Genomic DNA, 71448 nt, shown 5'->3' with positions numbered 1-71448 from the left:
AGTTACCCCGGAAACAGGGTGATCAGTTATCCTGGAAACAGGGCGGTCAGTTACCCCGGAAACAGGGCAGTTTTTTACCCTGGAAACAGGGCACACAGTTATCCCTGAAACAGGGCGGTCAGTTACCCTGGAAACAGGGCCGTCATTTACCCTGGAAACAGGGTGATCCGTTACCCCGGAAACAGCGTGAACAGTTACCCTGGAAACTGGGCAGTCAGTTACCCCGGAAACAGGGCAGTCAGTTACCCTGGAAACTGGGCAGTTAGTTACCCCGGAAACAGGGCAGTCAGTTACCCTGGAAACAGGGCAGTCAGTTACGCTGGAAACTGGGCAGTCAGTTACCCTGGAAACAGGGCAGTCAGTAACCCTGGAAAAAGATTACTCAGTTACCCTGGAAACAGGGTGATCAGTTATCCTGGAAAAAGGGCAGTCAGTTACCCCAGAAACAGGGCAGTTTTTTACCCTGGAAACAGGGCACGCAGTTATCCCTGAAACAGGGCGGTCAGTTACCCTGGAAACAGGGCAGTCAGTTACCCTGGAAACAGGATGGTCAGTTACCCTGGAATAGGGTGATCAGTTATCCTGGAAACAGGGCGGTCAGTTACCCCGGAAACAGGGCACTCAGTTACCCCGGAAACAGGGCGGTCAGTAACCCTGGAAACAGATTAGTCAGTTACCCCGGACACAGGGTGGTCAGTTACCCCGGAAACAGAGTGATCAGTTATCCTGGAAACAGGGCAGTCAGTTACCCCGGAAACAGGGCAGTCAGTTACCCTGGAAACAGGGCAGTCAGTTATCCCGGAAACAGGGCAGTCAGTTATCCCGGAAACAGGGTGATCAGTTACGCTGGAAACAGGGCAATCAGTTACCCCGGAAACAGGGCAGTCAGTTACCCTGGAAACAGGCAGTCAGTTATCCCGGAAACAGGGCAGTCAGTTATCCCGGAAACAGGGTGATCTGTTACCCTGGAAACAGGTTATTCAGTTACTCTGGAAACTGGGCAGTCAGTTACCCTGGAAACAGGGCAGTCAGTTATCCCGGAAACAGGGTAATCAGTTACCCTGGAAACAGGGCAGTCAGTTATCCCGGAAACAGGGCAGTCAGTTACCCTGGAAACAGGGAAGTCAGTTACCCCGGAAACTGGGCAGTCAGTTACCCCGGAAACCGGGTGATCAGTTACCCCGGAAACTGGGCAGTCAGTTATCTCGGAAACAGGGCAGTTAGTTATCCCGGAAACAGGGTGATAATGTACCCTGGAAACTGGGCAGTCAGTTACCCCGGAAACAGGGCGGTCAGTTACCCTGGAAACAGGGCAGTCAATTATCATGGAAACAGGGTGATCAGTTACACTGGAAGGTGGGCTGTCAGTTACCCTGGAAACAGAGCATTCAGTTACCCTGGAAACTGGGCAGTCAGTTACCCCGGAAACAGGGTGATCAGTTATCCTGGAAACAGGGCGGTCAGTTACCCCGGAAACAGGGCAGTTTTTTACCCTGGAAACAGGGCACACAGTTATCCCTGAAACAGGGCGGTCAGTTACCCTGGAAACAGGGCCGTCATTTACCCCGGAAACAGGGTGATCCGTTACCCCGGAAACAGGGTGAACAGTTACCCTGGAAACTGGGCAGTCAGTTACCCCGGAAACAGGGCAGTCAGTTACCCTGGAAACTGGGCAGTTAGTTACCCCGGAAACAGGGCAGTCAGTTACCCTGGAAACAGGGCAGTCAGTTACGCTGGAAACTGGGCAGTCAGTTACCCTGGAAACAGGGCAGTCAGTAACCCTGGAAAAAGATTACTCAGTTACCCTGGAAACAGGGTGATCAGTTATCCTGGAAAAAGGGCAGTCAGTTACCCCAGAAACAGGGCAGTTTTTTACCCTGGAAACAGGGCACGCAGTTATCCCTGAAACAGGGCGGTCAGTTACCCTGGAAACAGGGCAGTCAGTTACCCTGGAAACAGGATGGTCAGTTACCCTGGAATAGGGTGATCAGTTATCCTGGAAACAGGGCGGTCAGTTACCCCGGAAACAGGGCACTCAGTTACCCCAGAAACAGGGCGGTCAGTAACCCTGGAAACAGATTAGTCAGTTACCCCGGACACAGGGTGGTCGGTTACCCCGGAAACAGAGTGATCAGTTATCCTGGAAACAGGGCAGTCAGTTACCCCGGAAACAGGGCAGTCAGTTACCCTGGAAACAGGGCAGTCAGTTATCCCGGAAACAGGGCAGTCAGTTATCCCGGAAACAGGGTGATCAGTTACGCTGGAAACAGGGCAATCAGTTACCCCGGAAACAGGGCAGTCAGTTACCCTGGAAACAGGCAGTCAGTTATCCCGGAAACAGGGCAGTCAGTTATCCCGGAAACAGGGTGATCAGTTACCCTGGAAACTGTGCAGTCAGTTACCCCGGAAACAGGGCAGTCAGTTTCCCTGGAAACTGGGCAGTCAGTTACCCTGGAAACAGGGTAGTCAGTTATCCCGGAAACAGGGTGAACAGTTACCCTGGAAACTGGGCAGTCAGTTACCCCGGAAACAGGGCAGTCAGTTACCCTGGAAACTGGGCAGTCGGTTACCCCGGAAACAGGGCAGTCAGTTACCCTGGAAACAGGGCAGTCAGTTACGCTGGAAACTGGGCAGTCAGTTACCCTGGAAACAGGGCAGTCAGTAACCCTGGAAACAGATTACTCAGTTACCCCGGAAACAGGGTGATCAGTTATCCTGGAAACAGGGCGGTCAGTTACCCCGGAAACAGGGCAGTTTTTTACCCTGGAAACAGGGCACACAGTTATCCCTGAAACAGGGCGGTCAGTTACCCTGTAAACAGGGCCGTCATTTACCCCGGAAACAGGGCGGTCACTTGCCCTGGAAACAGGGCAGTCAGTTACCCTGGAAACTGGGCAGTCAGTTGCCCTGCAAACAGGGTATTCAGTTATCCCGGATACAGGGTGATCAGTTACCCTGGAAAGTGGGCAGTCAGTTGCCCTGGAAACAGGGTATTCATTTATCCCGGAAACAGGATGATCAGTTACCCCGGAAACAGGGCAGTTAGTTACACTGGAAACAGGGCAGTCAGTTCACCTGGAAACAGAGCAGTCAGTTATCCTGGAAACAGGGCAGTCAGTTACCCCGGAAACAGGGCAGTCAGTTCCCCCGGAAGGTGGGTGATCAGTTATCCTGGAAAAAGGGCGGTCAGTTACCCCGGAAACAGGGTGATCAGTTATCCTGGAAACAGGGCAGTCAGTTAGCCTGGAAACAGGGCAGTCAGTTACCCCGGAAACAGGGCAGTCAGTTACCCTGGAAACAGGGCAGTCAGTTATCCCGGAAACAGGGCAGTCAGTTATCCCGGAAACAGGGTGATCAGTTACCCTGGAAACAGGGCAGTCAGTTACCCCGGAAACAGGGCAGTCAGTTACCCTGGAAACAGGGCAGTCAGTTATCCCGGAAACATGGCAGTCAGTTACCATGGAAACAGGGTATTCAGTTACTCTGGAAACTGGGCAGTCAGTTACCCTGGAAACAGGGCAGTCAGTTATCCCGGAAACAGGGTGAACATTTCACCTGGAAACTGGGCAGTCAGTTACCCCGGAAACAGGGCAGTCAGTTACCCTGGAAACTGGGCAGTCAGTTACCCCGGAAACAGGGCAGTCAGTTACCCTGGAAACAGGGTAGTCAGTTACGCTGGAAACTGGGCAGTCAGTTACCCCGGAAACAGGGCAGTCAGTAACCCTGGAAACAGATTACTCAGTTACCCTGGAAACAGGGTGATCAGTTATCCTGGAAAAAGGGCAGTCAGTTACCCCAGAAACAGGGCAGTTTTTTACCCTGGAAACAGGGCACGCAGTTATTCCTGAAACATGGCGGTCAGTTACCCTGGAAACAGGGCAGTCAGTTACCCTGGAAACAGGATTGTCAGTTACCCTGGAATAGGGTGATCAGTTATCCTGGAAACAGGGCGGTCAGTTACCCCAGAAACAGGGCGGTCAGTAACCCTGGAAACAGATTAGTCAGTTACCCCGGACACAGGGTGGTCAGTTACCCCGGAAACAGAGTGATCAGTTATCCTGGAAACAGGGCAGTCAGTTACCCCGGAAACAGGGCAGTCAGTTACCCTGGAAACAGGGCAGTCAGTTATCCCGGAAACAGGGCAGTCAGTTATCCCGGAAACAGGGTGATCAGTTACGCTGGAAACAGGGCAATCAGTTACCCCGGAAACAGGGCAGTCAGTTACCCTGGAAACAGGCAGTCAGTTATCCCGGAAACAGGGCAGTCAGTTATCCCGGAAACAGGGTGATCAGTTACCCTGGAAACTGTGCAGTCAGTTACCCCGGAAACAGGGCAGTCAGTTTCCCTGGAAACTGGGCAGTCAGTTACCCTGGAAACAGGGTAGTCAGTTATCCCGGAAACAGGGCGGTCAGTTACCCCGGAAACAGGGCACTCAGTTACCCCAGAAACAGGGCGGTCAGTAACCCTGGAAACAGATTAGTCAGTTACCCCGGACACAGGGTGGTCAGTTACCCCGGAAACAGAGTGATCAGTTATCCTGGAAACAGGGCAGTCAGTTACCCCGGAAACAGGGCAGTCAGTTACCCTGGAAACAGGGCAGTCAGTTATCCCGGAAACAGGGCAGTCAGTTATCCCGGAAACAGGGTGATCAGTTACGCTGGAAACAGGGCAATCAGTTACCCCGGAAACAGGGCAGTCAGTTACCCTGGAAACAGGCAGTCAGTTATCCCGGAAACAGGGCAGTCAGTTATCCCGGAAACAGGGTGATCAGTTACCCTGGAAACTGTGCAGTCAGTTACCCCGGAAACAGGGCAGTCAGTTTCCCTGGAAACTGGGCAGTCAGTTACCCTGGAAACAGGGTAGTCAGTTATCCCGGAAACAGGGTGAACAGTTACCCTGGAAACTGGGCAGTCAGTTACCCTGGAAACAGGGCAGTCAGTTACCCTGGAAACAGGATGGTCAGTTACCCTGGAATAGGGTGATCAGTTATCCTGGAAACAGGGCGGTCAGTTACCCCGGAAACAGGGCACTCAGTTACCCCAGAAACAGGGCGGTCAGTAACCCTGGAAACAGATTAGTCAGTTACCCCGGACACAGGGTGGTCAGTTACCCCGGAAACAGAGTGATCAGTTATCCTGGAAACAGGGCAGTCAGTTACCCCGGAAACAGGGCAGTCAGTTACCCTGGAAACAGGGCAGTCAGTTATCCCGGAAACAGGGCAGTCAGTTATCCCGGAAACAGGGTGATCAGTTACGCTGGAAACAGGGCAATCAGTTACCCCGGAAACAGGGCAGTCAGTTACCCTGGAAACAGGCAGTCAGTTATCCCGGAAACAGGGCAGTCAGTTATCCCGGAAACAGGGTGATCTGTTACCCTGGAAACAGGTTATTCAGTTACTCTGGAAACTGGGCAGTCAGTTACCCTGGAAACAGGGCAGTCAGTTATCCCGGAAACAGGGTAATCAGTTACCCTGGAAACAGGGCAGTCAGTTATCCCGGAAACAGGGCAGTCAGTTACCCTGGAAACAGGGAAGTCAGTTACCCCGGAAACTGGGCAGTCAGTTATCCCGGAAACAGGGTGATCAGTTACGCTGGAAACAGGGCAATCAGTTACCCCGGAAACAGGGCAGTCAGTTACCCTGGAAACAGGCAGTCAGTTATCCCGGAAACAGGGCAGTCAGTTATCCCGGAAACAGGGTGATCAGTTACCCTGGAAACTGTGCAGTCAGTTACCCCGGAAACAGGGCAGTCAGTTTCCCTGGAAACTGGGCAGTCAGTTACCCTGGAAACAGGGTAGTCAGTTATCCCGGAAACAGGGTGAACAGTTACCCTGGAAACTGGGCAGTCAGTTACCCCGGAAACAGGGCAGTCAGTTACCCTGGAAACTGGGCAGTCGGTTACCCCGGAAACAGGGCAGTCAGTTACCCTGGAAACAGGGCAGTCAGTTACGCTGGAAACTGGGCAGTCAGTTACCCTGGAAACAGGGCAGTCAGTAACCCTGGAAACAGATTACTCAGTTACCCCGGAAACAGGGTGATCAGTTATCCTGGAAACAGGGCGGTCAGTTACCCCGGAAACAGGGCAGTTTTTTACCCTGGAAACAGGGCACACAGTTATCCCTGAAACAGGGCAGTCAGTTACCCTGTAAACAGGGCCGTCATTTACCCCGGAAACAGGGCGGTCACTTGCCCTGGAAACAGGGCAGTCAGTTACCCTGGAAACTGGGCAGTCAGTTGCCCTGCAAACAGGGTATTCAGTTATCCCGGATACAGGGTGATCAGTTACCCTGGAAAGTGGGCAGTCAGTTGCCCTGGAAACAGGGTATTCATTTATCCCGGAAACAGGATGATCAGTTACCCCGGAAACAGGGCAGTTAGTTACACTGGAAACAGGGCAGTCAGTTCACCTGGAAACAGAGCAGTCAGTTATCCTGGAAACAGGGCAGTCAGTTACCCCGGAAACAGGGCAGTCAGTTCCCCCGGAAGGTGGGTGATCAGTTATCCTGGAAAAAGGGCGGTCAGTTACCCCGGAAACAGGGTGATCAGTTATCCTGGAAACAGGGCAGTCAGTTAGCCTGGAAACAGGGCAGTCAGTTACCCCGGAAACAGGGCAGTCAGTTACCCTGGAAACAGGGCAGTCAGTTATCCCGGAAACAGGGCAGTCAGTTATCCCGGAAACAGGGTGATCAGTTACCCTGGAAACAGGGCAGTCAGTTACCCCGGAAACAGGGCAGTCAGTTACCCTGGAAACAGGGCAGTCAGTTATCCCGGAAACATGGCAGTCAGTTACCATGGAAACAGGGTATTCAGTTACTCTGGAAACTGGGCAGTCAGTTACCCTGGAAACAGGGCAGTCAGTTATCCCGGAAACAGGGTGAACATTTCACCTGGAAACTGGGCAGTCAGTTACCCCGGAAACAGGGCAGTCAGTTACCCTGGAAACTGGGCAGTCAGTTACCCCGGAAACAGGGCAGTCAGTTACCCTGGAAACAGGGTAGTCAGTTACGCTGGAAACTGGGCAGTCAGTTACCCCGGAAACAGGGCAGTCAGTAACCCTGGAAACAGATTACTCAGTTACCCTGGAAACAGGGTGATCAGTTATCCTGGAAAAAGGGCAGTCAGTTACCCCAGAAACAGGGCAGTTTTTTACCCTGGAAACAGGGCACGCAGTTATTCCTGAAACATGGCGGTCAGTTACCCTGGAAACAGGGCAGTCAGTTACCCTGGAAACAGGATGGTCAGTTACCCTGGAATAGGGTGATCAGTTATCCTGGAAACAGGGCGGTCAGTTACCCCAGAAACAGGGCGGTCAGTAACCCTGGAAACAGATTAGTCAGTTACCCCGGACACAGGGTGGTCAGTTACCCCGGAAACAGAGTGATCAGTTATCCTGGAAACAGGGCAGTCAGTTACCCCGGAAACAGGGCAGTCAGTTACCCTGGAAACAGGGCAGTCAGTTATCCCGGAAACAGGGCAGTCAGTTATCCCGGAAACAGGGTGATCAGTTACGCTGGAAACAGGGCAATCAGTTACCCCGGAAACAGGGCAGTCAGTTACCCTGGAAACAGGCAGTCAGTTATCCCGGAAACAGGGCAGTCAGTTATCCCGGAAACAGGGTGATCAGTTACCCTGGAAACTGTGCAGTCAGTTACCCCGGAAACAGGGCAGTCAGTTTCCCTGGAAACTGGGCAGTCAGTTACCCTGGAAACAGGGTAGTCAGTTATCCCGGAAACAGGGCGGTCAGTTACCCCGGAAACAGGGCACTCAGTTACCCCAGAAACAGGGCGGTCAGTAACCCTGGAAACAGATTAGTCAGTTACCCCGGACACAGGGTGGTCAGTTACCCCGGAAACAGAGTGACCAGTTATCCTGGAAACAGGGCAGTCAGTTACCCCGGAAACAGGGCAGTCAGTTACCCTGGAAACAGGGCAGTCAGTTATCCCGGAAACAGGGCAGTCAGTTATCCCGGAAACAGGGTGATCAGTTACGCTGGAAACAGGGCAATCAGTTACCCCGGAAACAGGGCAGTCAGTTACCCTGGAAACAGGCAGTCAGTTATCCCGGAAACAGGGCAGTCAGTTATCCCGGAAACAGGGTGATCAGTTACCCTGGAAACTGTGCAGTCAGTTACCCCGGAAACAGGGCAGTCAGTTTCCCTGGAAACTGGGCAGTCAGTTACCCTGGAAACAGGGTAGTCAGTTATCCCGGAAACAGGGTGAACAGTTACCCTGGAAACTGGGCAGTCAGTTACCCTGGAAACAGGGCAGTCAGTTACCCTGGAAACAGGATGGTCAGTTACCCTGGAATAGGGTGATCAGTTATCCTGGAAACAGGGCGGTCAGTTACCCCGGAAACAGGGCACTCAGTTACCCCAGAAACAGGGCGGTCAGTAACCCTGGAAACAGATTAGTCAGTTACCCCGGACACAGGGTGGTCAGTTACCCCGGAAACAGAGTGATCAGTTATCCTGGAAACAGGGCAGTCAGTTACCCCGGAAACAGGGCAGTCAGTTACCCTGGAAACAGGGCAGTCAGTTATCCCGGAAACAGGGCAGTCAGTTATCCCGGAAACAGGGTGATCAGTTACGCTGGAAACAGGGCAATCAGTTACCCCGGAAACAGGGCAGTCAGTTACCCTGGAAACAGGCAGTCAGTTATCCCGGAAACAGGGCAGTCAGTTATCCCGGAAACAGGGTGATCTGTTACCCTGGAAACAGGTTATTCAGTTACTCTGGAAACTGGGCAGTCAGTTACCCTGGAAACAGGGCAGTCAGTTATCCCGGAAACAGGGTAATCAGTTACCCTGGAAACAGGGCAGTCAGTTATCCCGGAAACAGGGCAGTCAGTTACCCTGGAAACAGGGAAGTCAGTTACCCCGGAAACTGGGCAGTCAGTTACCCCGGAAACCGGGTGATCAGTTACCCCGGAAACTGGGCAGTCAGTTATCTCGGAAACAGGGCAGTTAGTTATCCCGGAAACAGGGTGATAATGTACCCTGGAAACTGGGCAGTCAGTTACCCCGGAAACAGGGCGGTCAGTTACCCTGGAAACAGGGCAGTCAATTATCCTGGAAACAGGGTGATCAGTTACACTGGAAGGTGGGCTGTCAGTTACCCTGGAAACAGAGCATTCAGTTACCCTGGAAACTGGGCAGTCAGTTACCCCGGAAACAGGGTGATCAGTTATCCTGGAAACAGGGCGGTCAGTTACCCCGGAAACAGGGCAGTTTTTTACCCTGGAAACAGGGCACACAGTTATCCCTGAAACAGGGCGGTCAGTTACCCTGGAAACAGGGCCGTCATTTACCCCGGAAACAGGGTGATCCGTTACCCCGGAAACAGGGTGAACAGTTACCCTGGAAACTGGGCAGTCAGTTACCCCGGAAACAGGGCAGTCAGTTACCCTGGAAACTGGGCAGTTAGTTACCCCGGAAACAGGGCAGTCAGTTACCCTGGAAACAGGGCAGTCAGTTACGCTGGAAACTGGGCAGTCAGTTACCCTGGAAACAGGGCAGTCAGTAACCCTGGAAAAAGATTACTCAGTTACCCTGGAAACAGGGTGATCAGTTATCCTGGAAAAAGGGCAGTCAGTTACCCCAGAAACAGGGCAGTTTTTTACCCTGGAAACAGGGCACGCAGTTATCCCTGAAACAGGGCGGTCAGTTACCCTGGAAACAGGGCAGTCAGTTACCCTGGAAACAGGATGGTCAGTTACCCTGGAATAGGGTGATCAGTTATCCTGGAAACAGGGCGGTCAGTTACCCCGGAAACAGGGCACTCAGTTACCCCAGAAACAGGGCGGTCAGTAACCCTGGAAACAGATTAGTCAGTTACCCCGGACACAGGGTGGTCAGTTACCCCGGAAACAGAGTGATCAGTTATCCTGGAAACAGGGCAGTCAGTTACCCCGGAAACAGGGCAGTCAGTTACCCTGGAAACAGGGCAGTCAGTTATCCCGGAAACAGGGCAGTCAGTTATCCCGGAAACAGGGTGATCAGTTACGCTGGAAACAGGGCAATCAGTTACCCCGGAAACAGGGCAGTCAGTTACCCTGGAAACAGGCAGTCAGTTATCCCGGAAACAGGGCAGTCAGTTATCCCGGAAACAGGGTGATCAGTTACCCTGGAAACTGTGCAGTCAGTTACCCCGGAAACAGGGCAGTCAGTTTCCCTGGAAACTGGGCAGTCAGTTGCCCTGGAAACAGGGTAGTCAGTTATCCCGGAAACAGGGTGAACAGTTACCCTGGAAACTGGGCAGTCAGTTACCCCGGAAACAGGGCAGTCAGTTACCCTGGAAACTGGGCAGTCGGTTACCCCGGAAACAGGGCAGTCAGTTACCCTGGAAACAGGGCAGTCAGTTACGCTGGAAACTGGGCAGTCAGTTACCCTGGAAACAGGGCAGTCAGTAACCCTGGAAACAGATTACTCAGTTACCCCGGAAACAGGGTGATCAGTTATCCTGGAAACAGGGCGGTCAGTTACCCCGGAAACAGGGCAGTTTTTTACCCTGGAAACAGGGCACACAGTTATCCCTGAAACAGGGCGGTCAGTTACCCTGTAAACAGGGCTGTCATTTACCCCGGAAACAGGGCGGTCACTTGCCCTGGAAACAGGGCAGTCAGTTACCCTGGAAACTGGGCAGTCAGTTGCCCTGCAAACAGGGTATTCAGTTATCCCGGATACAGGGTGATCAGTTACCCTGGAAAGTGGGCAGTCAGTTGCCCTGGAAACAGGGTATTCATTTATCCCGGAAACAGGATGATCAGTTACCCCGGAAACAGGGCAGTTAGTTACACTGGAAACAGGGCAGTCAGTTCACCTGGAAACAGAGAAGTCAGTTATCCTGGAAACAGGGCAGTCAGTTACCCCGGAAACAGGGCAGTCAGTTCCCCCGGAAGGTGGGTGATCAGTTATCCTGGAAAAAGGGCGGTCAGTTACCCCGGAAACAGGGTGATCAGTTATCCTGGAAACAGGGCAGTCAGTTAGCCTGGAAACAGGGCAGTCAGTTACCCCGGAAACAGGGCAGTCAGTTACCCTGGAAACAGGGCAGTCAGTTATCCCGGAAACAGGGCAGTCAGTTATCCCGGAAACAGGGTGATCAGTTACCCTGGAAACAGGGCAGTCAGTTACCCCGGAAACAGGGCAGTCAGTTACCCTGGAAACAGGGCAGTCAGTTATCCCGGAAACATGGCAGTCAGTTACCATGGAAACAGGGTATTCAGTTACTCTGGAAACTGGGCAGTCAGTTACCCTGGAAACAGGGCAGTCAGTTATCCCGGAAACAGGGTGAACAGTTCACCTGGAAACTGGGCAGTCAGTTACCCCGGAAACAGGGCAGTCAGTTACCCTGGAAACTGGGCAGTCAGTTGCCCCGGAAACAGGGCAGTCAGTTACCCTGGAAACAGGGTAGTCAGTTACGCTGGAAACTGGGCAGTCAGTTACACCGGAAACAGGGCAGTCAGTAACCCTGGAAACAGATTACTCAGTTACCCTGGAAACAGGGTGATCAGTTATCCTGGAAAAAGGGCAGTCAGTTACCCCAGAAACAGGGCAGTTTTTTACCCTGGAAACAGGGCACGCAGTTATTCCTGAAACATGGCGGTCAGTTACCCTGGAAACAGGGCAGTCAGTTACCCTGGAAACAGGATGGTCAGTTACCCTGGAATAGGGTGATCAGTTATCCTGGAAACAGGGCGGTCAGTTACCCCAGAAACAGGGCGGTCAGTAACCCTGGAAACAGATTAGTCAGTTACCCCGGACACAGGGTGGTCAGTTACCCCGGAAACAGAGTGATCAGTTATCCTGGAAACAGGGCAGTCAGTTACCCCGGAAACAGGGCAGTCAGTTACCCTGGAAACAGGGCAGTCAGTTATCCCGGAAACAGGGCAGTCAGTTATCCCGGAAACAGGGTGATCAGTTACGCTGGAAACAGGGCAATCAGTTACCCCGGAAACAGGGCAGTCAGTTACCCTGGAAACAGGCAGTCAGTTATCCCGGAAACAGGGCAGTCAGTTATCCCGGAAACAGGGTGATCAGTTACCCTGGAAACTGTGCAGTCAGTTACCCCGGAAACAGGGCAGTCAGTTTCCCTGGAAACTGGGCAGTCAGTTACCCTGGAAACAGGGTAGTCAGTTATCCCGGAAACAGGGCGGTCAGTTACCCCGGAAACAGGGCACTCAGTTACCCCAGAAACAGGGCGGTCAGTAACCCTGGAAACAGATTAGTCAGTTACCCCGGACACAGGGTGGTCAGTTACCCCGGAAACAGAGTGATCAGTTATCCTGGAAACAGGGCAGTCAGTTACCCCGGAAACAGGGCAGTCAGTTACCCTGGAAACAGGGCAGTCAGTTATCCCGGAAACAGGGCAGTCAGTTATCCCGGAAACAGGGTGATCAGTTACGCTGGAAACAGGGCAATCAGTTACCCCGGAAACAGGGCAGTCAGTTACCCTGGAAACAGGCAGTCAGTTATCCCGGAAACAGGGCAGTCAGTTATCCCGGAAACAGGGTGATCAGTTACCCTGGAAACTGTGCAGTCAGTTACCCCGGAAACAGGGCAGTCAGTTTCCCTGGAAACTGGGCAGTCAGTTACCCTGGAAACAGGGTAGTCAGTTATCCCGGAAACAGGGTGAACAGTTACCCTGGAAACTGGGCAGTCAGTTCCCCCGGAAACAGGGCAGTCAGTTACCCTGGAAACTGGGCAGTCAGTTACCCCGGAAACAGGGCAGTCAGTTACCCTGGAAACAGGGCAGTCAGTTACGCTGGAAACTGGGCAGTCAGTTACCCTGGAAACAGGGCAGTCAGTAACCCTGGAAACAGATTACTCAGTTACCCCGGAAACAGGGTGATCAGTTATCCTGGAAACAGGGCGGTCAGTTACCCCGGAAACAGGGTAGTTTTTTACCCTGGAAACAGGGCACACAGTTATCCCTGAAACAGGGCGGTCAGTTACCCTGTAAACAGGGCCGTCATTTACCCCGGAAACAGGGCGGTCACTTGCCCTGGATACAGGGCAGTCAGTTACCCTGGAAACTGGGCAGTCAGTTGCCCTGCAAACAGGGTATTCAGTTATCCCGGATACAGGGTGATCAGTTACCCTGGAAAGTGGGCAGTCAGTTGCCCTGGAAACAGGGTATTCATTTATCCCGGAAACAGGATGATCAGTTACCCCGGAAACAGGGCAGTTAGTTACACTGGAAACAGGGCAGTCAGTTCACCTGGAAACAGAGCAGTCAGTTATCCTGGAAACAGGGCAGTCAGTTACCCCGGAAACAGGGCAGTCAGTTCCCCCGGAAGGTGGGTGATCAGTTATCCTGGAAAAAGGGCGGTCAGTTACCCCGGAAACAGGGTGATCAGTTATCCTGGAAACAGGGCAGTCAGTTAGCCTGGAAACAGGGCAGTCAGTTACCCCGGAAACAGGGCAGTCAGTTACCCTGGAAACAGGGCAGTCAGTTATCCCGGAAACAGGGCAGTCAGTTATCCCGGAAACAGGGTGATCAGTTACCCTGGAAACAGGGCAGTCAGTTACCCCGGAAACAGGGCAGTCAGTTACCCTGGAAACAGGGCAGTCAGTTAACCCGGAAACATGGCAGTCAGTTACCATGGAAACAGGGTATTCAGTTACTCTGGAAACTGGGCAGTCAGTTACCCTGGAAACAGGGCAGTCAGTTATCCCGGAAACAGGGTGAACAGTTCCCCTGGAAACTGGGCAGTCAGTTACCCCGGAAACAGGGCAGTCAGTTACCCTGGAAACTGGGCAGTCAGTTACCCCGGAAACAGGGCAGTCAGTTACCCTGGAAACAGGGTAGTCAGTTACGCTGGAAACTGGGCAGTCAGTTACCCCGGAAACAGGGCAGTCAGTAACCCTGGAAACAGATTTCTCAGTTACCCTGGAAACAGGGTGATCAGTTATCCTGGAAAAAGGGCAGTCAGTTACCCCAGAAACAGGGCAGTTTTTTACCCTGGAAACAGGGCACGCAGTTATCCCTGAAACATGGCGGTCAGTTACCCTGGAAACAGGGCAGTCAGTTACCCCGGAAACAGGGCGGTCAGTAACCCTGGAAACAGATTAGTCAGTTACCCCGGACACAGGGTGGTCAGTTACCCCGGAAACAGAGTGATCAGTTATCCTGGAAACAGGGCAGTCAGTTACCCCGGAAACAGGGCAGTCAGTTACCCTGGAAACAGGGCAGTCAGTTATCCCGGAAACAGGGCAGTCAGTTATCCCGGAAACAGGGTGATCAGTTACGCTGGAAACAGGGCAATCAGTTACCCCGGAAACAGGGCAGTCAGTTACCCTGGAAACAGGCAGTCAGTTATCCCGGAAACAGGGCAGTCAGTTATCCCGGAAACAGGGTGATCAGTTACCCTGGAAACTGTGCAGTCAGTTACCCCGGAAACAGGGCAGTCAGTTTCCCTGGAAACTGGGCAGTCAGTTACCCTGGAAACAGGGTAGTCAGTTATCCCGGAAACAGGGTGATCAGTTACCCTGGAAACTGGGCAGTCAGTTACCCCAGAAACAGGGCAGTCAGTTACCCTGGAAACTGGGCAGTCAGTTACCCCGGAAACAGGGCAGTCAGTTACCCTGGAAACAGGGCAGTCAGTTACGCTGGAAACTGGGCAGTCAGTTACCCTGGATGCAGGGCAGTCAGTAACCCTGGAAACAGATTACTCAGTTACCCTGGAAACAGGGTGATCAGTTATCCTGGAAACAGGGCAGTTTTTTACCCTGGAAACAGGGCACACAGTTATCCCTGAAACAGGGCGGTCAGTTACCCTGTAAACAGGGCCGTCATTTACCCCGGAAACAGGGCGGTCACTTGCCCTGGAAACAGGGCAGTCAGTTACCCTGGAAACTGGGCAGTCAGTTGCCCTGCAAACAGGGTATTCAGTTATCCCGGATACAGGGTGATCAGTTACCCTGGAAAGTGGGCAGTCAGTTGCCCTGGAAACAGGGTATTCATTTATCCCGGAAACAGGGTGATCAGTTACCCCGGAAACAGGGCAGTTAGTTACACTGGAAACAGGGCAGTCAGTTAACCTGGAAACAGAGCAGTCAGTTATCCTGGAAACAGGGCAGTCAGTTACCCCGGAAACAGGGCAGTCAGTTCCCCCGGAAGGTGGGTGATCAGTTATCCTGGAAACAGGGCGGTCAGTTACCCCGGAAACAGGGTAGTTTTTTACCCTGGAAACAGGGCAGTCAGTTACGCTGGAAACTGGGCAGTCAGTTACCCTGGATGCAGGGCAGTCAGTAACCCTGGAAACAGATTACTCAGTTACCCTGGAAACAGGGTGATCAGTTATCCTGGAAACAGGGCAGTTTTTTACCCTGGAAACAGGGCACACAGTTATCCCTGAAACAGGGCGGTCAGTTACCCTGTAAACAGGGCCGTCATTTACCCCGGAAACAGGGCGGTCACTTGCCCTGGATACAGGGCAGTCAGTTACCCTGGAAACTGGGCAGTCAGTTGCCCTGCAAACAGGGTATTCAGTTATCCCGGATACAGGGTGATCAGTTACCCTGGAAAGTGGGCAGTCAGTTGCCCTGGAAACAGGGTATTCATTTATCCCGGAAACAGGATGATCAGTTACCCCGGAAACAGGGCAGTTAGTTACACTGGAAACAGGGCAGTCAGTTCACCTGGAAACAGAGCAGTCAGTTATCCTGGAAACAGGGCAGTCAGTTACCCCGGAAACAGGGCAGTCAGTTCCCCCGGAAGGTGGGTGATCAGTTATCCTGGAAAAAGGGCGGTCAGTTACCCCGGAAACAGGGTGATCAGTTATCCTGGAAACAGGGCAGTCAGTTAGCCTGGAAACAGGGCAGTCAGTTACCCCGGAAACAGGGCAGTCAGTTACCCTGGAAACAGGGCAGTCAGTTATCCCGGAAACAGGGCAGTCAGTTATCCTGGAAACAGGGTGATCAGTTACCCTGGAAACAGGGCAGTCAGTTACCCTGGAAACAGGGCAGTCAGTTATCCCGGAAACAGGGCAGTCAGTTATCCCGGAAACAGGGTGATCAGTTACGCTGGAAACAGGGCAATCAGTTACCCCGGAAACAGGGCAGTCAGTTACCCTGGAAACAGGCAGTCAGTTATCCCGGAAACAGGGCAGTCAGTTATCCCGGAAACAGGGTGATCAGTTACCCTGGAAACTGTGCAGTCAGTTACCCCGGAAACAGGGCAGTCAGTTTCCCTGGAAACTGGGCAGTCAGTTACCCTGGAAACAGGGTAGTCAGTTATCCCGGAAACAGGGTGATCAGTTACCCTGGAAACTGGGCAGTCAGTTACCCCAGAAACAGGGCAGTCAGTTACCCTGGAAACTGGGCAGTCAGTTACCCCGGAAACAGGGCAGTCAGTTACCCTGGAAACAGGGCAGTCAGTTACGCTGGAAACTGGGCAGTCAGTTACCCTGGATGCAGGGCAGTCAGTAACCCTGGAAACAGATTACTCAGTTACCCTGGAAACAGGGTGATCAGTTATCCTGGAAACAGGGCAGTTTTTTACCCTGGAAACAGGGCACACAGTTATCCCTGAAACAGGGCGGTCAGTTACCCTGTAAACAGGGCCGTCATTTACCCCGGAAACAGGGCGGTCACTTGCCCTGGAAACAGGGCAGTCAGTTACCCTGGAAACTGGGCAGTCAGTTGCCCTGCAAACAGGGTATTCAGTTATCCCGGATACAGGGTGATCAGTTACCCTGGAAAGTGGGCAGTCAGTTGCCCTGGAAACAGGGTATTCATTTATCCCGGAAACAGGGTGATCAGTTACCCCGGAAACAGGGCAGTTAGTTACACTGGAAACAGGGCAGTCAGTTAACCTGGAAACAGAGCAGTCAGTTATCCTGGAAACAGGGCAGTCAGTTACCCCGGAAACAGGGCAGTCAGTTCCCCCGGAAGGTGGGTGATCAGTTATCCTGGAAACAGGGCGGTCAGTTACCCCGGAAACAGGGTAGTTTTTTACCCTGGAAACAGGGCAGTCAGTTACGCTGGAAACTGGGCAGTCAGTTACCCTGGATGCAGGGCAGTCAGTAACCCTGGAAACAGATTACTCAGTTACCCTGGAAACAGGGTGATCAGTTATCCTGGAAACAGGGCAGTTTTTTACCCTGGAAACAGGGCACACAGTTATCCCTGAAACAGGGCGGTCAGTTACCCTGGAAACTGGGCAGTCAGTTACCCCGGAAACAGGGCAGTCAGTTACCCTGGAAACAGGGCAGTCAGTTACGCTGGAAACTGGGCAGTCAGTTACCCTGGAAACAGGGCAGTCAGTAACCCTGGAAACAGATTACTCAGTTACCCCGGAAACAGGGTGATCAGTTATCCTGGAAACAGGGCGGTCAGTTACCCCGGAAACAGGGTAGTTTTTTACCCTGGAAACAGGGCACACAGTTATCCCTGAAACAGGGCGGTCAGTTACCCTGTAAACAGGGCCGTCATTTACCCCGGAAACAGGGCGGTCACTTGCCCTGGATACAGGGCAGTCAGTTACCCTGGAAACTGGGCAGTCAGTTGCCCTGCAAACAGGGTATTCAGTTATCCCGGATACAGGGTGATCAGTTACCCTGGAAAGTGGGCAGTCAGTTGCCCTGGAAACAGGGTATTCATTTATCCCGGAAACAGGATGATCAGTTACCCCGGAAACAGGGCAGTTAGTTACACTGGAAACAGGGCAGTCAGTTCACCTGGAAACAGAGCAGTCAGTTATCCTGGAAACAGGGCAGTCAGTTACCCCGGAAACAGGGCAGTCAGTTCCCCCGGAAGGTGGGTGATCAGTTATCCTGGAAAAAGGGCGGTCAGTTACCCCGGAAACAGGGTGATCAGTTATCCTGGAAACAGGGCAGTCAGTTAGCCTGGAAACAGGGCAGTCAGTTACCCCGGAAACAGGGCAGTCAGTTACCCTGGAAACAGGGCAGTCAGTTATCCCGGAAACAGGGCAGTCAGTTATCCCGGAAACAGGGTGATCAGTTACCCTGGAAACAGGGCAGTCAGTTACCCCGGAAACAGGGCAGTCAGTTACCCTGGAAACAGGGCAGTCAGTTAACCCGGAAACATGGCAGTCAGTTACCATGGAAACAGGGTATTCAGTTACTCTGGAAACTGGGCAGTCAGTTACCCTGGAAACAGGGCAGTCAGTTATCCCGGAAACAGGGTGAACAGTTCCCCTGGAAACTGGGCAGTCAGTTACCCCGGAAACAGGGCAGTCAGTTACCCTGGAAACTGGGCAGTCAGTTACCCCGGAAACAGGGCAGTCAGTTACCCTGGAAACAGGGTAGTCAGTTACGCTGGAAACTGGGCAGTCAGTTACCCCGGAAACAGGGCAGTCAGTAACCCTGGAAACAGATTTCTCAGTTACCCTGGAAACAGGGTGATCAGTTATCCTGGAAAAAGGGCAGTCAGTTACCCCAGAAACAGGGCAGTTTTTTACCCTGGAAACAGGGCACGCAGTTATCCCTGAAACATGGCGGTCAGTTACCCTGGAAACAGGGCAGTCAGTTACCCTGGAAACAGGATGGTCACTTACCCTGGAATAGGGTGATCAGTTATCCTGGAAACAGGGCGGTCAGTTATCCCGGAAACAGGGTGATCAGTTACGCTGGAAACAGGGCAATCAGTTACCCCGGAAACAGGGCAGTCAGTTACCCTGGAAACAGGCAGTCAGTTATCCCGGAAACAGGGCAGTCAGTTATCCCGGAAACAGGGTGATCAGTTACCCTGGAAACTGTGCAGTCAGTTACCCCGGAAACAGGGCAGTCAGTTTCCCTGGAAACTGGGCAGTCAGTTACCCTGGAAACAGGGTAGTCAGTTATCCCGGAAACAGGGTGATCAGTTACCCTGGAAACTGGGCAGTCAGTTACCCCAGAAACAGGGCAGTCAGTTACCCTGGAAACTGGGCAGTCAGTTACCCCGGAAACAGGGCAGTCAGTTACCCTGGAAACAGGGCAGTCAGTTACGCTGGAAACTGGGCAGTCAGTTACCCTGGATGCAGGGCAGTCAGTAACCCTGGAAACAGATTACTCAGTTACCCTGGAAACAGGGTGATCAGTTACCCCAGAAACAGGGCGGTCAGTAACCCTGGAAACAGATTAGTCAGTTACCCCGGACACAGGGTGGTCAGTTACCCCGGAAACAGAGTGATCAGTTATCCTGGAAACAGGGCAGTCAGTTACCCCGGAAACAGGGCAGTCAGTTACCCTGGAAACAGGGCAGTCAGTTATCCCGGAAACAGGGCAGTCAGTTATCCCGGAAACAGGGTGATCAGTTACGCTGGAAACAGGGCAATCAGTTACCCCGGAAACAGGGCAGTCAGTTACCCTGGAAACAGGCAGTCAGTTATCCCGGAAACAGGGCAGTCAGTTATCCCGGAAACAGGGTGATCAGTTACCCTGGAAACTGTGCAGTCAGTTACCCCGGAAACAGGGCAGTCAGTTTCCCTGGAAACTGGGCAGTCAGTTACCCTGGAAACAGGGTAGTCAGTTATCCCGGAAACAGGGTGATCAGTTACCCTGGAAACTGGGCAGTCAGTTACCCCAGAAACAGGGCAGTCAGTTACCCTGGAAACTGGGCAGTCAGTTACCCCGGAAACAGGGCAGTCAGTTACCCTGGAAACAGGGCAGTCAGTTACGCTGGAAACTGGGCAGTCAGTTACCCTGGATGCAGGGCAGTCAGTAACCCTGGAAACAGATTACTCAGTTACCCTGGAAACAGGGTGATCAGTTATCCTGGAAACAGGGCAGTTTTTTACCCTGGAAACAGGGCACACAGTTATCCCTGAAACAGGGCGGTCAGTTACCCTGTAAACAGGGCCGTCATTTACCCCGGAAACAGGGCGGTCACTTGCCCTGGAAACAGGGCAGTCAGTTACCCTGGAAACTGGGCAGTCAGTTGCCCTGCAAACAGGGTATTCAGTTATCCCGGATACAGGGTGATCAGTTACCCTGGAAAGTGGGCAGTCAGTTGCCCTGGAAACAGGGTATTCATTTATCCCGGAAACAGGGTGATCAGTTACCCCGGAAACAGGGCAGTTAGTTACACTGGAAACAGGGCAGTCAGTTAACCTGGAAACAGAGCAGTCAGTTATCCTGGAAACAGGGCAGTCAGTTACCCCGGAAACAGGGCAGTCAGTTCCCCCGGAAGGTGGGTGATCAGTTATCCTGGAAACAGGGCGGTCACTTACCCCGGAAACAGGGTAGTTTTTTACCCTGGAAACAGGGCACACAGTTATCCCTGAAACAGGGCGGTCAGTTACCCTGTAAACAGGGCCGTCATTTACCCCGGAAACAGGGCGGTCACTTGCCCTGGATACAGGGCAGTCAGTTACCCTGGAAACTGGGCAGTCAGTTGCCCTGCAAACAGGGTATTCAGTTATCCCGGATACAGGGTGATCAGTTACCCTGGAAAGTGGGCAGTCAGTTGCCCTGGAAACAGGGTATTCATTTATCCCGGAAACAGGATGATCAGTTACCCCGGAAACAGGGCAGTTAGTTACACTGGAAACAGGGCAGTCAGTTCACCTGGAAACAGAGCAGTCAGTTATCCTGGAAACAGGGCAGTCAGTTACCCCGGAAACAGGGCAGTCAGTTCCCCCGGAAGGTGGGTGATCAGTTATCCTGGAAAAAGGGCGGTCAGTTACCCCGGAAACAGGGTGATCAGTTATCCTGGAAACAGGGCAGTCAGTTAGCCTGGAAACAGGGCAGTCAGTTACCCCGGAAACAGGGCAGTCAGTTACCCTGGAAACAGGGCAGTCAGTTATCCCGGAAACAGGGCAGTCAGTTATCCTGGAAACAGGGTGATCAGTTACCCTGGAAACAGGGCAGTCAGTTACCCCGGAAACAGGGCAGTCAGTTACCCTGGAAACAGGGCAGTCAGTTATCCCGGAAACATGGCAGTCAGTTACCATGGAAACAGGGTATTCAGTTACTCTGGAAACTGGGCAGTCAGTTACCCTGGAAACAGGGCAGTCAGTTATCCCGGAAACAGGGTGAACAGTTCCCCTGGAAACTGGGCAGTCAGTTACCCCGGAAACAGGGCAGTCAGTTACCCTGGAAACTGGGCAGTCAGTTACCCCGGAAACAGGGCAGTCAGTTACCCTGGAAACAGGGTAGTCAGTTACGCTGGAAACTGGGCAGTCAGTTACCCCGGAAACAGGGCAGTCAGTAACCCTGGAAACAGATTACTCAGTTACCCTGGAAACAGGGTGATCAGTTATCCTGGAAAAAGGGCAGTCAGTTACCCCAGAAACAGGGCAGTTTTTTACCCTGGAAACAGGGCACGCAGTTATTCCTGAAACATGGCGGTCAGTTACCCTGGAAACAGGGCAGTCAGTTACCCTGGAAACAGGATGGTCAGTTACCCTGGAATAGGGTGATCAGTTATCCTGGAAACAGGGCGGTCAGTTACCCCAGAAACAGGGCGGTCAGTAGCCCTGGAAACAGATTAGTCAGTTACCCCGGACACAGGGTGGTCAGTTACCCCGGAAACAGAGTGATCAGTTATCCTGGAAACAGGGCAGTCAGTTACCCCGGAAACAGGGCAGTCAGTTACCCTGGAAACAGGCAGTCAGTTATCCCGGAAACAGGGCAGTCAGTTATCCCGGAAACAGGGTGATCAGTTACCCTGGAAACTGTGCAGTCAGTTACCCCGGAAACAGGGCAGTCAGTTTCCCTGGAAACTGGGCAGTCAGTTACCCTGGAAACAGGGTAGTCAGTTATCCCGGACACAGGGTGGTCAGTTACCCCGGAAACAGAGTGATCAGTTATCCTGGAAACAGGGCAGTCAGTTACCCCGGAAACAGGGCAGTCAGTTACCCTGGAAACAGGGCAGTCAGTTATCCCGGAAACAGGGCAGTCAGTTATCCCGGAAACAGGGTGATCAGTTACGCTGGAAACAGGGCAATCAGTTACCCCGGAAACAGGGCAGTCAGTTACCCTGGAAACAGGCAGTCAGTTATCCCGGAAACAGGGCAGTCAGTTATCCCGGAAACAGGGTGATCAGTTACCCTGGAAACTGTGCAGTCAGTTACCCCGGAAACAGGGCAGTCAGTTTCCCTGGAAACTGGGCAGTCAGTTACCCTGGAAACAGGGTAGTCAGTTATCCCGGAAACAGGGTGAACAGTTACCCTGGAAACTGGGCAGTCAGTTACCCCGGAAACAGGGCAGTCAGTTACCCTGGAAACTGGGCAGTCAGTTACCCCGGAAACAGGGCAGTCAGTTACCCTGGAAACAGGGCAGTCAGTTACGCTGGAAACTGGGCAGTCAGTTACCCTGGAAACAGGGCAGTCAGTAACCCTGGAAACAGATTACTCAGTTACCCCGGAAACAGGGTGATCAGTTATCCTGGAAACAGGGCGGTCAGTTACCCCGGAAACAGGGTAGTTTTTTACCCTGGAAACAGGGCACACAGTTATCCCTGAAACAGGGCGGTCAGTTACCCTGTAAACAGGGCCGTCATTTACCCCGGAAACAGGGCGGTCACTTGCCCTGGATACAGGGCAGTCAGATACCCTGGAAACTGGGCAGTCAGTTGCCCTGCAAACAGGGTATTCAGTTATCCCGGATACAGGGTGATCAGTTACCCTGGAAAGTGGGCAGTCAGTTGCCCTGGAAACAGGGTATTCATTTATCCCGGAAACAGGATGATCAGTTACCCCGGAAACAGGGCAGTTAGTTACACTGGAAACAGGGCAGTCAGTTCACCTGGAAACAGAGCAGTCAGTTATCCTGGAAACAGGGCAGTCAGTTACCCCGGAAACAGGGCAGTCAGTTCCCCCGGAAGGTGGGTGATCAGTTATCCTGGAAAAAGGGCGGTCAGTTACCTCGGAAACAGGGTGATCAGTTATCCTGGAAACAGGGCAGTCAGTTAGCCTGGAAACAGGGCAGTCAGTTACCCCGGAAACAGGGCAGTCAGTTACCCTGGAAACAGGGCAGTCAGTTATCCCGGAAACAGGGCAGTCAGTTATCCCGGAAACAGGGTGATCAGTTACCCTGGAAACAGGGCAGTCAGTTACCCCGGAAACAGGGCAGTCAGTTACCCTGGAAACAGGGCAGTCAGTTAACCCGGAAACATGGCAGTCAGTTACCATGGAAACAGGGTATTCAGTTACTCTGGAAACTGGGCAGTCAGTTACCCTGGAAACAGGGCAGTCAGTTATCCCGGAAACAGGGTGAACAGTTCCCCTGGAAACTGGGCAGTCAGTTACCCCGGAAACAGGGCAGTCAGTTACCCTGGAAACTGGGCAGTCAGTTACCCCGGAAACAGGGCAGTCAGTTACCCTGGAAACAGGGTAGTCAGTTACGCTGGAAACTGGGCAGTCAGTTACCCCGGAAACAGGGCAGTCAGTAACCCTGGAAACAGATTACTCAGTTACCCTGGAAACAGGGTGATCAGTTACCCCGGAAACAGAGTGATCAGTTATCCTGGAAACAGGGCAGTCAGTTACCCCGGAAACAGGGCAGTCAGTTACCCTGGAAACAGGGCAGTCAGTTATCCCGGAAACAGGGCAGTCAGTTATCCCGGAAACAGGGTGATCAGTTACGCTGGAAACAGGGCAATCAGTTACCCCGGAAACAGGGCAGTCAGTTACCCTGGAAACAGGCAGTCAGTTATCCCGGAAACAGGGCAGTCAGTTATCCCGGAAACAGGGTGATCAGTTACCCTGGAAACTGTGCAGTCAGTTACCCCGGAAACAGGGCAGTCAGTTTCCCTGGAAACTGGGCAGTCAGTTACCCTGGAAACAGGGTAGTCAGTTATCCCGGAAACAGGGTGATCAGTTACCCTGGAAACTGGGCAGTCAGTTACCCCAGAAACAGGGCAGTCAGTTACCCTGGAAACTGGGCAGTCAGTTACCCCGGAAACAGGGCAGTCAGTTACCCTGGAAACAGGGCAGTCAGTTACGCTGGAAACTGGGCAGTCAGTTACCCTGGATGCAGGGCAGTCAGTAACCCTGGAAACAGATTACTCAGTTACCCTGGAAACAGGGTGATCAGTTATCCTGGAAACAGGGCGGTCAGTTACCCCGGAAACAGGGCAGTTTTTTACCCTGGAAACAGGGCACACAGTTATCCCTGAAACAGGGCGGTCAGTTACCCTGTAAACAGGGCCGTCATTTACCCCGGAAACAGGGCGGTCACTTGCCCTGGAAACAGGGCAGTCAGTTACCCTGGAAACTGGGCAGTCAGTTGCCCTGCAAACAGGGTATTCAGTTATCCCGGATACAGGGTGATCAGTTACCCTGGAAAGTGGGCAGTCAGTTGCCCTGGAAACAGGGTATTCATTTATCCCGGAAACAGGGTGATCAGTTACCCCGGAAACAGGGCAGTTAGTTACACTGGAAACAGGGCAGTCAGTTAACCTGGAAACAGAGCAGTCAGTTATCCTGGAAACAGGGCAGTCAGTTACCCCGGAAACAGGGCAGTCAGTTCCCCCGGAAGGTGGGTGATCAGTTATCCTGGAAACAGGGCAGTCAGTTACCCCGGAAACAGGGCAGTCAGTTCCCCCAGAAACAGGGTGATCAGTTATCCTGGAAACAGGGCAGTCAGTTAGCCTGGAAACAGGGCAGTCAGTTACCCCGGAAACATGGCAGTCAGTTACCCTGGAAACAGGGCAGTCAGTTATCCCGGAAACAGGGCAGTCAGTTATCCCGGAAACAGGGTGATCAGTTACCCTGGAAACAGGGCAGTCAGTTACCCCGGAAACAGGGCAGTCAGTTACCCTGGAAACAGGGCAGTCAGTTATCCCGGAAACAGGGCAGTCAGTTACCCTGGAAACAGGGTATTCAGTTACTCTGGAAACAGGGCAGTCAGTTACCCTGGAAACAGGGCAGTCAGTTACCCTGGAAACTGGGCAGTCAGTTACCCTGGAAACAGGGCAGTCAGTTATCCCGGATACAGGGTGATCAGTTACCCTGGAAAGTGGGCAGTCAGTTGCCCTGGAAACAGGGTATTCATTTATCCCGGAAACAGGATGATCAGTTACCCCGGAAACAGGGCAGTTAGTTACACTGGAAACAGGGCAGTCAGTTCACCTGGAAACAGAGCAGTCAGTTATCCTGGAAACAGGGCAGTCAGTTACCCCGGAAACAGGGCAGTCAGTTCCCCCGGAAGGTGGGTGATCAGTTATCCTGGAAAAAGGGCGGTCAGTTACCCCGGAAACAGGGTGATCAGTTATCCTGGAAACAGGGCAGTCAGTTAGCCTGGAAACAGGGCAGTCAGTTACCCCGGAAACAGGGCAGTCAGTTACCCTGGAAACAGGGCAGTCAGTTATCCCGGAAACAGGGCAGTCAGTTATCCCGGAAACAGGGTGATCAGTTACCCTGGAAACAGGGCAGTCAGTTACCCCGGAAACAGGGCAGTCAGTTACCCTGGAAACAGGGCAGTCAGTTAACCCGGAAACATGGCAGTCAGTTACCATGGAAACAGGGTATTCAGTTACTCTGGAAACTGGGCAGTCAGTTACCCTGGAAACAGGGCAGTCAGTTATCCCGGAAACAGGGTGAACAGTTCCCCTGGAAACTGGGCAGTCAGTTACCCCGGAAACAGGGCAGTCAGTTACCCTGGAAACTGGGCAGTCAGTTACCCCGGAAACAGGGCAGTCAGTTACCCTGGAAACAGGGTAGTCAGTTACGCTGGAAACGGGGCAGTCAGTTACCCCGGAAACAGGGCAGTCAGTAACCCTGGAAACAGATTACTCAGTTACCCTGGAAACAGGGTGATCAGTTATCCTGGAAAAAGGGCAGTCAGTTACCCCAGAAACAGGGCAGTTTTTTACCCTGGAAACAGGGCACGCAGTTATCCCTGAAACATGGCGGTCAGTTACCCTGGAAACAGGATGGTCAGTTACCCTGGAATAGGGTGATCAGTTATCCTGGAAACAGGGCGGTCAGTTACCCCAGAAACAGGGCGGTCAGTAACCCTGGAAACAGATTAGTCAGTTACCCCGGACACAGGGTGGTCAGTTACCCCGGAAACAGAGTGATCAGTTATCCTGGAAACAGGGCAGTCAGTTACCCCGGAAACAGGGCAGTCAGTTACCCTGGAAACAGGGCAGTCAGTTATCCCGGAAACAGGGCAGTCAGTTATCCCGGAAACAGGGTGATCAGTTACGCTGGAAACAGGGCAATCAGTTACCCCGGAAACAGGGCAGTCAGTTACCCTGGAAACAGGCAGTCAGTTATCCCGGAAACAGGGCAGTCAGTTATCCCGGAAACAGGGTGATCAGTTACCCTGGAAACTGTGCAGTCAGTTACCCCGGAAACAGGGCAGTCAGTTTCCCTGGAAACTGGGCAGTCAGTTACCCTGGAAACAGGGTAGTCAGTTATCCCGGAAACAGGGTGATCAGTTACCCTGGAAACTGGGCAGTCAGTTACCCCAGAAACAGGGCAGTCAGTTACCCTGGAAACTGGGCAGTCAGTTACCCCGGAAACAGGGCAGTCAGTTACCCTGGAAACAGGGCAGTCAGTTACGCTGGAAACTGGGCAGTCAGTTACCCTGGATGCAGGGCAGTCAGTTACCCTGGAAACAGGGAAGTCAGTTACCCCGGAAACTGGGCAGTCAGTTTCCCCGGAAACCGGGTGATCAGTTACCCCGGAAACAGGGCAGTCAGTTATCCCGGAAACAGGGCAGTTAGTTATCCCGGAAACAGGGTGATAATTTACCCTGGAAACTGGGCAGTCAGTTACCCTGGAAACAGGGCGGTCAGTTACCCTGGAAACAGGGCAGTCAATTATCCAGGAAACCGGGTGATCATTTACAGTTGAAGGTGGGCTGTCAGTTACCCTGGAAACAGAGCAGTCAGTTACCCTGGAAACTGGGCAGTCAGTTACCCCGGAAACAGGGTGATCAGTTATCCTGGAAACAGGGCGGTCAGTTACCCCGGAAACAGGGCAGTTTTTTACCCTGGAAACAGGGCACACAGTTATCCCTGAAACAGGGCGGTCAGTTACCCTGGAAACAGGGCCGTCATTTACCCCGGAAACAGGGTGATCCGTTACCCCGGAAACAGGGTGAACAGTTACCCTGGAAACTGGGCAGTCAGTTACCCTGGAAACAGGGCAGTCAGTTATCCCGGAAACAGTGTTATCAGTTACCCTGGAAACAGGGCAGTCAGTTATCCCGGAAACAGGGCAGTCAGGAACCCTGGAAAAAGATTACTCAGTTACTCCGGAAACAGGGTGATCAGTTATACTGGAAACAGGGCGGTCAGTTACCCTGGAAACAGGGCAGTTTTTTACCCTGGAAATAGGGCTCACAGTTATCCCTGAAACAGGGCGGTCAGTTACCCTGGAAACAGGGCAGTCATTTACCCCGGAAACAGGGTGATCCGTTACCCCGGAAACAGGGCAGTTAGTTACACTGGAAACAGGGCAGTCAGTTCACCTGGAAACAGAGCAGTCAGTTATCCTGGAAACAGGGCAGTCAGTTACCCCGGAAACAGGGCAGTCAGTTCCCCCGGAAGGTGGGTGATCAATTATCCTGGAAAAAGGGCGGTCAGTTACCCCGGAAACAGGGTGATCAGTTATCCTGGAAACAGGGCAGTCAGTTAGCCTGGAAACAGGGCAGTCAGTTACCCCGGAAACAGGGCAGTCAGTTACCCTGGAAACAGGGCAGTCAGTTATCCCGGAAACAGGGCAGTCAGTTATCCCGGAAACAGGGTGATCAGTTACCCTGGAAACAGGGCAGTCAGTTACCCCGGAAACAGGGCAGTCAGTTACCCTGGAAACAGGGCAGTCAGTTATCCCGGAAACATGGCAGTCAGTTACCATGGAAACAGGGTATTCAGTTACTCTGGAAACTGGGCAGTCAGTTACCCTGGAAACAGGGCAGTCAGTTATCCCGGAAACAGGGTGAACAGTTCACCTGGAAACTGGGCAGTCAGTTACCCCGGAAACAGGGCAGTCAGTTACCCTGGAAACTGGGCAGTCAGTTACCCCGGAAACAGGGCAGTCAGTTACCCTGGAAACAGGGTAGTCAGTTACGCTGGAAACTGGGCAGTCAGTTACCCCGGAAACAGGGCAGTCAGTAACCCTGGAAACAGATTACTCAGTTACCCTGGAAACAGGGTGATCAGTTATCCTGGAAAAAGGGCAGTCAGTTACCCCAGAAACAGGGCAGTTTTTTACCCTGGAAACAGGGCACGCAGTTATTCCTGAAACATGGCGGTCAGTTACCCTGGAAACAGGGCAGTCAGTTACCCTGGAAACAGGATGGTCAGTTACCCTGGAATAGGGTGATCAGTTATCCTGGAAACAGGGCGGTCAGTTACCCCAGAAACAGGGCGGTCAGTAACCCTGGAAACAGATTAGTCAGTTACCCCGGACACAGGGTGGTCAGTTACCCCGGAAACAGAGTGATCAGTTATCCTGGAAACAGGGCAGTCAGTTACCCCGGAAACAGGGCAGTCAGTTACCCTGGAAACAGGGCAGTCAGTTATCCCGGAAACAGGGCAGTCAGTTATCCCGGAAACAGGGTGATCAGTTACGCTGGAAACAGGGCAATCAGTTACCCCGGAAACAGGGCAGTCAGTTACCCTGGAAACAGGCAGTCAGTTATCCCGGAAACAGGGCAGTCAGTTATCCCGGAAACAGGGTGATCAGTTACCCTGGAAACTGTGCAGTCAGTTACCCCGGAAACAGGGCAGTCAGTTTCCCTGGAAACTGGGCAGTCAGTTACCCTGGAAACAGGGTAGTCAGTTATCCCGGAAACAGGGCGGTCAGTTACCCCGGAAACAGGGCACTCAGTTACCCCAGAAACAGGGCGGTCAGTAACCCTGGAAACAGATTAGTCAGTTACCCCGGACACAGGGTGGTCAGTTACCCCGGAAACAGAGTGATCAGTTATCCTGGAAACAGGGCAGTCAGTTACCCCGGAAACAGGGCAGTCAGTTACCCTGGAAACAGAGTGATCAGTTATCCTGGAAACAGGGCAGTCAGTTACCCCGGAAACAGGGCAGTCAGTTACCCTGGAAACAGGGCAGTCAGTTATCCCGGAAACAGGGCAGTCAGTTATCCCGGAAACAGGGTGATCAGTTACCCTGGAAACTGTGCAGTCAGTTACCCCGGAAACAGGGCAGTCAGTTATCCCGGAAACAGGGTGAACAGTTACCCTGGAAACTGGGCAGTCAGTTACCCCGGAAACAGGGCAGTCAGTTACCCTGGAAACTGGGCAGTCAGTTACCCCGGAAACAGGGCAGTCAGTTACCCTGGAAACAGGGCAGTCAGTTACGCTGGAAACTGGGCAGTCAGTTATCCCGGAAACAGGGTGATCAGTTACGCTGGAAACAGGGCAATCAGTTACCCCGGAAACAGGGCAGTCAGTTACCCTGGAAACAGGCAGTCAGTTATCCCGGAAACAGGGTGATCAGTTACCCTGGAAACTGTGCAGTCAGTTACCCCGGAAACAGGGCAGTCAGTTATCCCGGAAACAGGGTGAACAGTTACCCTGGAAACTGGGCAGTCAGTTACCCCGGAAACAGGGCAGTCAGTTACCCTGGAAACTGGGCAGTCAGTTACCCCGGAAACAGGGCAGTCAGTTACCCTGGAAACAGGGCAGTCAGTTACGCTGGAAACTGGGCAGTCAGTTACCCTGGAAACAGGGCAGTCAGTAACCCTGGAAACAGATTACTCAGTTACCCCGGAAACAGGGTGATCAGTTATCCTGGAAACAGGGCGGTCAGTTACCCCGGAAACAGGGTAGTTTTTTACCCTGGAAACAGGGCACACAGTTATCCCTGAAACAGGGCGGTCAGTTACCCTGTAAACAGGGCCGTCATTTACCCTGGAAACTGGGCAGTCAGTTGCCCTGCAAACAGGGTATTCAGTTATCCCGGATACAGGGTGATCAGTTACCCTGGAAAGTGGGCAGTCAGTTGCCCTGGAAACAGGGTATTCATTTATCCCGGAAACAGGATGATCAGTTACCCCGGAAACAGGGCAGTTAGTTACACTGGAAACAGGGCAGTCAGTTCACCTGGAAACAGAGCAGTCAGTTATCCTGGAAACAGGGCAGTCAGTTACCCCGGAAACAGGGCAGTCAGTTCCCCCGGAAGGTGGGTGATCAGTTATCCTGGAAAAAGGGCGGTCAGTTACCCCGGAAACAGGGTGATCAGTTATCCTGGAAACAGGGCAGTCAGTTAGCCTGGAAACAGGGCAGTCAGTTACCCCGGAAACAGGGCAGTCAGTTACCCTGGAAACAGGGCAGTCAGTTATCCCGGAAACAGGGCAGTCAGTTATCCCGGAAACAGGGTGATCAGTTACCCTGGAAACAGGGCAGTCAGTTACCCCGGAAACAGGGCAGTCAGTTACCCTGGAAACAGGGCAGTCAGTTAACCCGGAAACATGGCAGTCAGTTACCATGGAAACAGGGTATTCAGTTACTCTGGAAACTGGGCAGTCAGTTACCCTGGAAACAGGGCAGTCAGTTATCCCGGAAACAGGGTGAACAGTTCCCCTGGAAACTGGGCAGTCAGTTACCCCGGAAACAGGGCAGTCAGTTACCCTGGAAACTGGGCAGTCAGTTACCCCGGAAACAGGGCAGTCAGTTACCCTGGAAACAGGGTAGTCAGTTACGCTGGAAACTGGGCAGTCAGTTACCCCGGAAACAGGGCAGTCAGTAACCCTGGAAACAGATTACTCAGTTACCCTGGAAACAGGGTGATCAGTTATCCTGGAAAAAGGGCAGTCAGTTACCCCAGAAACAGGGCAGTTTTTTACCCTGGAAACAGGGCACGCAGTTATCCCTGAAACATGGCGGTCAGTTACCCTGGAAACAGGATGGTCAGTTACCCTGGAATAGGGTGATCAGTTATCCTGGAAACAGGGCGGTCAGTTACCCCAGAAACAGGGCGGTCAGTAACCCTGGAAACAGATTAGTCAGTTACCCCGGACACAGGGTGGTCAGTTACCCCGGAAACAGAGTGATCAGTTATCCTGGAAACAGGGCAGTCAGTTACCCCGGAAACAGGGCAGTCAGTTACCCTGGAAACAGGGCAGTCAGTTATCCCGGAAACAGGGCAGTCAGTTATCCCGGAAACAGGGTGATCAGTTACGCTGGAAACAGGGCAATCAGTTACCCCGGAAACAGGGCAGTCAGTTACCCTGGAAACAGGCAGTCAGTTATCCCGGAAACAGGGCAGTCAGTTATCCCGGAAACAGGGTGATCAGTTACCCTGGAAACTGTGCAGTCAGTTACCCCGGAAACAGGGCAGTCAGTTTCCCTGGAAACTGGGCAGTCAGTTACCCTGGAAACAGGGTAGTCAGTTATCCCGGAAACAGGGTGATCAGTTACCCTGGAAACTGGGCAGTCAGTTACCCCAGAAACAGGGCAGTCAGTTACCCTGGAAACTGGGCAGTCAGTTACCCCGGAAACAGGGCAGTCAGTTACCCTGGAAACAGGGCAGTCAGTTACGCTGGAAACTGGGCAGTCAGTTACCCTGGATGCAGGGCAGTCAGTAACCCTGGAAACAGATTACTCAGTTACCCTGGAAACAGGGTGATCAGTTATCCTGGAAACAGGGCGGTCAGTTACCCCGGAAACAGGGCAGTTTTTTACCCTGGAAACAGGGCACACAGTTATCCCTGAAACAGGGCGGTCAGTTACCCTGTAAACAGGGCCGTCATTTACCCCGGAAACAGGGCGGTCACTTGCCCTGGAAACAGGGCAGTCAGTTACCCTGGAAACTGGGCAGTCAGTTGCCCTGCAAACAGGGTATTCAGTTATCCCGGATACAGGGTGATCAGTTACCCTGGAAAGTGGGCAGTCAGTTGCCCTGGAAACAGGGTATTCATTTATCCCGGAAACAGGGTGATCAGTTACCCCGGAAACAGGGCAGTTAGTTACACTGGAAACAGGGCAGTCAGTTAACCTGGAAACAGAGCAGTCAGTTATCCTGGAAACAGGGCAGTCAGTTACCCCGGAAACAGGGCAGTCAGTTCCCCCGGAAGGTGGGTGATCAGTTATCCTGGAAACAGGGCAGTCAGTTACCCCGGAAACAGGGCAGTCAGTTCCCCCAGAAACAGGGTGATCAGTTATCCTGGAAACAGGGCAGTCAGTTAGCCTGGAAACAGGGCAGTCAGTTACCCCGGAAACATGGCAGTCAGTTACCCTGGAAACAGGGCAGTCAGTTATCCCGGAAACAGGGCAGTCAGTTATCCCGGAAACAGGGTGATCAGTTACCCTGGAAACAGGGCAGTCAGTTACCCCGGAAACAGGGCAGTCAGTTACCCTGGAAACAGGGCAGTCAGTTATCCCGGAAACAGGGCAGTCAGTTACCCTGGAAACAGGGTATTCAGTTACTCTGGAAACAGGGCAGTCAGTTACCCTGGAAACAGGGCAGTCAGTTACCCTGGAAACTGGGCAGTCAGTTACCCTGGAAACAGGGCAGTCAGTTATCCCGGAAACAGTGTTATCAGTTACCCTGGAAACAGGGCAGTCAGTTATCCCGGAAACAGGGCAGTCAGTTACCCTGGAAACAGGGCAGATAGTTATCCCGGAAACAGGGTTATCAGTTACCCTGGAAACAGGGCAGTCAGTTATCCCGGAAACAGGGCAGTCAGTTACCCTGGAAACAGGGAAGTCAGTTACCCCGGAAACTGGGCAGTCAGTTACCCCGGAAACCGGGTGATCAGTTACCCCGGAAACAGGGCAGTCAGTTATCCCGGAAACAGGGCAGTTAGTTATCCCGGAAACAGGGTGATAATTTACCCTGGAAACTGGGCAGTCAGTTACCCTGGAAACAGGGCGGTCAGTTACCCTGGAAACAGGGCAGTCAATTATCCAGGAAACAGGGTGATCATTTACAGTTGAAGGTGGGCTGTCAGTTACCCTGGAAACAGAGCAGTCAGTTACCCTGGAAACTGGGCAGTCAGTTACCCCGGAAACTAGGTGATCAGTTATCCTGGAAACAGGGCGGTCAGTTACCCCGGAAACAGGGCAGTTTTTTACCCTGGAAACAGGGCACACAGTTATCCCTGAAACAGGGCGGTCAGTTACCCTGGAAACAGGGCCGTCATTTACCCCGGAAACAGGGTGATCCGTTACCCCGGAAACAGGGTGAACAGTTACCCTGGAAACTGGGCAGTCAGTTACCCCGGAAACAGGGCAGTCAGTTACCCTGGAAACTGGGCAGTCAGTTACCCCGGAAACAGGGCAGTCAGTTACCCTGGAAACAGGGCAGTCAGTTACGCTGGAAACTGGGCAGTCAGTTACCCTGGAAACAGGGCAGTCAGTAACCCTGGAAAAAGATTACTCAGTTACCCTGGAAACAGGGTGATCAGTTATCCTGGAAAAAGGGCAGTCAGTTACCCCAGAAACAGGGCAGTTTTTTACCCTGGAAACAGGGCACGCAGTTATCCCTGAAACAGGGCGGTCAGTTACCCTGGAAACAGGGCAGTCAGTTACCCTGGAAACAGGATGGTCAGTTACCCTGGAATAGGGTGATCAGTTATCCTGGAAACAGGGCGGTCAGTTACCCCGGAAACAGGGCACTCAGTTACACCAGAAACAGGGCGGTCAGTAACCCTGGAAACAGATTAGTCAGTTACCCCGGACACAGGGTGGTCAGTTACCCCGGAAACAGAGTGATCAGTTATCCTGGAAACAGGGCAGTCAGTTACCCCGGAAACAGGGCAGTCAGTTACCCTGGAAACAGGGCAGTCAGTTATCCCGGAAACAGGGCAGTCAGTTATCCCGGAAACAGGGTGATCAGTAACGCTGGAAACAGGGCAATCAGTTACCCCGGAAACAGGGCAGTCAGTTACCCTGGAAACAGGCAGTCAGTTATCCCGGAAACAGGGCAGTCAGTTATCCCGGAAACAGGGTGATCAGTTACCCTGGAAACTGTGCAGTCAGTTACCCCGGAAACAGGGCAGTCAGTTTCCCTGGAAACTGGGCAGTCAGTTACCCTGGAAACAGGGTAGTCAGTTATCCCGGAAACAGGGTGATCAGTTACCCTGGAAACTGGGCAGTCAGTTACCCCGGAAACAGGGCAGTCAGTTACCCTGGAAACTGGGCAGTCAGTTACCCTGGAAACAGGGCAGTCAGTTACCCTGGAAACAGGGCAGTCAGTTACGCTGGAAACTGGGCAGTCAGTTACCCTGGAAACAGGGCAGTCAGTAACCCTGGAAACAGATTACTCAGTTACCCCGGAAACAGGGTGATCAGTTATCCTGGAAACAGGGCGGTCAGTTACCCCGGAAACAGGGCAGTTTTTTACCCTGGAAACAGGGCACACAGTTATCCCTGAAACAGGGCGGTCAGTTACCCTGTAAACAGGGCCGTCATTTACCCCGGAAACAGGGCGGTCACTTGCCCTGGAAACAGGGCAGTCAGTTACCCTGGAAACTGGGCAGTCAGTTGCCCTGCAAACAGGGTATTCAGTTATCCCGGAAACAGGGTGATCAGTTACCCTGGAAAGTGGGCAGTCAGTTGCCCTGGAAACAGGGTATTCATTTATCCCGGAAACAGGATGATCAGTTACCCCGGAAACAGGGCAGTTAGTTACACTGGAAACAGGGCACTCAGTTAACCTGGAAACAGAGCAGTCAGTTATCCTGGAAACAGGGCAGTCAGTTACCCCGGAAACAGGGCAGTCAGTTCCCCCGGAAGGTGGGTGATCAGTTATCCTGGAAAAAGGGCGGTCAGTTACCCCGGAAACAGGGTGATCAGTTATCCTGGAAACAGGGCAGTCAGTTAGCCTGGAAACAGGGCAGTCAGTTATCCCGGAAACAGGGCAGTCATTTATCCCGGAAACAGGGTGATCAGTTCCCCTGGAAACAGGGCAGTCAGTTACCCCGGAAACAGGGCAGTCAGTTACCCTGGAAACAGGGCAGTCAGTTATCCTGGAAACAGGGGAGTCAGTTACCATGGAAACAGGGTATTCAGTTACTCTGGAAACTGGGCAGTCAGTTACCCTGGAAACAGGGCAGTCAGTTATCCCGGAAACAGGGTGAACAGTCACCCTGGAAACTGGGCAGTCAGTTACCCCGGAAACAGGGCAGTCAGTTACCCTGGAAACTGGGCAGTCAGTTACCCCGGAAACAGGGCAGTCAGTTACCCTGGAAACAGGGCAGTCAGTTACGCTGGAAACTGGGCAGACAGTTACCCCGGAAACAGGGCAGTCAGTAACCCTGGAAACAGATTACTCAGTTACCCTGGAAACAGGGTGATCAGTTATCCTGGAAAAAGGGCAGTCAGTTACCCCAGAAACAGGGCAGTTTTTTACCCTGGAAACAGGGCACGCAGTTATCCCTGAAACATGGCGGTCAGTTACCCTGGAAACAGGGCAGTCAGTTACCCTGGAAACAGGATAGTCAGTTACCCTGGAATAGGGTGATCAGTTATCCTGGAAACAGGGCGGTCAGTTACCCCAGAAACAGGGCGGTCAGTAACCCTGGAAACAGATTAGTCAGTTACCCCGGACACAGGGTGGTCAGTTACCCCGGAAACAGAGTGATCAGTTATCCTGGAAACAGGGCAGTCAGTTACCCTGGAAACAGGGCAGTCAGTTACCCTGGAAACAGGGCAGTCAGTTATCCCGGAAACAGGGCAGTCAGTTATCCCGGAAACAGGGTGATCAGTTACGCTGGAAACAGGGCAATCAGTTACCCCGGAAACAGGGCAGTCAGTTAACCTGGAAACAGGCAGTCAGTTATCCCGGAAACAGGGCAGTCAGTTATCCCGGAAACAGGGTGATCAGTTACCCTGGAAACTGTGCAGTCAGTTACCCCGGAAACAGGGCAGTCAGTTTCCCTGGAAACTGGGCAGTCAGTTACCCTGGAAACAGGGTAGTCAGTTATCCCGGAAACAGGGTGATCTGTTACCCTGGAAACTGGGCAGTCAGTTACCCCGGAAACAGGGCAGTCAGTTACCCTGGAAACTGGGCAGTCAGTTACCCCGGAAACAGGGCAGTCAGTTACCCTGGAAACAGGGCAGTCAGTTACGCTGGAAACTGGGCAGTCAGTTACCCTGGATGCAGGGCAGTCAGTAACCCTGGAAACAGATTACTCAGTTACCCTGGAAACAGGGTGATCAGTTATCCTGGAAACAGGGCGGTCAGTTACCCCGGAAACAGGGCAGTTTTTTACCCTGGAAACAGGGCACACAGTTATCCCTGAAACAGGGCGGTCAGTTACCCTGTAAACAGGGCCGTCATTTACCCCGGAAACAGGGCGGTCACTTGCCCTGGAAACAGGGCAGTCAGTTACCCTGGAAACTGGGCAGTCAGTTGCCCTGCAAACAGGGTATTCAGTTATCCCGGATACAGGGTGATCAGTTACCCTGGAAAGTGGGCAGTCAGTTGCCCTGGAAACAGGGTATTCATTTATCCCGGAAACAGGGTGATCAGTTACCCCGGAAACAGGGCAGTTAGTTACACTGGAAACAGGGCAGTCAGTTAACCTGGAAACAGAGCAGTCAGTTATCCTGGAAACAGGGCAGTCAGTTACCCCGGAAACAGGGCAGTCAGTTCCCCCGGAAGGTGGGTGATCAGTTATCCTGGAAACAGGGCGGTCAGTTACCCCGGAAACAGGGCAGTCAGTTACCCCAGAAACAGGGTGATCAGTTATCCTGGAAACAGGGCAGTCAGTTAGCCTGGAAACAGGGCAGTCAGTTACCCCGGAAACATGGCAGTCAGTTACCCTGGAAACAGGGCAGTCAGTTATCCCGGAAACAGGGCAGTCAGTTATCCCGGAAACAGGGTGATCAGTTACCCTGGAAACAGGGCAGTCAGTTACCCCGGAAACAGGGCAGTCAGTTACCCTGGAAACAGGGCAGTCAGTTATCCCGGAAACAGGGCAGTCAGTTACCCTGGAAACAGGGTATTCAGTTACTCTGGAAACAGGGCAGTCAGTTACCCTGGAAACAGGGCAGTCAGTTACCCTGGAAACTGGGCAGTCAGTTACCCTGGAAACAGGGCAGTCAGTTATCCCGGAAACAGTGTTATCAGTTACCCTGGAAACAGGGCAGTCAGTTATCCCGGAAACAGGGCAGTCAGTTACCCTGGAAACAGGGCAGTCAGTTATCCCGGAAACAGGGCAGTTAGTTAATCTGGAAACAGGGCGGTCAGTTATCCAGTAAACAGGGCAGTCAGTTATCCCGGAAACAGGGCAGTCAGTTATCCTGGAAACAGGGCGGTCAGTTACCCCGGAAATAGGGCGGTCAGTTACCCCGGAAACAGGGAGATCATATACCCCGGAAACAGGGCAGTCAGTTACCCTGGAAACTGGGCAGTCAGTTACCCTGGAAACAGGATGGTCAGTTACACTGGAAACAGGGTGATCAGTTATCCTGGAAACAGGGCACTCAGTTACCCCGGAAACAGGGCAGTCAGTTACCCCAGAAACAGGGTGGTCAGTAACCCTGGAAACAGATTAGTCATTTGCCCCGGAAACAGGGTGGTCAGTTACCCCGGAAACAGAGTGATCAGTTATCCTGGAAACAGGGCAGTCAGTTACCCCGGAAACAGGGCAGTCAGTTACCCTGGAAACAGGGCAGTCAGTTATCCCGGAAACAGGGTTATCAGTTACCCTGGAAACAGGGCAGTCAGTTATCCCGGAAACAGGGCAGTCAGTTACCCTGGAAACAGGGAAGTCAGTTACCCCGGAAACTGGGCAGTCAGTTACCCCGGAAACCGGCTGATCAGTTACCCCGGAAACAGGGCAGTCAGTTATCCCGGAAACAGGGCAGTTAGTTATCCCGGAAACAGGGTGATAATTTACCCTGGAAACTGGGCAGTCAGTTACCCTGGAAACAGGGCGGTCAGTTACCCTGGAAACAGGGCAGTCAATTATCCTGGAAACAGGGTGATCAGTTACACTGGAAGGTGGGCTGTCAGTTACCCTGGAAACAGAGCAGTCAGTTACCCTGGAAACTGGGCAGTCAGTTACCCCGGAAACAGGGTGATCAGTTATCCTGGAAACAGGGCGGTCAGTTACCCCGGAAGCAGGGCAGTTTTTTACCCTGGAAACAGGGCACACAGTTATCCCTGAAACAGGGCGGTCAGTTACCCTGGAAACAGGGCCGTCATTTACCCCGGAAACAGGGTGATCCGTTACCCCGGAAACAGGGTGAACAGTTACCCTGGAAACTGGGCAGTCTGTTACCCCGGAAACAGGGCGGTCACTTGCCCTGGAAACCGGGCAGTCAGTTACCCTGGAAACTGGGCAGTCAGTTGCCCTGGAAACAGGGCAGTCAGTTATCCCAGAAACAGGGTGATCAGTTACCCTGGAAACTGGGCAGTCAGTTGCCCTGGAAACAGGGTATTCAGTTATCCCGGAAACAGGGTGATCAGTTACCCCGGAAACAGGGCAGTTAGTTACCCTGGAAACTGGGCAGTCAGTTACCCTGGAAACTGGGCAGTCAGTTACCCTGGAAACAGGGCAGTCAGTTACGCTGGAAACTGGGCAGTCAGTTACCCCGGAAACAGGGCAGTCAGGAACCCTGGAAAAAGATTACTCAGTTACTCCGGAAACAGGGTGATCAGTTATACTGGAAACAGGGCGGTCAGTTACCCTGGAAACAGGGCAGTTTTTTACCCTGGAAATAGGGCTCACAGTTATCCCTGAAACAGGGCGGTCAGTTACCCTGGAAACAGGGCAGTCATTTACCCCGGAAACAGGGTGATCCGTTACCCCGGAAACAGGGTGAACAGTTACCCTGGAAACTGGGCAGTCAGTTACCCCGGAAACAGGGCGGTCAGTTGCCCTGGAAACAGGGCAGTCTGTTACCCCGGAAACATGGTGATCCGTTGCACTGGAAACAGGGAGATCAGTTACCCTGGAAACAGGGCAGTCAGTTACCCCGGAAACAGGGTGATCAGTTACCCTGGAAACAGGGACATCAGATACCCTGGAAACAGGGTATTCAGTTATCCCGGAAACAGGGTGATCAGTTACCCCGGAAACAGGGCAGTTAGTTACCCTGGAAACTGGGCAGTCAGTTACCCTGGAAACTGGGCAGTCAGTTACCCTGGAAACAGGGCAGTCAGTTACGCTGGAAACTGGGCAGTCAGTTACCCCGGAAACAGGGCAGTCAGTAACCCTGGAAAAAGATTACTCAGTTACTCCGGAAACAGGGTGATCAGTTATACTGGAAACAGGGCGGTCAGTTACCCTGGAAACAGGGCAGTTTTTTACCCTGGAAATAGGGCTCACAGTTATCCCTGAAACAGGGCGGTCAGTTACCCTGGAAACAGGGCAGTCATTTACCCCGGAAACAGGGTGATCCGTTACCCCGGAAACAGGGTGAACAGTTACCCTGGAAACTGGGCAGTCAGTTACCCCGGAAACAGGGCGGTCAGTTGCCCTGGAAACAGGGCAGTCAGTTACCCCGGAAACATGGTGATCCGTTGCACTGGAAACAGGGAGATCAGTTACCCTGGAAACAGGGCAGTCAGTTACCCCGGAAACAGGGTGATCAGTTACCCTGGAAACAGGGACATCAGATACCCTGGAAACAGGGCAGTCAGTTACCCGGAAACAGGGTGATCATTTACCCCGGAAACAGGGAGATCAGTTACCCTGGAAACAGGGCTTTCAGTTATCCTGGAAACAGGGTGGTCAGTGACCCTGGAAACAGGGTGGTCAGTTACCCCGGAAACAGGGTGATCAGTTATCCTGGAAACAGGGCGGTCAGTTACCCTGGAAACAGGGCAGTCAGTTATCCCGGAAACAGGGCAGTTAGTTAACCTGGAAACAGGGCGGTCAGTTATCCAGTAAACAGGGCAGTCAGTTATCCCGGAAACAGGGCAGTCAGTTATCCTGGAAACAGGGCGGTCAGTTACCCCGGAAATAGGGCGGTCAGTTACCCCGGAAACAGGGAGATCATATACCCCGGAAACAGGGCAGTCAGTTACCCTGGAAATTGGGCAGTCAGTTACCCTGGAAACAGGATGGTCAGTTACACTGGAAACAGGGTGATCAGTTATCCTGGAAACAGGGCAGTCAGTTACCCCGGAAACAGGGCAGTCAGTTACCCCAGAAACAGGGTGGTCAGTAACCCTGGAAACAGATTAGTCATTTGCCCCGGAAACAGGGTGGTCAGTTACCCCGGAAACAGAGTGATCAGTTATCCTGGAAACAGGGCAGTCAGTTATCCCGGAAACAGGGCAGTTAGTTATCCCGGAAACAGGGTGATAATTTACCCTGGAAACTGGGCAGTCAGTTACCCTGGAAACAGGGCGGTCAGTTACCCTGGAAACAGGGCAGTCAATTATCCAGGAAACAGGGTGATCATTTACAGTTGAAGGTGGGCTGTCAGTTACCCTGGAAACAGAGCAGTCAGTTACCCTGGAAACTGGGCAGTCAGTTACCCCGGAAACAGGGTGATCAGTTATCCTGGAAACAGGGCGGTCAGTTACCCCGGAAACAGGGCAGTTTTTTACCCTGGAAACAGGGCACACAGTTATCCCTGAAACAGGGCGGTCAGTTACCCTGGAAACAGGGCCGTCATTTACCCCGGAAACAGGGTGATCCGTTACCCCGGAAACAGGGTGAACAGTTACCCTGGAAACTGGGCAGTCAGTTACCCCGGAAACAGGGCAGTCAGTTACCCTGGAAACTGGGCAGTCAGTTACCCCGGAAACAGGGCAGTCAGTTACCCTGGAAACAGGGCAGTCAGTTACGCTGGAAACTGGGCAGTCAGTTACCCTGGAAACAGGGCAGTCAGTAACCCTGGAAAAAGATTACTCAGTTCCCCTGGAAACAGGGTGATCAGTTATCCTGGAAAAAGGGCAGTCAGTTACCCCAGAAACAGGGCAGTTTTTTACCCTGGAAACAGGGCACGCAGTTATCCCTGAAACAGGGCGGTCAGTTACCCTGGAAACAGGGCAGTCAGTTACCCTGGAAACAGGATGGTCAGTTACCCTGGAATAGGGTGATCAGTTATCCTGGAAACAGGGCGGTCAGTTACCCCGGAAACAGGGCACTCAGTTACCCCAGAAACAGGGCGGTCAGTAACCCTGGAAACAGATTAGTCAGTTACCCCGGACACAGGGTGGTCAGTTACCCCGGAAACAGAGTGATCAGTTATCCTGGAAACAGGGCAGTCAGTTACCCCGGAAACAGGGCAGTCAGTTACCCTGGAAACAGGGCAGTCAGTTATCCCGGAAACAGGGCAGTCAGTTATCCCGGAAACAGGGTGATCAGTAACGCTGGAAACAGGGCAATCAGTTACCCCGGAAACAGGGCAGTCAGTTACCCTGGAAACAGGCAGTCAGTTATCCCGGAAACAGGGCAGTCAGTTATCCCGGAAACAGGGTGATCAGTTACCCTGGAAACTGTGCAGTCAGTTACCCCGGAAACAGGGCAGTCAGTTTCCCTGGAAACTGGGCAGTCAGTTACCCTGGAAACAGGGTAGTCAGTTATCCCGGAAACAGGGTGATCAGTTACCCTGGAAACTGGGCAGTCAGTTACCCCTGAAACAGGGCAGTCAGTTACCCTGGAAACTGGGCAGTCAGTTACCCCGGAAACAGGGCAGTCAGTTACCCTGGAAACAGGGCAGTCAGTTACGCTGGAAACTGGGCAGTCAGTTACCCTGGAAACAGGGCAGTCAGTAACCCTGGAAACAGATTACTCAGTTACCCCGGAAACAGGGTGATCAGTTATCCTGGAAACAGGGCGGTCAGTTACCCCGGAAACAGGGCAGTTTTTTACCCTGGAAACAGGGCACACAGTTATCCCTGAAACAGGGCGGTCAGTTACCCTGTAAACAGGGCCGTCATTTACCCCGGAAACAGGGCGGTCACTTGCCCTGGAAACAGGGCAGTCAGTTACCCTGGAAACTGGGCAGTCAGTTGCCCTGCAAACAGGGTATTCAGTTATCCCGGAAACAGGGTGATCAGTTACCCTGGAAAGTGGGCAGTCAGTTGCCCTGGAAACAGGGTATTCATTTATCCCGGAAACAGGATGATCAGTTACCCCGGAAACAGGGCAGTTAGTTACACTGGAAACAGGGCACTCAGTTAACCTGGAAACAGAGCAGTCAGTTATCCTGGAAACAGGGCAGTCAGTTACCCCGGAAGCAGGGCAGTCAGTTCCCCCGGAAGGTGGGTGATCAGTTATCCTGGAAAAAGGGCGGTCAGTTACCCCGGAAACAGGGTGATCAGTTATCCTGGAAACAGGGCAGTCAGTTAGCCTGGAAACAGGGCAGTCAGTTACCCCGGAAACAGGGCAGTCAGTTACCCTGGAAACAGGGCAGTCAGTTATCCCGGAAACAGGGCAGTCATTTATCCCGGAAACAGGGTGATCAGTTACCCTGGAAACAGGGCAGTCAGTTACCCTGGAAACAGGGCAGTCAGTTATCCCGGAAACAGGGCAGTCAGTTATCCCGGAAACAGGGTGATCAGTAACGCTGGAAACAGGGCAATCAGTTACCCCGGAAACAGGGCAGTCAGTTACCCTGGAAACAGGCAGTCAGTTATCCCGGAAACAGGGCAGTCAGTTATCCCGGAAACAGGGTGATCAGTTACCCTGGAAACTGTGCAGTCAGTTACCCCGGAAACAGGGCAGTCAGTTTCCCTGGAAACTGGGCAGTCAGTTACCCTGGAAACAGGGTAGTCAGTTATCCCGGAAACAGGGTGATCAGTTACCCTGGAAACTGGGCAGTCAGTTACCCCGGAAACAGGGCAGTCAGTTACCCTGGAAACTGGGCAGTCAGTTACCCCGGAAACAGGGCAGTCAGTTACCCTGGAAACAGGGCAGTCAGTTACGCTGGAAACTGGGCAGTCAGTTACCCTGGAAACAGGGCAGTCAGTAACCCTGGAAACAGATTACTCAGTTACCCCGGAAACAGGGTGATCAGTTATCCTGGAAACAGGGCGGTCAGTTACCCCGGAAACAGGGCAGTTTTTTACCCTGGAAACAGGGCACACAGTTATCCCTGAAACAGGGCGGTCAGTTACCCTGTAAACAGGGCCGTCATTTACCCCGGAAACAGGGCGGTCACTTGCCCTGGAAACAGGGCAGTCAGTTACCCTGGAAACTGGGCAGTCAGTTGCCCTGCAAACAGGGTATTCAGTTATCCCAGAAACAGGGTGATCAGTTACCCTGGAAAGTGGGCAGTCAGTTGCCCTGGAAACAGGGTATTCATTTATCCCGGAAACAGGATGATCAGTTACCCCGGAAACAGGGCAGTTAGTTACACTGGAAACAGGGCACTCAGTTAACCTGGAAACAGAGCAGTCAGTTATCCTGGAAACAGGGCAGTCAGTTACCCCGGAAACAGGGCAGTCAGTTCCCCCGGAAGGTGGGTGATCAGTTATCCTGGAAAAAGGGCGGTCAGTTACCCCGGAAACAGGGTGATCAGTTATCCTGGAAACAGGGCAGTCAGTTAGCCTGGAAACAGGGCAGTCAGTTACCCCGGAAACAGGGCAGTCAGTTACCCTGGAAACAGGGCAGTCAGTTATCCCGGAAACAGGGCAGTCATTTATCCCGGAAACAGGGTGATCAGTTACCCTGGAAACAGGGCAGTCAGTTACCCCGGAAACAGGGCAGTCAGTTACCCTGGAAACAGGGCAGTCAGTTATCCCGGAAACATGGCAGTCAGTTACCATGGAAACAGGGTATTCAGTTACTCTGGAAACTGGGCAGTCAGTTACCCTGGAAACAGGGCAGTCAGTTATCCCGGAAACAGGGCGAACAGTCACCCTGGAAACTGGGCAGTCAGTTACCCCGGAAACAGGGCAGTCAGTTACCCTGGAAACTGGGCAGTCAGTTACCCCGGAAACAGGGCAGTCAGTTACCCTGGAAACAGGGCAGTCAGTTACGCTGGAAACTGGGCAGACAGTTACCCCGGAAACAGGGCAGTCAGTAACCCTGGAAACAGATTACTCAGTTACCCTGGAAACAGGGTGATCAGTTATCCTGGAAAAAGGGCAGTCAGTTACCCCAGAAACAGGGCAGTTTTTTACCCTGGAAACAGGGCACGCAGTTATCCCTGAAACATGGCGGTCAGTTACCCTGGAAACAGGGCAGTCAGTTACCCTGGAAACAGGATAGTCAGTTACCCTGGAATAGGGTGATCAGTTATCCTGGAAACAGGGCGGTCAGTAACCCCAGAAACAGGGCGGTCAGTAACCCTGGAAACAGATTAGTCAGTTACCCCGGACACAGGGTGGTCAGTTACCCCGGAAACAGAGTGATCAGTTATCCTGGAAACAGGGCAGTCAGTTACCCCGGAAACAGGGCAGTCAGTTACCCTGGAAACAGGGCAGTCAGTTATCCCGGAAACAGGGCAGTCAGTTATCCCGGAAACAGGGTGATCAGTTACGCTGGAAACAGGGCAATCAGTTACCCCGGAAACAGGGCAGTCAGTTACCCTGGAAACAGGCAGTCAGTTATCCCGGAAACAGGGCAGTCAGTTATCCCGGAAACAGGGTGATCAGTTACCCTGGAAACTGTGCAGTCAGTTACCCCGGAAACAGGGCAGTCAGTTTCCCTGGAAACTGGGCAGTCAGTTACCCTGGAAACAGGGTAGTCAGTTATCCCGGAAACAGGGTGATCTGTTACCCTGGAAACTGGGCAGTCAGTTACCCCGGAAACAGGGCAGTCAGTTACCCTGGAAACTGGGCAGTCAGTTACCCCGGAAACAGGGCAGTCAGTTACCCTGGAAACAGGGCAGTCAGTTACGCTGGATACTGGGCAGTCAGTTACCCTGGATGCAGGGCAGTCAGTAACCCTGGAAACAGATTACTCAGTTACCCTGGAAACAGGGTGATCAGTTATCCTGGAAACAGGGCGGTCAGTTACCCCGGAAACAGGGCAGTTTTTTACCCTGGAAACAGGGCACACAGTTATCCCTGAAACAGGGCGGTCAGTTACCCTGTAAACAGGGCCGTCATTTACCCCGGAAACAGGGCGGTCACTTGCCCTGGAAACAGGGCAGTCAGTTACCCTGGAAACTGGGCAGTCAGTTGCCCTGCAAACAGGGTATTCAGTTATCCCGGATACAGGGTGATCAGTTACCCTGGAAAGTGGGCAGTCAGTTGCCCTGGAAACAGGGTATTCATTTATCCCGGAAACAGGGTGATCAGTTACCCCGGAAACAGGGCAGTTAGTTACACTGGAAACAGGGCAGTCAGTTAACCTGGAAACAGAGCAGTCAGTTATCCTGGAAACAGGGCAGTCAGTTACCCCGGAAACAGGGCAGTCAGTTCCCCCGGAAGGTGGGTGATCAGTTATCCTGGAAACAGGGCGGTCAGTTACCCCGGAAACAGGGCAGTCAGTTACCCCAGAAACAGGGTGATCAGTTATCCTGGAAACAGGGCAGTCAGTTAGCCTGGAAACAGGGCAGTCAGTTACCCCGGAAACATGGCAGTCAGTTACCCTGGAAACAGGGCAGTCAGTTATCCCGGAAACAGGGCAGTCAGTTATCCCGGAAACAGGGTGATCAGTTACCCTGGAAACAGGGCAGTCAGTTACCCCGGAAACAGGGCAGTCAGTTACCCTGGAAACAGGGCAGTCAGTTATCCCGGAAACAGGGCAGTCAGTTCCCCTGGAAACAGGGCAGTCAGTTATCCCGGAAACAGTGTTATCAGTTACCCTGGAAACAGGGCAGTTTTTTACCCTGGAAACAGGGCACGCAGTTATCCCTGAAACATGGCGGTCAGTTACCCTGGAAACAGGGCAGTCAGTTACCCTGGAAACAGGATAGTCAGTTACCCTGGAATAGGGTGATCAGTTATCCTGGAAACAGGGCGGTCAGTAACCCCAGAAACAGGGCGGTCAGTAACCCTGGAAACAGATTAGTCAGTTACCCCGGACACAGGGTGGTCAGTTACCCCGGAAACAGAGTGATCAGTTATCCTGGAAACAGGGCAGTCAGTTACCCCGGAAACAGGGCAGTCAGTTACCCTGGAAACAGGGCAGTCAGTTATCCCGGAAACAGGGCAGTCAGTTATCCCGGAAACAGGGTGATCAGTTACGCTGGAAACAGGGCAATCAGTTACCCCGGAAACAGGGCAGTCAGTTACCCTGGAAACAGGCAGTCAGTTATCCCGGAAACAGGGCAGTCAGTTATCCCGGAAACAGGGTGATCAGTTACCCTGGAAACTGTGCAGTCAGTTACCCCGGAAACAGGGCAGTCAGTTTCCCTGGAAACTGGGCAGTCAGTTACCCTGGAAACAGGGTAGTCAGTTATCCCGGAAACAGGGTGATCTGTTACCCTGGAAACTGGGCAGTCAGTTACCCCGGAAACAGGGCAGTCAGTTACCCTGGAAACTGGGCAGTCAGTTACCCCGGAAACAGGGCAGTCAGTTACCCTGGAAACAGGGCAGTCAGTTACGCTGGATACTGGGCAGTCAGTTACCCTGGATGCAGGGCAGTCAGTAACCCTGGAAACAGATTACTCAGTTACCCTGGAAACAGGGTGATCAGTTATCCTGGAAACAGGGCGGTCAGTTACCCCGGAAACAGGGCAGTTTTTTACCCTGGAAACAGGGCACACAGTTATCCCTGAAACAGGGCGGTCAGTTACCCTGTAAACAGGGCCGTCATTTACCCCGGAAACAGGGCGGTCACTTGCCCTGGAAACAGGGCAGTCAGTTACCCTGGAAACTGGGCAGTCAGTTGCCCTGCAAACAGGGTATTCAGTTATCCCGGATACAGGGTGATCAGTTACCCTGGAAAGTGGGCAGTCAGTTGCCCTGGAAACAGGGTATTCATTTATCCCGGAAACAGGGTGATCAGTTACCCCGGAAACAGGGCAGTTAGTTACACTGGAAACAGGGCAGTCAGTTAACCTGGAAACAGAGCAGTCAGTTATCCTGGAAACAGGGCAGTCAGTTACCCCGGAAACAGGGCAGTCAGTTCCCCCGGAAGGTGGGTGATCAGTTATCCTGGAAACAGGGCGGTCAGTTACCCCGGAAACAGGGCAGTCAGTTACCCCAGAAACAGGGTGATCAGTTATCCTGGAAACAGGGCAGTCAGTTAGCCTGGAAACAGGGCAGTCAGTTACCCCGGAAACATGGCAGTCAGTTACCCTGGAAACAGGGCAGTCAGTTATCCCGGAAACAGGGCAGTCAGTTATCCCGGAAACAGGGTGATCAGTTACCCTGGAAACAGGGCAGTCAGTTACCCCGGAAACAGGGCAGTCAGTTACCCTGGAAACAGGGCAGTCAGTTATCCCGGAAACAGGGCAGTCAGTTACCCTGGAAACAGGGCAGTCAGTTATCCCGGAAACAGTGTTATCAGTTACCCTGGAAACAGGGCAGTCAGTTATCCCGGAAACAGGGCAGTCAGTTACCCTGGAAACAGGGCAGTCAGTTATCCCGGAAACAGGGCAGTTAGTTAATCTGGAAACAGGGCGGTCAGTTATCCAGTAAACAGGGCAGTCAGTTATCCCGGAAACAGGGCAGTCAGTTATCCTGGAAACAGGGCGGTCAGTTACCCCGGAAATAGGGCGGTCAGTTACCCCGGAAACAGGGAGATCATATACCCCGGAAACAGGGCAGTCAGTTACCCTGGAAACTGGGCAGTCAGTTACCCTGGAAACAGGATGGTCAGTTACACTGGAAACAGGGCGATCAGTTATCCTGGAAACAGGGCAGTCAGTTACCCCGGAAACAGGGCAGTCAGTTACCCCAGAAACAGGGTGGTCAGTAACCCTGGAAACAGATTAATCATTTGCCCCGGAAACAGGGTGGTCAGTTACCCCGGAAACAGAGTGATCAGTTATCCTGGAAACAGGGCAGTCAGTTACCCCGGAAACAGGGCAGTCAGTTACCCTGGAAACAGGGCAGTCAGTTATCCCGGAAACAGGGTTATCAGTTACCCTGGAAACAGGGCAGTCAGTTATCCCGGAAACAGGGCAGTCAGTTACCCTGGAAACAGGGAAGTCAGTTACCCCGGAAACTGGGCAGTCAGTTACCCCGGAAACCGGCTGATCAGTTACCCCGGAAACAGGGCAGTCAGTTATCCTGGAAACAGGGCAGTTAGTTATCCCGGAAACAGGGTGATAATTTACCCTGGAAACTGGGCAGTCAGTTACCCTGGAAACAGGGCGGTCAGTTACCCTGGAAACAGGGCAGTCAATTATCCTGGAAACAGGGTGATCAGTTACACTGGAAGGTGGGCTGTCAGTTACCCTGGAAACAGAGCAGTCAGTTACCCTGGAAACTGGGCAGTCAGTTACCCCGGAAACAGGGTGATCAGTTATCCTGGAAACAGGGCGGTCAGTTACCCCGGAAGCAGGGCAGTTTTTTACCCTGGAAACAGGGCACACAGTTATCCCTGAAACAGGGCGGTCAGTTACCCTGGAAACAGGGCCGTCATTTACCCCGGAAACAGGGTGATCCGTTACCCCGGAAACAGGGTGAACAGTTACCCTGGAAACTGGGCAGTCTGTTACCCCGGAAACAGGGCGGTCACTTGCCCTGGAAACCGGGCAGTCAGTTACCCTGGAAACTGGGCAGTCAGTTGCCCTGGAAACAGGGCAGTCAGTTATCCCAGAAACAGGGTGATCAGTTACCCTGGAAACTGGGCAGTCAGTTGCCCTGGAAACAGGGTATTCAGTTATCCCGGAAACAGGGTGATCAGTTACCCCGGAAACAGGGCAGTTAGTTACCCTGGAAACTGGGCAGTCAGTTACCCTGGAAACTGGGCAGTCAGTTACCCTGGAAACAGGGCAGTCAGTTACGCTGGAAACTGGGCAGTCAGTTACCCCGGAAACAGGGCAGTCAGGAACCCTGGAAAAAGATTACTCAGTTACTCCGGAAACAGGGTGATCAGTTATACTGGAAACAGGGCGGTCAGTTACCCTGGAAACAGGGCAGTTTTTTACCCTGGAAATAGGGCTCACAGTTATCCCTGAAACAGGGCGGTCAGTTACCCTGGAAACAGGGCAGTCATTTACCCCGGAAACAGGGTGATCCGTTACCCCGGAAACAGGGTGAACAGTTACCCTGGAAACTGGGCAGTCAGTTACCCCGGAAACAGGGCGGTCAGTTGCCCTGGAAACAGGGCAGTCTGTTACCCCGGAAACATGGTGATCCGTTGCACTGGAAACAGGGAGATCAGTTACCCTGGAAACAGGGCAGTCAGTTACCCCGGAAACAGGGTGATCAGTTACCCTGGAAACAGGGACATCAGATACCCTGGAAACAGGGTATTCAGTTATCCCGGAAACAGGGTGATCAGTTACCCCGGAAACAGGGCAGTTAGTTACCCTGGAAACTGGGCAGTCAGTTACCCTGGAAACTGGGCAGTCAGTTACCCTGGAAACAGGGCAGTCAGTTACGCTGGAAACTGGGCAGTCAGTTACCCCGGAAACAGGGCAGTCAGTAACCCTGGAAAAAGATTACTCAGTTACTCCGGAAACAGGGTGATCAGTTATACTGGAAACAGGGCGGTCAGTTACCCTGGAAACAGGGCAGTTTTTTACCCTGGAAATAGGGCTCACAGTTATCCCTGAAACAGGGCGGTCAGTTACCCTGGAAACAGGGCAGTCATTTACCCCGGAAACAGGGTGATCCGTTACCCCGGAAACAGGGTGAACAGTTACCCTGGAAACTGGGCAGTCAGTTACCCCGGAAACAGGGCGGTCAGTTGCCCTGGAAACAGGGCAGTCAGTTACCCCGGAAACATGGTGATCCGTTGCACTGGAAACAGGGAGATCAGTTACCCTGGAAACAGGGCAGTCAGTTACCCCGGAAACAGGGTGATCAGTTACCCTGGAAACAGGGACATCAGATACCCTGGAAACAGGGCAGTCAGTTACCCGGAAACAGGGTGATCATTTACCCCGGAAACAGGGAGATCAGTTACCCTGGAAACAGGGCTTTCAGTTATCCTGGAAACAGGGTGGTCAGTGACCCTGGAAACAGGGTGGTCAGTTACCCCGGAAACAGGGTGATCAGTTATCCTGGAAACAGGGCGGTCAGTTACCCCGGAAACAGGGCAGTCAGTTATCCCGGAAACAGGGTGATCAGTTATCCTGGAAACAGGGCAGTCAGTTAGCCTGGAAACAGGGCAGTCAGTTACCCCGGAAACAGGGCAGTCAGATATCCTGGAAACAGGGCAGTCATTTACCCCGGAAACAGGGTGATCCGTTACCCCGGAAACAGGGTGAACAGTTACCCTGGAAACTGGGCAGTCAGTTACCCCGGAAACAGGGCGGTCAGTTGCCCTGGAAACAGGGCAGTCAGTTACCCCGGAAACATGGTGATCCGTTGCACTGGAAACAGGGAGATCAGTTACCCTGGAAACAGGGCAGTCAGTTACCCCGGAAACAGGGTGATCAGTTACCCTGGAAACAGGGACATCAGATACCCTGGAAACAGGGCAGTCAGTACCCCGGAAACAGGGTGATCAGTTACCCCGGAAACAGGGAGATCAGTTACTCTGGAAACAGGGCTTTCAGTTATCCTGGAAACAGGGTGGTCAGTGACCCTGGAAACAGGGTGATCAGTTACACTGGAAGGTGGGCTGTCAGTTACCCTGGAAACAGAGCAGTCAGTTACCCTGGAAACTGGGCAGTCAGTTACCCCGGAAACAGGGTGATCAGTTATCCTGGAAACAGGGCGGTCAGTTACCCCGGAAGCAGGGCAGTTTTTTACCCTGGAAACAGGGCACACAGTTATCCCTGAAACAGGGCGGTCAGTTACCCTGGAAACAGGGCCGTCATTTACCCCGGAAACAGGGTGATCCGTTACCCCGGAAACAGGGTGAACAGTTACCCTGGAAACTGGGCAGTCTGTTACCCCGGAAACAGGGCGGTCACTTGCCCTGGAAACCGGGCAGTCAGTTACCCTGGAAACTGGGCAGTCAATTGCCCTGGAAACAGGGCAGTCAGTTATCCCAGAAACAGGGTGATCAGTTACCCTGGAAACTGGGCAGTCAGTTGCCCTGGAAACAGGGTATTCAGTTATCCCGGAAACAGGGTGATCAGTTACCCCGGAAACAGGGCAGTTAGTTACCCTGGAAACTGGGCAGTCAGTTACCCTGGAAACTGGGCAGTCAGTTACCCTGGAAACAGGGCAGTCAGTTACGCTGGAAACTGGGCAGTCAGTTACCCCGGAAACAGGGCAGTCAGGAACCCTGGAAAAAGATTACTCAGTTACTCCGGAAACAGGGTGATCAGTTATACTGGAAACAGGGCGGTCAGTTACCCTGGAAACAGGGCAGTTTTTTACCCTGTAAATAGGGCTCACAGTTATCCCTGAAACAGGGCGGTCAGTTACCCTGGAAACAGGGCAGTCATTTACCCCGGAAACAGGGTGATCCGTTACCCCGGAAACAGGGTGAACAGTTACCCTGGAAACTGGGCAGTCAGTTACCCCGGAAACAGGGCGGTCAGTTGCCCTGGAAACAGGGCGGTCAGTTACCCCGGAAACATGGTGATCCGTTGCACTGGAAACAGGGAGATCAGTTACCCTGGAAACAGGGCAGTCAGTTACCCCGGAAACAGGGTGATCAGTTACCCTGGAAACAGGGACATCAGATACCCTGGAAACAGGGTATTCAGTTATCCCGGAAACAGGGTGATCAGTTACCCCGGAAACAGGGCAGTTAGTTACCCTGGAAACTGGGCAGTCAGTTACCCTGGAAACAGGGCAGTCAGTTACGCTGGAAACTGGGCAGTCAGTTACCCCGGAAACAGGGCAGTCAGTAACCCTGGAAAAAGATTACTCAGTTACTCCGGAAACAGGGTGATCAGTTATACTGGAAACAGGGCGGTCAGTTACCCTGGAAACAGGGCAGTTTTTTACCCTGGAAATAGGGCTCACAGTTATCCCTGAAACAGGGCGGTCAGTTACCCTGGAAACAGGGCAGTCATTTACCCCGGAAACAGGGTGATCCGTTACCCCGGAAACAGGGTGAACAGTTACCCTGGAAACTGGGCAGTCAGTTACCCCGGAAACAGGGCGGTCAGTTGCCCTGGAAACAGGGCAGTCAGTTACCCCGGAAACATGGTGATCCGTTGCACTGGAAACAGGGAGATCAGTTACCCTGGAAACAGGGCAGTCAGTTACCCCGGAAACAGGGTGATCAGTTACCCTGGAAACAGGGACATCAGATACCCTGGAAACAGGGCAGTCAGTTACCCGGAAACAGGGTGATCAGTTACCCCGGAAACAGGGAGATCAGTTACCCTGGAAACAGGGCTTTCAGTTATCCTGGAAACAGGGTGGTCAGTGACCCTGGAAACAGGGTGGTCAGTTACCCCGGAAACAGGGTGATCAGTTATCCTGGAAACAGGGCGGTCAGTTACCCCGGAAACAGGGCAGTCAGTTATCCCGGAAACAGGGTGATCAGTTATCCTGGAAACAGGGCAGTCAGTTAGCCTGGAAACAGGGCAGTCAGTTACCCCGGAAACAGGGCAGTCAGATATCCTGGAAACAGGGCAGTCAGTTATCCCGGAAACAGGGCAGTCTTTTATCCCGTAAACAGGGTGATCAGTTACCCTGGAAACAGGGCAGTCAGTTACCCCGGAAACAGGGCAGTCAGTTACCCTGGAAACAGGGCAGTCATTTATCCCGTAAACAGGGTGATCAGTTACCCTGGAAACAGGGCAGTCAGTTACCCCGGAAACAGGCAGTCAGTTACCCTGGAAACTGGGCAGTCAGTTACCCTGGAAACAGGGGAGTCAGTTATCCCGGAAACAGGGTGATCAGTTACCCTGGAAACTGGGCAGTCAGTTAACCTGGAAACAGGGCAGTCAGTTACCCCGGAAGCAGGGCAGTGAGTTACCCAGGAAACAGGTCAGTCAGTTACCCCGGAAACTGGGCAGTCAGTTACCCTGGAAAAAGGGCAGTCAGTCTCCCTGGAAACTGGTTAGTCAGTTACCCCGGAAACAGAGTGATCAGTTACCCCGGAAACAGGGCAGTCAGTTCCCCTGGAAACAGGGCAGTCAGTTGCCCTGGAAACAGGGCAGTCAGTTATCCCGGAAACAGGGTTATCAGTTACCCTGGAAACAGGGCAGTCAGTTATCCCGGAAACAGGGCAGTCAGTTACCCTGGAAACAGGGCAGTCAGTTACCCCGGAAACCGGGTGATCAGTTACCCCGGAAACAGGGCAGTCAGTTATCCCGGAAACAGGGCAGTTAGTTATCCCGGAAACAGGGTGATAATTTACCCTGGAAACTGGGCAGTCAGTTACCCTGGAAACAGGGCGGTCAGTTACCCTGGAAACAGGGCAGTCAATTATCCTGGAAACAGGGTGATCAGTTACACTGGAAGGTGGGCTGTCAGTTACCCTGGAAACAGAGCAGTCAGTTACCCTGGAAACTGGGCAGTCAGTTACCCCGGAAACAGGGTGATCAGTTATCCTGGAAACAGGGCGGTCAGTTACCCCGGAAGCAGGGCAGTTTTTTACCCTGGAAACAGGGCACACAGTTATCCCTGAAACAGGGCGGTCAGTTACCCTGGAAACAGGGCCGTCATTTACCCCGGAAACAGGGTGATCCGTTACCCCGGAAACAGGGTGAACAGTTACCCTGGAAACTGGGCAGTCTGTTAACCCGGAAACAGGGCGGTCACTTGCCCTGGAAACAGGGCAGTCAGTTACCCTGGAAACTGGGCAGTCAGTTGCCCTGGAAACAGGGCAGTCAGTTATCCCAGAAACAGGGTGATCAGTTACCCTGGAAACTGGGCAGTCAGTTGCCCTGGAAACAGGGTATTCAGTTATCCCGGAAACAGGGTGATCAGTTACCCCGGAAACAGGGCAGTTAGTTACCCTGGAAACTGGGCAGTCAGTTACCCTGGAAACTGGGCAGTCAGTTACCCTGGAAACAGGGCAGTCAGTTACGCTGGAAACTGGGCAGTCAGTTACCCCGGAAACAGGGCAGTCAGTAACCCTGGAAAAAGATTACTCAGTTACTCCGGAAACAAGGTGATCAGTTATACTGGAAACAGGGCGGTCAGTTACCCTGGAGACAGGGCAGTTTTTACCCTGGAAATAGGGCTCACAGTTATCCCTGAAACAGGGCGGTCAGTTACCCTGGAAACAGGGCAGTCATTTACCCCGGAAACAGGGCGGTCAGTTGCCGTGGTAACAGGGCAGTCAGTTACCCCGGAAACAGGGCGGTCAGTTGCCCTGGAAACAGGGAGATCAGTTACCCTGGAAACAGGGCAGTCAGTTACCCCGGAAACAGGGTGATCAGTTACCCTGGAAAATGGGACATCAGATACCCTGGAAACAGGGCAGTCAGTTACCCGGAAACAGGGTGATCAGTTACCCCGGAAACAGGGAGATAAGTTACTCTGGAAACAGGGCTTTCAGTTATCCTGGAAACAGGGTGGTCAGTGACCCTGGAAACAGGGTGGTCAGTTACCCCGGAAACAGGGTGATCAGTTATCCTGGAAACAGGGCGGTCAGTTACCCCAGAAACAGGGCAGTCAGTTATCCCGGAAATAGGGTGATCAGTTATCCTGGAAACAGGGCAGTCAGTTACCCCGGAAACAGGGCAGTCAGTTGTCCTGGAAACAGGGCAGTCAGTTATCCCGGAAACAGGGCAGTCATTTATCCCGTAAACAGGGTGATCAGTTACCCTGGAAACAGGGCAGTCAGTTACCCCGGAAACAGGGCAGTCAGTTACCCTGGAAACAGGGCAGTCATTTCTCCCGCAAACAGGGCAGTCAGTTATCCCGGAAACAGGGGGATCAGTCACCCTGGAAACTGGGCAGTCAGTTACCCTGGAAACAGGGCAGTCAGTTACCCCGGAAACAGGGCAGTCAGTTACCCTGGAAACTGGGCAGTCAGTTACCCTGGAAACAGGGGAGTCAGTTATCCCGTAAACTGGGTGATCAGTTACCCTGGAAACAGGGCAGTCAGTCATCCCGGAAACAGGGCAGTCAGTTATCCCGGGAAAAGGGTGATCAGTTACCCTGGAAACTGGGCAGTCAGTTAACCTGGAAACAGGGCAGTCAGTTACCCCGGAAGCAGGGCAGTCAACTACCCAGGAAACAGGGCAGTCAGTTACCCCGGAAACTGGGCAGTCAGTTACCCTGGAAACAGGGCAGTCAGTCACCCTGGAAACTGGTTAGTCAGTTACCCCGGAAACAGGGTGATCATTTACCCCGGAAACAGGGCAGTCAGTTCCCCTGGAAATAGGGCAGTCAGTTACACTGGAAACAGGGCAGTCAGTTAACCTGGAAACAGGGCAGTCAGTTATCCTGGAAACAGGGCGGTCAGTTACCCCGGAAACATGTAGGTCAGTTATCCTGGAAACAGGGCGGTCAGTTACCCCGGAAACAGGGCAGTCAGTTACCCTGGAAACAGGGGAGTCAGTTATCCTGGAAACAGGGTGGTCAGTGACCCTGGAAACAGGGTGGTCAGTTACCCCGGAAACAGGGTGTTCAGTTATCCTGGAAACAGGGCAGTCAGTTACCCCGGAAACAGGGCAGTCAGTTACCCTGGAAACAGAGTGATCAGTTATCCTGGAAACAGGGCAGTCAGTTATCCTGGAAACAGGGCAGTCAGTTACCCCGGAAACAGGGCAGTCAGTTACCCTGGAAACAGGGCAGTCAGTAATCCCGGAAACAGGGCAGTCAGTTATCCCGGAAACAGGGTGATCTGTTACCCTGGAAACAGGGCAGTCAGTTACCCCGGAAACAGGGCAGTCAGTTACCCTGGAAAATGGGGCGTTCAGTTATCCTGGAAACAGTGCGGTCAGTTACACCGGAAACAGGGAGATCTGTTACCCCGGAAACAGGGCAGTCAGTTACCCTGGAAACTGGGCAGTCAGTTACCCTGGAAACAGGGTAGTCAGTTATTCGGGAAACAGGGTGATCAGTTACCCTGGAAACTGGGCAGTCAGTTACCCCGGAAACAGGGCAGTCAGTTACCCTGGAAACTGGGCAGTCAGTTACCCCGGAAACAGGGCAGTCAGTTACCCTGGAAACAGGGCAGTCAGTTACGCTGGAAACTGGGCAGTCAGTTACCCCGGAAACAGGGCAGTCAGTAACCCTGGAAACAGATTACTCAGTTACCCTGGAAACAGGGTGATCAGTTATCCTGGAAAAAGGGCAGTCAGTTACCCCAGAAACAGGGCAGTTTTTTACCCTGGAAACAGGGCACGCAGTTATCCCTGAAACAGGGCGGTCAGTTACCCTAGAAACAGGGCAGTCAGTTACCCTGGAAACAGGATGGTCTGTTACCCTGGAATAGGGTGATCAGTTATCCTGGAAACAGGGCGGTCAGTTACCCCGGAAACAGGGCACTCAGTTACCCCAGAAACAGGGCGGTCAGTAACCCTGGAAACAGATTAGTCAGTTACCCCGGACACAGGGTGGTCAGTTACCCCAGAAACAGAGTGATCAGTTATCCTGGATACAGGGCAGTCAGTTACCCCGGAAACAGGGCAGTCAGTTACCCTGGATACAGGGCAGTCAGTTATCCCGGAAACAGGGCAGTCAGTTATCCCGGAAACAGGGTGATCAGTTACGCTGGAAACAGGGCAATCAGTTACCCCGGAAACAGGGCAGTCAGTTACCCTGGAAACAGGCAGTCAGTTATCCCGGAAACAGGGCAGTCAGTTATCCCGGAAACAGGGTGATCAGTTACCCTGGAAACTGTGCAGTCAGTTACCCCGGAAACAGGGCAGTCAGTTTCCCTGGAAACTGGGCAGTCAGTTACCCTGGAAACAGGGTAGTCAGTTATCCCGGAAACAGGGTGATCAGTTACCCTGGAAACTGGGCAGTCAGTTACCCCGGAAACAGGGCAGTCAGTTACCCTGGAAACTGGGCAGTAGTTACCCCGGAAACAGGGCAGTCAGTTACCCTGGAAACAGGGCAGTCAGTTACGCTGGAAACTGGGCAGTCAGTTACCCTGGAAACAGGGCAGTCAGTAACCCTGGAAACAGATTACTCAGTTACCCCGGAAACAGGGTGATCAGTTATCCTGGAAACAGGGCGGTCAGTTACCCTGGAAACAGGGCAGTTTTTTACCCTGGAAACAGGGCACACAGTTATCCCTGAAACAGGGCGGTCAGTTACCCTGTAAACAGGGCCGTCATTTACCCCGTAAACAGGGTGATCCGTTCCCCCGGAAACAGGGTGAACAGTTACCCTGGAAACTGGGCAGTCTGTTACCCCGGAAACAGGGCGGTCACTTGCCCTGGAAACAGGGCAGTCAGTTACCCTGGAAACTGGGCAGTCAGTTGCCCTGCAAACAGGGTATTCAGTTATCCCGGATTCAGGGTGATCAGTTACCCTGGAAAGTGGGCAGTCAGTTGCCCTGGAAACAGGGTATTCATTTATCCCGGAAACAGGGTGATCAGTTACCCCGGAAACAGGGCAGTTAGTTACACTGGAAACAGGGCAGTCAGTTAACCTGGAAACAGAGCAGTCAGTTATCCTGGAAACAGGGCAGTCAGTTACCCCGGAAACAGGGCAGTCAGTTCCCCTGGAAGGTGGGTGATCAGTTATCCTGGAAACAGGGCGGTCAGTTACCCCGGAAACAGGGCAGTCAGTTACCCCAGAAACAGGGTGATCAGTTATCCTGGAAACAGGGCAGTCAGTTAGCCTGGAAACAGGGCAGTCAGTTACACCGGAAACCGGGCAGTCAATTACCCTGGAAACAGGGCAGTCAGTTATCCCGGAAACAGGGCAGTCAGTTATCCCGGAAACAGGGTGATCAGTTACCCTGGAAACAGGGCAGTCAGTTACCCCGGAAAAAGGGCAGTCAGTTACCCTGGAAACAGGGCAGTCAGTTATCCCGGAAACAGGGCAGTCAGTTACCCTGGAAACAGGATATTCAGTTACTCTGGAAACTGGGCAGTCAGTTACCCTGGAAACAGGGCAGTCAGTTACCCCGGAAACAGGGCAGTCAGTTACCCTGGAAACTGGGCAGTCAGTTACCCTGGAAACAGGGCAGTCAGTTATCCCGGAAACAGTGTTATCAGTTACCCTGGAAACAGGGCAGTCAGTTATCCCGGAAACAGGGCAGTCAGTTACCCTGGAAACAGGGCAGTCAGTTATCCCGGAAACAGGGCAGTTAGTTAACCTGGAAACAGGGCGGTCAGTTATCCAGTAAACAGGGCAGTCAGTTATCCCGGAAACAGGGCAGTCAGTTATCCTGGAAACAGGGCGGTCAGTTACCCCGGAAATAGGGCGGTCAGTTATCCTGGAAACAGGGCGGTCAGTTACCCCGGAAACAGGGAGAACATATACCCCGGAAACAGGGCAGTCAGTTACCCTGGAAAAAGGGCAGTCAGTTACCCTGGAAACAGGATGGTCAGTTACACTGGAAACAGGGTGATCAGTTATCCTGGAAACAGGGCAGTCAGTTACCCCGGAAACAGGGCAGTCAGTTACCCCAGAAACAGGGTGGTCAGTAACCCTGGAAACAGATTAGACATTTGCCCCGGAAACAGGGTGGTCAGTTACCCCGGAAACAGAGTGATCAGTTATCCTGGAAACAGGGCAGTCAGTTACCCCGGAAATAGGGCAGTCAGTTACCCTGGAAACAGGGCAGTCAGTTACCCCTGAAACAGGGTGATCAGTTACCCTGGAAACAGGGAGATCAGTTACCCTGGAAACAGGGCAGTCAGTTACCCGGAAACAGGGTGATCAGTTACGCCGGAAACAGGGAGATCAGTTATCCTGGAAACAGGGCTTTCAGTTATCCTGGAAACAGGGTGGTCAGTGACCCTGGAAACAGGGTGGTCAGTTACCCGGGAAACAGGGTGATCAGTTATCCAGGAAACAGGGCGGTCAGTTACCCCGGAAACAGGGCAGTCAGTTACCCCGGAAACAGGGTGATCAGTTATCCTGGAAACAGGCAGTCAGTTAGCCTGGAAATAGGGCAGTCAGTTACCCCGGAAACAGGGCAGTTAGTTACCCTGGAAACAGGGCAGTCATTTCTCCCGGAAACAGGGCAGTCAGTTATCCCGGAAACAGGGTGATCAGTTACCCTGGAAACTGGGCAGTCTGTTATCCTGGAAACAGGGCAGTCAGTTACCCCGGAAACAGGGCAGTCAGTTACCCTGGAAACTGGGCAGTCAGTTACCCTGGAAACAGGGGAGTCAGTTATCCCGGAAACAGGGTGATCAGTTACCCTGGAAACTGGGCAGTCAGTTAACCTGGAAACAGGGCAGTCAGTTACCCCGGAAGCAGGGCAGTGAGTTACCCAGGAAACAGGTCAGTCAGTTACCCCGGAAACTGGGCAGTCAGTTACCCTGGAAAAAGGGCAGTCAGTCTCCCTGGAAACTGGTTAGACAGTTACCCCGGAAACAGGGTGATCAGTTACTCCGGAAACAGGGCAGTCAGTTACCCTGGAAGCAGGGCAGTCAGTTACCCTGGAAACAGGGCAGTCAGTTATCCCGGAAACAGTGTGATCTGTTACCCTGGAAACAGGTTATTCAGTTACTCTGGAAACAGGGCAGTCAGTTATCCCGGAAACAGGGTTATCAGTTACCCTGGAAACAGGGCAGTCAGTTATCCCGGAAACAGGGCAGTCAGTTACCCTGGAAACAGGGAAGTCTGTTACCCCTGAAACTGGGCAGTCAGTTACCCCGGAAACCGGGTGATCAGTTACCCCGGAAACAGGGCAGTCAGTTATCCCGGAAACAGGGCAGTTAGTTATCCCGGAAACAGGGTGATAATTTACCCTGGAAACTGGGCAGTCAGTTACCCTGGAAACAGGGCGGTCAGTTACCCTGGAAACAGGGCAGTCAATTATCCTGGAAACAGGGTGATCAGTTACACTGGAAGGTGGGCTGTCAGTTACCCTGGAAACAGAGCAGTCAGTTACCCTGGAAACTGGGCAGTCAGTTACCCCGGAAACAGGGCAGTTAGTTACCCTGGAAACTGGGCAGTCAGTTACCCTGGAAACTGGGCTGTCAGTTCCCCCGGAAACAGGGCGGTCAGTTGCCCTGGAAACAGGGCAGTCAGTTACCCCGGAAACATGGTGATCCGTTGCACTGGAAACAGGGAGATCAGTTACCCTGGAAACAGGGCAGTCAGTTACCCCGGAAACAGGGCAGTCAGTTACCCGGAAACAGGGTGATCAGTTACCCCGGAAACAGGGAGATCAGTTACCCTGGAAATAGGGCTTTCAGTTATCCTGGAAACAGGGTGGTCAGTGACCCTGGAAACAGGGTAGTCAGTTATCCCGGAAACAGGGTGATCAGTTACCCTGGAAACTGGGCAGTCAGTTACCCCGGAAACAGGGCAGTCAGTTACCCTGGAAACTGGGCAGTCAGTTACCCCGGAAACAGGGCAGTCAGTTACCCTGGAAACAGGGCAGTCAGTTACGCTGGAAACTGGGCAGTCAGTTACCCTGGAAACAGGGCAGTCTGTAACCCTGGAAACTGATTACTCAGTTACCCCGGAAACAGGGTGATCAGTTATCCTGGAAACAGGGCGGTCAATTACCCCGGAAACAGGGCAGATTTTTACCCTGGAAACAGGGCACACAGTTATCCCTGAAACAGGGCGGTCAGTTACCCTGTAAACAGGGCCGTCATTTACCCCGGAAACAGGGTGATCCGTTACCCCGGAAACAGGGTGAACAGTTACCCTGGAAACTGGGCAGTCTGTTACCCCGGAAACAGGGCGGTCACTTGCCCTGTAAACAGGGCAGTCAGTTACCCTGGAAACTGGGCAGTCAGTTACCCTGGAAACAGGGCAGTCAGTTATCCCGGAAACAGTGTTATCAGTTACCCTGGAAACAGGGCAGTCAGTTATCCCGGAAACAGGGCAGTCAGTTACCCTGGAAACAGGGCAGTCAGTTATCCCGGAAACAGGGCAGTTAGTTAACCTGGAAACAGGGCGGTCAGTTATCCAGTAAACAGGGCAGTCAGTTATCCCGGAAACAGGGCAGTCAGTTATCCTGGAAACAGGGCGGTCAGTTACCCCGGAAATAGGGCGGTCAGTTATCCTGGAAACAGGGCGGTCAGTTACCCCGGAAACAGGGAGAACATATACCCCGGAAACAGGGCAGTCAGTTACCCTGGAAAAAGGGCAGTCAGTTACCCTGGAAACAGGATGGTCAGTTACACTGGAAACAGGGTGATCAGTTATCCTGGAAACAGGGCAGTCAGTTACCCCGGAAACAGGGCAGTCAGTTACCCCAGAAACAGGGTGGTCAGTAACCCTGGAAACAGATTAGACATTTGCCCCGGAAACAGGGTGGTCAGTTACCCCGGAAACAGAGTGATCAGTTATCCTGGAAACAGGGCAGTCAGTTACCCCGGAAATAGGGCAGTCAGTTACCCTGGAAACAGGGCAGTCAGTTACCCCTGAAACAGGGTGATCAGTTACCCTGGAAACAGGGAGATCAGTTACCCTGGAAACAGGGCAGTCAGTTACCCGGAAACAGGGTGATCAGTTACGCCGGAAACAGGGAGATCAGTTATCCTGGAAACAGGGCTTTCAGTTATCCTGGAAACAGGGTGGTCAGTGACCCTGGAAACAGGGTGGTCAGTTACCCGGGAAACAGGGTGATCAGTTATCCAGGAAACAGGGCGGTCAGTTACCCCGGAAACAGGGCAGTCAGTTACCCCGGAAACAGGGTGATCAGTTATCCTGGAAACAGGCAGTCAGTTAGCCTGGAAATAGGGCAGTCAGTTACCCCGGAAACAGGGCAGTTAGTTACCCTGGAAACAGGGCAGTCATTTCTCCCGGAAACAGGGCAGTCAGTTATCCCGGAAACAGGGTGATCAGTTACCCTGGAAACTGGGCAGTCTGTTATCCTGGAAACAGGGCAGTCAGTTACCCCGGAAACAGGGCAGTCAGTTACCCTGGAAACTGGGCAGTCAGTTACCCTGGAAACAGGGGAGTCAGTTATCCCGGAAACAGGGTGATCAGTTACCCTGGAAACTGGGCAGTCAGTTAACCTGGAAACAGGGCAGTCAGTTACCCCGGAAGCAGGGCAGTGAGTTACCCAGGAAACAGGTCAGTCAGTTACCCCGGAAACTGGGCAGTCAGTTACCCTGGAAAAAGGGCAGTCAGTCTCCCTGGAAACTGGTTAGACAGTTACCCCGGAAACAGGGTGATCAGTTACTCCGGAAACAGGGCAGTCAGTTACCCTGGAAGCAGGGCAGTCAGTTACCCTGGAAACAGGGCAGTCAGTTATCCCGGAAACAGTGTGATCTGTTACCCTGGAAACAGGTTATTCAGTTACTCTGGAAACAGGGCAGTCAGTTATCCCGGAAACAGGGTTATCAGTTACCCTGGAAACAGGGCAGTCAGTTATCCCGGAAACAGGGCAGTCAGTTACCCTGGAAACAGGGAAGTCTGTTACCCCTGAAACTGGGCAGTCAGTTACCCCGGAAACCGGGTGATCAGTTACCCCGGAAACAGGGCAGTCAGTTATCCCGGAAACAGGGCAGTTAGTTATCCCGGAAACAGGGTGATAATTTACCCTGGAAACTGGGCAGTCAGTTACCCTGGAAACAGGGCGGTCAGTTACCCTGGAAACAGGGCAGTCAATTATCCTGGAAACAGGGTGATCAGTTACACTGGAAGGTGGGCTGTCAGTTACCCTGGAAACAGAGCAGTCAGTTACCCTGGAAACTGGGCAGTCAGTTACCCCGGAAACAGGGCAGTTAGTTACCCTGGAAACTGGGCAGTCAGTTACCCTGGAAACTGGGCTGTCAGTTCCCCCGGAAACAGGGCGGTCAGTTGCCCTGGAAACAGGGCAGTCAGTTACCCCGGAAACATGGTGATCCGTTGCACTGGAAACAGGGAGATCAGTTACCCTGGAAACAGGGCAGTCAGTTACCCCGGAAACAGGGCAGTCAGTTACCCGGAAACAGGGTGATCAGTTACCCCGGAAACAGGGAGATCAGTTACCCTGGAAATAGGGCTTTCAGTTATCCTGGAAACAGGGTGGTCAGTGACCCTGGAAACAGGGTAGTCAGTTATCCCGGAAACAGGGTGATCAGTTACCCTGGAAACTGGGCAGTCAGTTACCCCGGAAACAGGGCAGTCAGTTACCCTGGAAACTGGGCAGTCAGTTACCCCGGAAACAGGGCAGTCAGTTACCCTGGAAACAGGGCAGTCAGTTACGCTGGAAACTGGGCAGTCAGTTACCCTGGAAACAGGGCAGTCTGTAACCCTGGAAACTGATTACTCAGTTACCCCGGAAACAGGGTGATCAGTTATCCTGGAAACAGGGCGGTCAATTACCCCGGAAACAGGGCAGATTTTTACCCTGGAAACAGGGCACACAGTTATCCCTGAAACAGGGCGGTCAGTTACCCTGTAAACAGGGCCGTCATTTACCCCGGAAACAGGGTGATCCGTTACCCCGGAAACAGGGTGAACAGTTACCCTGGAAACTGGGCAGTCTGTTACCCCGGAAACAGGGCGGTCACTTGCCCTGTAAACAGGGCAGTCAGTTACCCTGGAAACTGGGCAGTCAGTTACCCTGGAAACAGGGCAGTCAGTTATCCCGGAAACAGTGTTATCAGTTACCCTGGAAACAGGGCAGTCAGTTATCCCGGAAACAGGGCAGTCAGTTACCCTGGAAACAGGGCAGTCAGTTATCCCGGAAACAGGGCAGTTAGTTAACCTGGAAACAGGGCGGTCAGTTATCCAGTAAACAGGGCAGTCAGTTATCCCGGAAACAGGGCAGTCAGTTATCCTGGAAACAGGGCGGTCAGTTACCCCGGAAATAGGGCGGTCAGTTATCCCGGAAACAGGGCGGTCAGTTATCCCGGAAACAGGGAGATCATATACCCCGGAAACAGGGCAGTCAGTTACCCTGGAAACTGGGCAGTCAGTTACCCTGGAAACAGGATGGTCAGTTACACTGGAAACAGGGTGATCAGTTATCCTGGAAACAGGGCAGTCAGTTACCCCGGAAACAGGGCAGTCAGTTACCCCAGAAACAGGGTGGTCAGTAACCCTGGAAACAGATTAGTCATTTGCCCCGGAAACAGGGTGGTCAGTTACCCCGGAAACAGAGTGATCAGTTATCCTGGAAACAGGGCAGTCAGTTACCCCGGAAACAGGGCAGTCAGTTACCCTGGAAACAGGGCAGTCAGTTACCCCTGAAACTGGGTGATCAGTTACCCTGGAAACAGGGAGATCAGTTACCCTGGAAACAGGGCAGTCAGTTACCCGGAAACAGGGTGATCAGTTACGCCGGAAACAGGGAGATCATTTATCCTGGAAACAGGGCTTTCAGTTATCCTGGAAACAGGGTGGTCAGTGACCCTGGAAACAGGGTGGTCAGTTACCCGGGAAACAGGGTGATCAGTTATCCAGGAAACAGGGCGGTCAGTTACCCCGGAAACAGGGCAGTCAGTTACCCCGGAAACAGGGTGATCAGTTATCCTGGAAACAGGGCAGTCAGTTAGCCTGGAAATAGGGCAGTCAGTTACCCCGGAAACAGGGCAGTCAGTTACCCTGGAAACAGGGCAGTCATTTCTCCCGGAAACAGGGCAGTCAGTTATCCCGGAAACAGGGTGATCAGTTACCCTGGAAACAGGGCAGTCTGTTACCCTGGAAACAGGGCAGTCAGTTACCCCGGAAACAGGGCAGTCAGTTACCCTGGAAACTGGGCAGTCAGTTTCCCTGGAAACAGGGGAGTCAGTTATCCCGGAAACAGGGTGATCAGTTACCCTGGAAACTGGGCAGTCAGTTAACCTGGAAACAGGGCAGTCAGTTACCCCAGAAGCAGGGCAGTGAGTTACCCAGGAAACAGGTCAGTCAGTTACCCCGGAAACTGGGCAGTCAGTTACCCTGGAAAAAGGGCAGTCAGTCTCCCTGGAAGCTCGTTAGTCAGTTACCCCGGAAACAGGGTGATCAGTTAGCCCGGAAACAGGGCAGTCAGTTCCCCTGGAAACAGGGCAGTCAGTTATCCCGGAAACAGGGTGATCTGTTACCCTGGAAACAGGTTATTCAGTTACTCTGGAAACTGGGCAGTCAGTTACCCTGGAAACAGGGCAGTCAGTTATCCCGGAAACAGGGTTATCAGTTACCCTGGAAACAGGGCAGTCAGTTATCCCGGAAACAGGGCAGTCAGTTACCCTGGAAACAGGGAAGTCAGTTACCCCGGAAACTGGGCAGTCAGTTACCCCGGAAACCGGGTGATCAGTTACCCCGGAAACAGGGCAGTCAGCTATCCCGGAAACAGGGCAGTTAGTTATCCCGGAAACAGGGTGATAATTTACCCTGGAAACTGGGCAGTCAGTTACCCTGGAAACAGGGCGGTCAGTTACCCTGGAAACAGGGCAGTCAATTATCCTGGAAACAGGGTGATCAGTTACACTGGAAGGTGGGCTGTCAGTTACCCTGGAAACAGAGCAGTCAGTTACCCTGGAAACTGGGCAGTCAGTTACCCCGGAAACAGGGCAGTTAGTTACCCTGGAAACTGGGCAGTCAGTTACCCTGGAAACTGGGCAGTCAGTTCCCCCGGAAACAGGGCGGTCAGTTGCCCTGGAAACAGGGCAGTCAGTTACCCCGGAAACATGGTGATCCGTTGCACGGGAAACAGGGAGATCAGTTACCCTGGAAACAGGGCAGTCAGTTACCCCGGAAACAGGGCAGTCAGTTACCCGGAAACAGGGTGATCAGTTACCCCGGAAACAGGGAGATCAGTTACCCTGGAAATAGGGCTTTCAGTTATCCTGGAAACAGGGTGGTCAGTGACCCTGGAAACAGGGCGGTCAGTTACCCCGGAAGCAGGGCAGTCATTTCTCCCAGAAACAGGGCAGTCAGTTCTCCCGGAAACAGGGTGATCAGTTTCCCTGGAAACTGGGCAGTCAGTTACCCTGGAAACAGGGTAGTCAGTTATCCCGGAAACAGGGTGATCAGTTACCCTGGAAACTGGGCAGTCAGTTACCCCGGAAACAGGGCAGTCAGTTACCCTGGTAACTGGGCAGTCAGTTACCCCGGAAACAGGGCAGTCAGTTACCCTGGAAACAGGGCAGTCAGTTACGCTGGAAACTGGGCAGTCAGTTACCCTGGAAACAGGGCAGTCTGTAACCCTGGAAACTGATTACTCAGTTACCCCGGAAACAGGGTGATCAGTTATCCTGGAAACAGGGCGGTCAGTTACCCCGGAAACAGGGCAGATTTTTACCCTGGAAACAGGGCACACAGTTATCCCTGAAACAGGGCGGTCAGTTACCCTGTAAACAGGGCCGTCATTTACCCCGGAAACAGGGTGATCCGTTACCCCGGAAACAGGGTGAACAGTTACCCTGGAAACTGGGCAGTCTGTTACCCCGGAAACAGGGCGGTCACTTGCCCTGTAAACAGGGCAGTCAGTTACCCTGGAAACTGGGCAGTCAGTTACCCTGGAAACAGGGCAGTCAGTTATCCCGGAAACAGTGTTATCAGTTACCCTGGAAACAGGGCAGTCAGTTATCCCGGAAACAGGGCAGTCAGTTACCCTGGAAACAGGGCAGTCAGTTATCCCGGAAACAGGGCAGTTAGTTAACCTGGAAACAGGGCGGTCAGTTATCCAGTAAACAGGGCAGTCAGTTATCCCGGAAACAGGGCAGTCAGTTATCCTGGAAACAGGGCGGTCAGTTACCCCGGAAATAGGGCGGTCAGTTATCCTGGAAACAGGGCGGTCAGTTATCCCGGAAACAGGGAGATCATATACCCCGGAAACAGGGCAGTCAGTTACCCTGGAAACTGGGCAGTCAGTTACCCTGGAAACAGGATGGTCAGTTACACTGGAAACAGGGTGATCAGTTATCCTGGAAACAGGGCAGTCAGTTACCCCGGAAAGAGGGCAGTCAGTTACCCCAGAAACAGGGTGGTCAGTAACCCTGGAAACAGATTAGTCATTTGCCCCGGAAACAGGGTGGTCAGTTACCCCGGAAACAGAGTGATCAGTTATCCTGGAAACAGGGCAGTCAGTTACCCCGGAAACAGGGCAGTCAGTTACCCTGGAAACAGGGCAGTCAGTTACCCCTGAAACTGGGTGATCAGTTACCCTGGAAACAGGGAGATCAGTTACCCTGGAAACAGGGCAGTCAGTTACCCGGAAACAGGGTGATCAGTTACGCCGGAAACAGGGAGATCAGTTATCCTGGAAACAGGGCTTTCAGTTATCCTGGAAACAGGGTGGTCAGTGACCCTGGAAACAGGGTGGTCAGTTACCCGGGAAACAGGGTGATCAGTTATCCAGGAAACAGGGCGGTCAGTTACCCCGGAAACAGGGCAGTCAGTTACCCCGGAAACAGGGTGATCAGTTATCCTGGAAACAGGGCAGTCAGTTAGCCTGGAAATAGGGCAGTCAGTTACCCCGGAAACAGGGCAGTCAGTTCCCCTGGAAACAGGGCAGTCATTTCTCCCGGAAACAGGGCAGTCAGTTATCCCGGAAACAGGGTGATCAGTTACCCTGGAAACAGGGCAGTCTGTTACCCTGGAAACAGGGCAGTCAGTTACCCCGGAAACAGGGCAGTCAGTTACCCTGGAAACTGGGCAGTCAGTTTCCCTGGAAACAGGGGAGTCAGTTATCCCGGAAACAGGGTGATCAGTTACCCTGGAAACTGGGCAGTCAGTTAACCTGGAAACAGGGCAGTCAGTTACCCCAGAAGCAGGGCAGTGAGTTACCCAGGAAACAGGTCAGTCAGTTACCTCGGAAACTGGGCAGTCAGTTACCCTGGAAAAAGGGCAGTCAGTCTCGCTGGAAACTCGTTAGTCAGTTACCCCGGAAACAGGGTGATCAGTTAGCCCGGAAACAGGGCAGTCAGTTCCCCTGGAAACAGGGCAGTCAGTTATCCCGGAAACAGGGTGATCTGTTACCCTGGAAACAGGTTATTCAGTTACTCTGGAAACTGGGCAGTCAGTTACCCTAGAAACAGGGCAGTCAGTTATCCCGGAAACAGGGTTATCAGTTACCCTGGAAACAGGGCAGTCAGTTATCCCGGAAACAGGGCAGTCAGTTACCCTGGAAACAGGGAAGTCAGTTACCCCGGAAACTGGGCAGTCAGTTACCCCGGAAACCGGGTGATCAGTTACCCCGGAAACAGGGCAGTCAGCTATCCCGGAAACAGGGCAGTTAGTTATCCCGGAAACAGGGTGATAATTTACCCTGGAAACTGGGCAGTCAGTTACCCTGGAAACAGGGCGGTCAGTTACCCTGGAAACAGGGCAGTCAATTATCCTGGAAACAGGGTGATCAGTTACACTGGAAGGTGGGCTGTCAGTTACCCTGGAAACAGAGCAGTCAGTTACCCTGGAAACTGGGCAATCAGTTACCCCGGAAACAGGGCAGTTAGTTACCCTGGAAACTGGGCAGTCAGTTACCCTGGAAACTGGGCAGTCAGTTCCCCCGGAAACAGGGCGGTCAGTTGCCCTGGAAACAGGGCAGTCAGTTACCCCGGAAACATGGTGATCCGTTGCACTGGAAACAGGGAGATCAGTTACCCTGGAAACAGGGCAGTCAGTTACCCCGGAAACAGGGCAGTCAGTTACCCGGAAACAGGGTGATCAGTTACCCCGGAAACAGGGAGATCAGTTACCCTGGAAATAGGGCTTTCAGTTATCCTGGAAACAGGGTGGTCAGTGACCCTGGAAACAGGGCGGTCAGTTACCCCGGAAGCAGGGCAGTCAGTTACCCTGGAAACAGGGCAGTCATTTCTCCCAGAAACAGGGCAGTCAGTTCTCCCGGAAACAGGGTGATCAGTTATCCTGGAAACTGGGCAGTCAGTTACCCTGGAAACAGGGCAGTCAGTTACCCCGGAAACAGGGCAGTCAGTTACCCTGGAAACTGGGCAGTCAGTTACCCCGGAAACAGGGCAGACAGTTATCCCGGAAACAGGGTGATCAGTTACACTGGAAACAGGGCAGTCAGTTATCCCGGAAACAGGGCAGTCAGTTATCCCGGAAAAAGGGTGATCAGTTACCCTGGAAACTGGGCAGTCAGTTACCCTGGAAACAGGGCAGTCAGTTACCCCGGAAGCAGGGCAGACAGTTACCCAGGAAACAGGGCAGTCAGTTAACCCGGAAACTGGGCAGTCAGTTACCCTGGAAACAGGGCAGTCAGTCACCCTGGAAACTGGGCAGTCAGTTACCCTGGAAACAGGGCAGTCAGTTACCCCGGAAGCAGGGCAGTCAGTTACTCAGGAAACAGGGCAGTCAGTTACCCCGGAAACTGGGCAGTCAGTTACCCTGGAAACAGGGGAGTCAGTTATCCCGGAAACAGGGTGATCAGTTAGCCTGGAAACAGGGCAGTCAGTTATCCCGGAAACAGGGCAGTCAGTTATCCCGGAAAAAGGATGATCAGTTACCCTGGAAACTGGGCAGTCAATTATCCAGGAAACAGGGCAGTCAGTTACCCCGGAAACTGGGCAGTCAGTTACCCTGGAAACAGGGCAGTCAGTCACCCTGGAAACTGGTTAGTCAGTTACCCCGGAAACAGGGTGATCATTTGCCCCGGAAACAGGGCAATCAATTCCCCTAGAAACAGGGCAGTCAGTTACCCTGGAAACAGGGGAGTCAGTTATCCCAGAAACAGGGTGATCAGTTATCCTGGAAACAGGCCGTCAGTTAGCCTGGAAACAGGGCAGTCAGTTACCCCGGAAACAGGGCAGTCAGTTACCCTGGAAACAGGGCAGTCAGTTATCCCGGAAACAGGGCAGTCAGTTACCCTGGAAACAGGGCAGTCAGTTATCCCGGAAACAGGGCAGTCAGTTACCCTGGAAACAGGGTATTCAGTTACTCTGGAAACTGGGCAGTCAGTTACCCTGGAAACAGGGCAGTCAGTTACCCCGGAAACAGGGCAGTCAGTTAACCTGGAAACAGTGCGGTCAGTTATCCAGTAAACAGGGCAGTCAGTTATCCCGGAAACAGGGCAGTCAGTTATCCTGGAAACAGGGCAGTCAGTTACCCCGGAAATAGGGCGGTCAGTTATCCTGGAAACAGGGCGGTCAGTTACCCCGGAAACAGGCAGATCTGTTACCCCGGAAACAGGATGGTCAGTTACACTGGAAACAGGGTGATCAGTTATCCTGGAAACAGGGCGGTCAGTTACCCCGGAAACAGGGCAGTCAGTTACCCCAGAAACAGGGCTATCAGTAACCCTGGAAACAGATTAGTCAGTTACCCCGGAAACAGGGTGGTCAGTTACCCCAGAAACAGAGTGATCAGTTATCCTGGAAACAGGGCAGTCAGTTACCCCGGAAACAGGGCAGTCAGTTACCCTGGAAACAGGGCAGTCAGTTACCCTGGAAACAGGGGAGTCAGTTATCCTGGAAACAGGGTGGTCAGTGACCCTGGAAACAGGGTGGTCAGTTACCCCGGAAACAGGGTGATCAGTTATCCTGGAAACAGGGCGGTCAGTTACCCCGGAAACAGGGCAGTCAGTTACCCCGGAAACAGGGTGATCTGTTATCCTGGAAACAGGGCAGTCAGTTAGCCTGGAAACAGGGCAGTCAGTTACCCCGGAAACAGGGTTATCAGTTACCCTGGAAACAGGGCAGTCAGTTATCCCGGAAACAGGGCAGTCAGTTACCCTGGAAACAGGGCAGTCAGTCACACTGGAAACTGGTTAGTCAGTTAACCCGGAAACAGGGTGATCTGTTACCCCGGAAACAGGGCAGTCAGTTACCCTGGAAACAGGGCAGTCAGTTAACCTGGAAATAGGTAGGTCAGTTATCCTGGAAACAGGGCGGTCAGTAACCCCGGAAACAGGGAGATTAGTTACCCCGGAAACAGGGCAGTCAGTTACCCTGGAAACAGGGGAGTCAGTTATCCTGGAAACAGGGTGGTCAGTGACCCTGGAAACAGGGTGGTCAGTTACCCCGGAAACAGGGTGATCAGTTATCCTGGAAACAGGGCGGTCAGTTACCCCGGAAACAGGGCAGTCAGTTACCCCGGAAACAGGGTGATCAGTTATCCTGGAAACAGGGCAGTCAGTTAGCCTGGAAACAGGGCAGTCAGTTACCCCGGAAACAGGGCAGTCAGTTACCCTGGAAACAGGGCAGTCAGTTATCTTGGAAACAGGGCAGTCAGTTATCCCGGAAACAGGGTGATCTGTTACCCTGGAAACAGGTTATTCAGTTACTCTGGAAACTGGGCAGTCAGTTACCCTGGAAACAGGGCAGTCAGTTATCCCGGAAACAGGGTTATCAGTTACCCTGGAAACAGGGCAGTCAGTTAACCCGGAAACAGGGCAGTCAGTTACCCTGGAAACAGGGAAGTCAGTTACCCCGGAAACTGGGCAGTCAGTTACCCCGGAAACAGGGTGATCAGTTACCCCGGAAACAGGGCAGTCAGTTATCCCGGAAACAGGGCAGTTAGTTATCCCGGAAACAGGGTGATAATTTACCCTGGAAACTGGACAGTCAGTTAACCTGGAAACAGGGCGGTCAGTTACCCTGGAAACAGGGCAGTCAATTATCCTGGAAACAGGGTGATCAGTTACACTGGAAGGTGGGCTGTCAGTTACCCTGGAAACAGGGCAGTCAGTTACCCTGGAAACTGGGCAGTCAGTTACCCCGGAAACAGGGCAGTTAGTTCCCCTGGAAACTGGGCAGTCAGTTACCCTGGAAACTGGGCAGTCAGTTCCCCCGGAAACAGGGCGGTCAGTTGCCCTTGAAACAGGGCAGTCAGTTACCCCGGAAACATGG

This window comes from Heterodontus francisci, chromosome 16 (assembly GCF_036365525.1).
Source record: "Heterodontus francisci isolate sHetFra1 chromosome 16, sHetFra1.hap1, whole genome shotgun sequence".
Classification (NCBI taxonomy): domain Eukaryota; kingdom Metazoa; phylum Chordata; class Chondrichthyes; order Heterodontiformes; family Heterodontidae; genus Heterodontus; species Heterodontus francisci.
The sequence above is the reverse complement of the archived record's forward strand: the minus strand, read 5'-3'. Positions refer to the sequence as shown.